Source organism: Carcharodon carcharias, chromosome 8 (assembly GCF_017639515.1).
Source record: "Carcharodon carcharias isolate sCarCar2 chromosome 8, sCarCar2.pri, whole genome shotgun sequence".
NCBI lineage: Eukaryota > Metazoa > Chordata > Chondrichthyes > Lamniformes > Lamnidae > Carcharodon > Carcharodon carcharias.
Window position 1 is genome coordinate 171,711,370 of NC_054474.1, and position 71,661 is coordinate 171,783,030.

Consider the following 71,661-nt stretch of genomic DNA (forward strand, 5'->3'; position numbering starts at 1 on the left):
TTTTAAATCTCCGCTCTGACTCTCAGCTCCCGCTATTTGTAAATCTCTGCACTGACTCTCAGCACCGCCCTTTATAAATCTCTGCGTTGGCTCTCAGATCCAAGAAGTTTTAAATATCCTCTCTGACCCTCAGCTCCCGCTCTTTTTTAATCTCCGCTCTAACTCTCAGCTCCCACTTTTTTAAAATGTCCACTCTGTCTCTCAGCTCTAGCTCTTTTTAAATCTACACTCTGATTCTCAGACCACACACTTTTTAAATCTCTGCGCTCCCTGCTCCCGCTCTTTTTAAATCTCCGCTCTGACTCTCAGCTCCCACTCTTTTAAAATGTCCGCTCTGTCTCTCAGCTCTTGCTCTTTTTAAATCTACACTCTGATTCTCAGACCCCCCACTTTTTAAATCTCCGCTCTCCCAGCTCCCACTCTTTTTAAATTTCTGCTCTGATTCTCAGCTCCAGATGTTTTTAAATCTCTGCTCTGACTCTCATCTCCCGCTCTTTCTTAATCTCCGCCCTGACTCTCAGCTACTGCACTTGTAAAATCAGCACTCTGACTTTCAGCTCCCGCTCCTTTTAACTCTCCGTTCTGAATCTCAGCTCGAGCTCTTCATTGATCTCTGCTATGACTCTCATCTCCTGCTCTTCATAAATCTCCGCCCTGACTCTCAGCTCCCGCTCTTTTTAAATCTCCGCTCTCTCAGCACCTGCTCTTTATAAATCTCTGCTCTCTCAGCTCCTGCTCTTTATACATCTCCTCTCTGACTCTCAGCTCCCACTCTTTTTCAATCTCCGCACTAACTCTCAGCTCCCGCGATTTATAAATCTCCTCTCTGACCCTCAGCTCACACTCTTTTTTTAATCTCTGCTCTAACTCTCAGCTCCCACTCTTTTTAATTTACCGCTCTAACTGCCAGCTCCCGCTATTTTTAAACCTCTGCTCTGCCTCTCAGCTCACGATCTTTTTAACTCTCCACTCTCACTCTCAGCTCCCACTCTTTATAAATCTCCCCTCTGTCTCTCAGCTTTTGCTCATTTTAAATCTGCACTCTGATTCTCAGACCCGGCACTTTTTAAATCTCCGCGCTCTCAGCTCAAGCTCTTTTTCAATCTCCGCTCTGACTCTCAGCTCCCACTATTTGTAAATCTCTGCTCTGACTCTCAGCTCCTTTCTTTATAAATCTCCACTCTGACTCTCAGCTCCCACTGTTTTTATATCTCCGCTCCCTCAGTTCCCTCTCTTTTTAAGTCTATGTGCTGGCTTTCAGACCCCGCACTTTTTAAATCTTCATTCTCTCAACTCCTGCTCTTTTTAAATCTCTGCTCTGGGTCTCAGCTCCTGATGTCTTTAAATCTCCGCCCTAACTTTCAGCTCAACTTCTTTATAAATGTCCGCTCTGACTCTCAGCTCCTCCTCATTTCAAATGTCTGCACTGACCCTCAGCTCCCGATCTTTATAAATCTCTGCTCTGACTCTCAGCTCCCACTCTTTTTAAATCACCGGTTTCACTCTCAGCTCCCGCTGTTTTTAAATCACAGCTCTGACTCTCTGCTCCCGCACTTTCTAAATCTCTGCTCTGACTCTCAGATCCCACTCTTTTAAAATGTCCACTTTGTCCCTCAGCTCTTTCTCTTTTTAAATCTAAACTCCGACTGTCAGACACTGCACTTTTTAAATCTCTGCGCCCTCAGCTCCCGCTCTTTTTAAATCTCCGCTCTTAGTCTCAGCTCTCGATGTTTATAAATCTCCGCACTGAGTCTCAGCTCCAGATCTTTTTAAAGCTCCGCTCTGACTCTCAGCTCCCGCTATTTGTAAATCTCTGTTCTGACTCTCAGCTCCACCCTTTATAAATCTCCACTCTGACTCTCAGCTCCCGCTATTTATAAATCTCCACTCTGACTCTCAGCTCCCACTGTTTTTACATCCCCAGTGCCTCAGTTCCCACTCTTATTAAGTCTATGTGCTGACTTTCCGCCCCCGCTCTTTTTAAATCTCTGCTCTGGGTCTCAGCTCCTGATGTCTTTAAATCTCCACACTGACTCTCAGCTCACGCTCTTTATAAATGTCCGCTCTGACTCTCAGCTCCCGCTCATTTTAAATGTCTGCACTGACCCTCAGCTCCCGCTCTTTATAAATCTCCACTCTGACTCTCGGGCCCCGCTACTTTTAAATCACCGCTCTGAGTTTCAGCTTCCGCTCTATTTAAATCTCTGCTCTGACCCTCAGCTCCCGATCTTTTTAAATCTCTGCTCTGACCATCAGCTCCTGCGCTTTTTAAATCTCCTCTCTGACCCTCAGCTCCCGCTCTTTATTAATCTCTGCTCTGAGTCTCAGCTCCCGCTCTTTTTAATTTTCTGCTCTAACTCACAGCTCCCACTCTTTTTAAATCTCCTCTCTGACTCTCACCTCCGGCTCTTTTTAAATCTTCGCTCTGAAACTCAGCTCCCGCTCTTTTTAATTTTCTGCTCTAATTCACAGCTCCCACTCTTTTTAACTCTCCGCTCTGACTCTCAGCTCCGGCTCTTTATAAATCTCCACCCTGACATCAGCTCTTGCTCTTTTTAAATCTGCACTCTGAATCTCAGCTCCTGTAATTTTAAAACTCCACTCTGACTCTCAGCTCCCGCTCTTTTCAAATCTCCACTCTCTCAGCTCCTGCTCTTTTTAAATCTAAACTCTGCATCTAAGCTCCTGCTCTTTATAAATCTCCACTCTGAATCTCAGCTGCCACCATTTATAGTCCCCGCTCTCTCAGTTCCTGCCCTTTAAACATCTCCGCTCTGACTCTCAGCTCATGCTCTTTATAAATCTGCACTCTGAATCTCAGCTCCCTCTCATTTTAAATGACTGCACTGACCCTCAGCTCCCGCTTTTTAACTCTCCGCTATGGCTCTCATCTCCGGTTCTTTTTAACTCTCCGCTCTGACTCTCAGCTCCGTTCTTTATAAATCTCCGCTCTGACTCTCAGCTCCCACTGTTTTTACATCTCTGTTCCCTCAGTTCCCACTCTTTCTAAGTCTATGTGCTGACTGTCAGATCCCACACTTTTTAAATCTCCGTTCTCTCTGCTCCCGCTCTTTTTAAATGTCTGCTCTGAGTCTCCCGATGTATTTAAATCTCCGCAGTGACTCTCAGCTCCTGCTCCTTATAAATTTCCACTCTGACTCTTAACTGCCACTCATTTTACATGTCTGCACTGACCCTGAGCTCCCTCTCTTGATAAATCTTCGCCCAGACTCTGAGCTCCCACTCTTTTTAAATCTGCACTCTGAGTCTCAGCTCCCGTTAATTTTAAATCTCCACTCTGACTCTCAGCTCCCGCTCTTTTTAAATCTCCACTCTCTTAACTCCTGCTCTTTTTAAATCTCCACTCTGAATCTCAGCTCCTGCTCTTTATAAATCTCCACTCTGATTCTCAGCTCCCACCACTTAAAGTCTCTGCTCTCTCAGTTCCTGCTCTTAATACATTTCCGCTCTGACTCTCAGCTCCCACTCTTTTTAAATCTATGCACTGACTCTCTGCTCCTGCTATTTTTAACTCTCCTCTCTGACCCTCATCTCCCGCTCTTTTTCAACCTCCGCTCTAACACTCTGCTCCCACTCTTTTTAAATCTCTGCCCTGACTCTCACCTCTGGCTCTTTTTAAACTCTGATGTGACACTCACTCCCTTTATTTTTATTTCTCCGCTCCGACTCTCAGCTCCTGATTTTTTTGAATCTCCACTCTGACTCCCAGCTCCCGCTCTTTTTAAATCTCCACTCTGACTCTCAGCTCCCGATGTCTTTAAATCTCCACTCTGACTCTCAGCTCCCGCTCTTTTTAAATCTACACTCTGATTCTCAGACCCCGCACTTTTTAAATCTCCGCTCTCCCAGCTCCCGCTCTTTTTAAATCTCTGCATGAGTCTCAACTCCAGATGTTTTTAAATCTCTGCTCTGACTCACATCTCCGGCACTTTTCTAATCTCCGCTCTGACTCTCAGCTACTGCACTTTTTAAATCTCCGCTATGACTCTCATCTCCTGCTCTTTATAAATCTCTACCCTGACTCTCATCTCCTGCACTTTTTAAATCTCTGCTCTGTCTCTCAGCTCCCGCTCTTTTTAAATCTCCACTGTCTCAGCTCCTGCTCTTTTTAAAGTGCACTCTGATTCTCAGCTCCTGCTCTTTATACATCTCCGCTCTAACTCTCAGCTCCCGCTCTTTTAAATTTACAGCTCTAACTCGCAGCTCCCGCTCTCTTTAAATCTCCTCTCTTACTCTCAGCTCCCTCTCTTTTTCAATTTCCGCACTAACACTCAGCTCCCGCGATTTATAAATCTCCTCTCTAAACATCAGCTCCCACTCTTTTTTAATCTCTGCTCTAACTCTCTGTTCCCGCTCTTTTTAATTTACCACTCTAACTGCCAGCTCCCGCTATTTTTAAATCTCCGCTCTGACTCTCAGCTCCCGCTCTTTTTAAATCTCCGCTCCAACTCTCAGCAACCAGTCATTTTCAATCTCTGCTCTAACACTCAGCTCCCTCGATTTATAAATCTCCGCTCTGACTCTCAGCTCGTGCTCTTCTTAAATCTCTACTCTCTCAGCTCCTGCTTTCTTGAAATCTCCAGTCTGTATCTCAGCTCCTGCTTTTTATAAATCACTGCTGCGATTCTCAGCTCCCGCTGTTTGTAAATCTCTGTTCTGACTCTCAGCTCCGCCCTTTATAAATCTCCGCTCTGACTCTCAGGGCCCAATATTTATAAATCTCTGTTCTGATTCTCAGCTCCTGCGCTTTTTAACTCACCGCTCTCGCTCTCAGCTCCTGTTCCATTTAAGTCTCTGCTCTGACTCTCAGCTCCGTTTCTTTATAAATCTCTGCCCTGACTCTCAGCTCTAGCTAATTTTAAATCTCCATTTTGTCTCTCAGCTCCCGCTCTTTTTAAATCTCACTCTCTCAGCTCCTGCTCTTTTTCAATCTCCTGTCTGAATCTCAGTTCCTGCTCTTTATAAATCTCCACTCTGATTCTCAGCTCCCACTATTTATAATCTCTGCTCTCATAGTTCAAGCTCTTTATTCATCTCCGCTCTGACACTCAGCTCCCGCTCTTTTTAAATCTATACACTGACTCTCAGCTCCCGCTATTTTTAACTCTACTCTCTGACCCTCAGCTCCCGCTCTTTTTTAAAACCGCTCTAACACTCAGCACCCGCTCTTTTAAATTTTCCCCTCTAACTCACAGCTGCCACTCTTTTTAAATCTGTGCTCTGACTTTCAGCTCCCGCGCTTTTTAACTCTCCACTCTGGCTCTCAGCTCCCGTTCTTTTTAACTCTCCGCCCTGACTCTCAGCTCCTGCTCTTTTTAAATCTCCACTCTGAATCTCTGCTCCTTCTTCGTTTAAATCACCGCTTTGATTCTCAGCTCCCGCTCTTTTTAATTTTCCACTCTAACTCACAGCTCCTGCTCTTTTTAAATCTCCGCTCTGACACTAAGCTCCCACTATTTATAATCATTGCTCTCTCAGGTCCTGTTCTTTATACATCTGCGCTCTGACTCTCAGCTCCTGCTCTTTTTAAATCTATGCACTGACTCTCACCCCACATTATTTTTAACTCTCCTCTCTGACCCTCAGCACCCGCTCTCTTTTAATCTCCGCTCTAACACTCAGATCCCGCTCTTTTTAAATCTCCGCCCTGACACTCACCACCGGCTCTTTTAAATTCTCCGCTCTGACACTCAGCTCCCTTCCTTTTTAAATCTCCGCTCTGACTCTCAGCTCCCGATCTTTTTAAATCTCCGTTCTGTCTCTCAGCTCTTGCTCTTTTTAAATCTACATTCTGATTCTCAGACCCCGCAGTTTTTAAATCTCCGCGCTCTCAGCTTCCGCTCCTTTTAAATCTCCGCTCTGACTCTCAGCTCCCGATCTTTTTGAATCTCCAATCTGACAGTCAGCTCCCGCTATTTTTAAATCTCCACTCTGAATCTCAACTCCCACTCATTTTAAATCTACACTCTGATTCTCAGACCCCGCACTTTTTAAATCTCCGCTCTCCCAGCTCCCGCCTTTTTAAAATCTCTACTCTGAGTCTCAGCTCCCGATGTTTTTAAATCTCCGCTCTGACTCTCATCTCCCGATGTTTTTCAATCTCCGCTCTGACTCTCAGCTCCTGCACTTTTTTAATCACTGCTCTGACTTTCAGCTCCCGCTCTTTTTAACTCTTCGTTCTGACTCTCAGCTCCGGCTCTTCATAGATCTCCGCTATGAGTCTCATCTCCTGCTCCTTATAAATCTCTGTGCTGACTCTCAGCTCCCACTCCTTTTAAACGTCCTCTCTCTCAGCTCCTGCTCTTATTAAATCTCCACTCTGATTCTCAGCTCCTGCTCTTTATGCATCTCCGCTCACTCAGCTCCCGCTCTTTTTAAATCTCTGCTGTGACACTCAGCCCCTGCTATTTTTAACTCTCCTCTGACTCTCAGCTCCCGCTCTTTTTCAATCTCTGCACTAACTCTCAGCTCCCACAATTTAAAAATCTCCACTCTGACTTTCAGCTCGTGCTCTTCTTAAGTCTCTACTCTCTCAGCTCCTGCTCTTTTTTAAATCTCCACTCTGCATCTCAGCTCCTGCTCTTTATAAATCTTCACTTGGATTCTCAGCTCCCACTATTTATAATCTCCACTCTCTCCGTTCCTGCTCTTTATACATCTCCGCTCTGACTCTCAGCTCCTGCTCTATTTAAATCTCTGCCATGACTCTCAGCTACCACTCTTCTTCAATCTCCACACTAAATCTCAGCTCCTGCAATTTATAAATCTATGCGCTGTCTCTCAGCACGTGCTCTTCTTAAGTCTCTACTCTCTCAGCTCCTGCTCTTTTTATATCTCCACTCAGAATCTCAGCTCCTGCTTTTCACAAATCAACGCTTTGATTCTCAGCTGCCACTATTTATAAATCTCTGCTCTGAATCTACACTCCTGCCCTCTTTAAATCTCTGCTCTGACTCTCAGCTCCCGCTCTTTTTGAAACTCCACTCTCTCAGCTCCTGCTCTTTTTAAATCTCTACTCTGATTCTCAGCTCCTGCTCTTTATAATTCTCCGCTCTCTCAGCTCCCGCTCTTCTTAAATCTCTGCTCTGACAATCAGCCCACGCTAACTTTAACTCTCCTCTCTGACCCTCATCTCCCGCTCTTTTTTAATCTCCGCTCTACCACACAGCTCCCACTCTTTTAAATTTTCCACTCTAACTCACAGCTACCGCTCGTTTCAAATCTCCTCCCTGACTCTCAGCTCGTGCTCTTCTTAGTCTCTTCTCTCTCAGCTCCTGTTCTTTATAAATCTCCACTTGGATTCTCAGCTCCCACTATTTATAATCTCCACTCTCTCCGTTCCTGCTCTTTATACATCTCCGCTCTGACTCTCAGCTCCTGCTCTTTTTAAATCTCTGCCATGACTCTCAGCTCCCACTCTTCTTCAATCTCCGCACTAAATCTCAGCTCCTGCGATTTATAAAGCTATGCGCTGTCTCTCAGCACGTGCTCTTCTTAAGTCTCTACTCTCTCAGCTCCTGCTCTTTTTATATCTCCACTCAGAATCTCAGCTCCTGCTCTTTATAAATCACCGCTTTGATTCTCAGCTCCCGCTATTTATAAATTTCTGCTCTGACTTTACACTCCTGCCCTCTTTAAATCTCTGCTCTGACTCTCAGCTCCCACTCATTTTAATTGTCTGCCCTGCCCTCAGCTCCCGCTCTTTATAAATCTCCGCTCTGACTCTCGGGTTCTGCTACTTTTAAATCACCACTCTGAGTTTCAACTCATGATCTTTTTAAATCTCTGCTCTGACCCTCAGCTCCTGCACTTTTTAAATCTCCGCTCTGACTCTAAGCTCCCACTCTTTTTAAATCTGCGCTCTGACTCTCAGCTCCTGCAATTTTTAACTCTCAGCTCTGGCTCTCAGTCCATTTCTTTTTAACTCTCCGCTCTGACTCACAGCTCCGGCTCTTTATAAATCGCCGCCCTGACTCTCAGATCCTGCTCTTCTTAAATCTCCACTCTGAAACTCAGCTCCCGCTATTTTTAAATCTTCTCTCTGACCCTCAGCTCCCGCTCTTTTTATATCTCTGCTCAAACGCTCAACTCCCGCTCTTTTTAATTTACCGCTCTAACTCTCAGCTCCGCTCATTTTAAATCTCCGCTCTGACACTCAGCTCACGATCATTTCAAATGTTCACTCTGAGTCTCAGCTCCTGATCTTTTTAAATCTCTGCTCTGACTCTCAGCTCCCACTCTTAAAATCTCCACTCTGTCTCTCAGCTCTCGCTCTTTTTAAATCTACACTCTGATTCTCAGACCCCGCACTTTTTAAATCTCTGCACTCTTTCCTCCCGCTCTTTTTAAATCTCCGCTCTGAATCTCATTTCCGGATCCTTTTACATCTCCGCTTTGACTCTAAGCTCCCGCTATTTGTAAATCGCTGTTCTGACTCTCAGCTCCGCCCTTTATAAATCTCCGCTCTGACTCTCAGCTCCTGCACTTTTTTAATCAATGCTCTGACTTTCAGCTCCCGATCTTTTTAACTCTCCGTTCTGAATCTCAGCTCCATCTCTTCATAGATCTCTGCTATGAGTCTGATCTCCTGTTCTTTATAAATCTCTGCTCTGACTCTCAGCTCCCACTGTTTTTACATCTTCAGTGCCTCAGCTCCCACTCTTTTTTAGTCTATGTGCTGGCTTTCCGACCCCGCTCTTTTTAAATCTCTGCTCTGGGTCTCAGCTCCCGATGAGCTCACGCTCTTTAAAAATGTGCGCACTGACTCTCAGCTCCCGCTCATTTTAAATGTCTGCACTGACCCTCAGATCCCGCTCTTTATAAATCTCCACTCTGACTCTCGGGCACCGCTACTTTTAAATCACCGCTCTGAGTTTCAGCTCCCGCTCTATTTAAATCTCTGCTCTGACCCTCAGCTCCCGCTCTTTTTAAATCTCTGCTCTGACCATCAGCTCTCGCGCTTTTTAAATCTCCGCTCTGGCTCTCAGCTCCCACTCTTTTTAAATCTCTGATCTGACTCTCAGCTCCCACTGTTTTTAACTCGCCGCTCTGGCTCTCAGTTCCCATTATTTTTAAATCTCCGCCCTGACACTCAGATCCTTCTCTTTTTAAATGTAACCTCTGAATCTCAGCTCCCGCTAACTTTAAACCTGCACACTGACTCTCAGCTCCCGTTCTTTTTAAATGTCCACTCTCTCAGCTCCTTCTCTTTTTAAATCTCCACTCTGATTCTCAGCTTCTGCTCTTTATAAATTTCCACTTTGATTTTCAGCTCCCACTATTTATAATCTCCGCTCTCTCAGCTCCTGCTCTTTATACATCTACGCTCTGACTCTAAGCTCCTGCTGTTTTTAAATCTCTGCACTGACTCTCAGCTCCGGATATTTTTAACTCTCCTCTCTGACCCTCAGATCCCGCTCTTTATTAATCTCTGCTCTGAGTCTCAGCTCCCGCCCTTTTTAATTTTCCGCTCTAACTCACAGCTCCCACTCTTTTTAAATCTCCGCTCTGACACTCAGATCCCTTTCTTTTTAAATCTGCGCTCTGACTCTCAGCTCCGGCTCTTTATAAATCTCCGCCCTGACTCTCAGCTCCTGCTCTTTTTAAATCTCCACTCTCTCAGCTTCTGCTCTTTTTAATCTAAACTCTGCATTTAAGCTCCTGACTTTATAAATCTCCACTCTGATTCTCAGCTCCCACTATTTATAATTCCCGCTCTCTCATTCCTGTTCTTTATACATCTCTGCTCTGACCCTCAGCTCCTGCATTTGATAAATCTTCGCCCTGACTCTCAGCTCCTGCTCTTTTTAAATCTGCACTCTGAATCTCAGCTCCCGCTAATTTTTAATCTCCACTCTGACTCTCAGCTCCCACTCTTTTTAAATCTCCACTCTCTCAGCTCCTGCTCTTTTTAAATCTCCACTCTCTCAGCTCCTGCTCTTTTTAAATCTCCACTCTGAATCTCAGCTCCTGCTCTTTATAAATCTCCACTCTGATTCTCAGCTCCCACTATTTATAATCTCCGCTCTCTCAGTTCCTGCTCTTTATACATCTCTGCTCTGAATCTCAGCTCCCGCTCTTTTTAAATCTATGCACTGACTCTCAGCTGCCGCTATTTTTAACTCTCCTCTCTGACCCTCAGCTCCCACTCTTTTTCAACCTCCGCTCTAACACTCAGCTCCTGCTCTTTTTAAATCTCCGCCCTGACTCTCACCTCTGGCTCTTTTTAAACTCCGCTCTGACACTCACTCTCTTTCTTTATAAATCTCCGCTCTGACTCTCAGCTCCCAATCTTTTTGAATCTTCACTCTGACTCTCAGCTCCCGCTCTTTTTAAATCTACACTCTGATTCTCAGACCACACACTTTTTAAATCTCCGCTCTCCCAGCTCCCACTCTTTTTAAATCTCTGCTCTGAGTCTCAGCTCCAGATGTTTTTAAATCTCCGCTCTGACTCTCATCTCCCGCTCTTTTTTAATCTCCGCTCTGACTCTCAGCTACTGCACTTTTTAAATCTCCGCTATGATTCTCCTCTCCTGCTCTTTATAAATCTCCACCCTGACACTCATCTCCTGCCCTTTTAAATCTCTGCTCTGTCTCTCAGCTCCCGCTCTTTTTAAATCTCCACTCTCTCAGCTCCTGCTCTTTTTAAAAGTGCACTCTGTTTCTCAGCTCCAGCTCTTTATAAATATCCGCTCTGTCATCTCCTGCTCTTTATACATCCCCGCTCTAATTCTCAGCTCCCGCTCTTTTTAATTTTAGCTCTAACTCACAGCTCCCGCTCTCTTTAAATCTCCTCTCTGAACCTCAGTTTCTGCTCTTTTTTAATCTCTGATCTAACTCACAGCTCCTGCTCTTTTTAATTTGCCGCTTTAACTGCCAGCTCCCACTATTTTTAAATCTCCGCTCTGACTCTCAGCTCAAGATCTTTTTAAATCTCCACTCTGACTCTCAGCTCCCGATGTTTTTAAATCTCCGCTCTCTCAGCTCCTGCTCTTTATACATCTCCACTCTGACTCTCAGCTCCCGCTCTTTTTAAGTCTCCTATCTGACCCTCAACTACCGCTCTTATTTAATCTCCACTCTAACTCTCAGCTCCCGCTCTTTTTAATTTACCGCTCTAACTTGCAGTTCCCGCTCTTTTTAAATCTCCTCCCTGACCCTCAGCTCCCGCTCTTTTTCAATCTCCGCTCTGACTCTCAGCTACTGCACTTTTTAAGTTTCCGCTATGACTCTCCTCTCCTGCTCTTTATAAATCTCCACCCTGACACTCATCTCCTGCCCTTTTAAATCTCTGCTCTGTCTCTCAGCTCCCGCTCTTTTTAAATCTCCACTCTCTCAGCTCCTGCTCTTTTTAAAAGTGCACTCTGATTCTCAGCTCCAGCTCTTTATAAATATCCGCTCTGTCAGCTCCTGCTCTTTATACATCCCCGCTCTAATTCTCAGCTCCCGCTCTTTTTAATTTTAGCTCTAACTCACAGCTCCCGCTCTCTTTAAATCTCCTCTCTGAACCTCAGCTTCTGCTCTTTTTTAATCTCTGATCTAACTCACAGCTCCTGCTCTTTTTAATTTGCCGCTTTAACTGCCAGCTCCCACTATTTTTAAATCTCCACTCTGACTCTCAGCTCAAGATCTTTTTAAATCTCCACTCTGACTCTCAGCTCCCGATGTTTTTAAATCTCCGCTCTCTCAGCTCCTGCTCTTTATACATCTCCACTCTGACTCTCAGCTCCCGCTCTTTTTAAGTCTCCTCTCTGAACCTCAACTACCGCTCTTTTTTAATCTCCACTCTAACTCTCAGCTCCCGCTCTTTTTAATTTACCGCTCTAACTTGCAGTTCCCGCTCTTTTTAAATCTCCTCTCTGACCCTCAGCTCCCGCTCTTTTTTAATCTCCGCTCTAACTCTCAGCTCCCGCGATTTATAAATCTCCTCTCTGAACCTCAGCTCCAGCTCTTTTTTAATCTATGCTCTAACTCTCTGCTCCCGCTCTTTTTAATTTACCTCTCTAACTGCCAGCTCCCGCAATTTTTAAATCTCCGCTCTGACTCTCATCTCCCGATCTTTTTAAGTCTCCGCTCTGCCTCGCAGCTCTTGCTCTTTTTAAATCTACACTCTGATTCTCAGACCCCGCACTTTTTAAATATCCGCGCTCTCAGTTCCCGCTCCTTTTAAATCTCCGCTCTGCATCTCAGCTCCCAATGTTTTTAAATCTCTAGTCTGACTCTCAGCTCCAGATCTTTTTAAATCTCCGCTCTGACTCTCAGCTCCCGCTATTTGTAAATCACTGCTCTGACTCTCAGCTCGGCCCTTTATAAATCTCCGCTCTGACTCTCAGGTCCCGCTATTTTTAAATCTCCTCTCTGACCCTCAGCTCCCGCTCTTTTTTAATCTCCGCTCTAACTCTCAGCTCCCACTGTTTTTACATCTCCGCTCCCTCAGTTCCCACTCTTTTTAAGTCTACGTGCTGTCTGCCTGACCCCGCACTTTCTAAAACTCCGTTCTCTCAACTCCCGCTCTTTTTAAATCTGCGGTCTGACTCTCAGCTCCCACTCTTTTACAATATCTGCTCTGTCTCTCAGCTCTTGCTCTTTTTAAATCTACACTCTGATTCTCAGACCACACACTCTTTAAATGTACGCGCTCTCAGCTCCCGCTCTTTTTAAATCTCCACTCTGACTCTCAGCTCCCACTCTTTTAAAATGTCCGCTCTGTCTCTCAGCTCTTGCTCTTTTTAAATCTACACTGTGATTCTCAGACCCTGCACTTGTTAAATCTCTGCGCTCTCAGCTCCCGCTCTTCTAAATCTCCGCACTGAGTCTCACCTCCAGATATTTTTAAATCTCCACTCTGACTCTCAGCTCCCGCTATTTGTAAATATCTGTTCTGACTCTCAGCTCCGCTCTTTATAAATCTCCGGTCTGACTCTCAGCTCCCGCTATTTATGAATCTCTGCTCTGACTCTCAGCTCCCGCCTGTTATAAATTACCGCTCTGACCCTCAGCTCCCACAGTTTTTACATCTCCGGTCCCTCAGTTCCCACTCGTTTCAAATCTATGTGCTGACTGTCAGACCCTGCACTTTTTAAATCTCCGTTGTCTCAACTCCCGCTCTTTTTAAATCTCTGCTCTGATTCTCAGCTCCCGATGTTTTCAAATCCCCACCCTGACTTTCAGCTCGCGCTCTTTATAAATGTCCGCTCTGACTCTCAGCTCCCGCTCCTTTAAATGTCTGCACTAACCCTCAGCTCCCGCTCTTTATAAATCTCAGCTCTGACTCCCGGGTCCCGCTCCTTTTAAATCACCGCTCTGAGTTTCAGCTCCCGATCTATTTAAATCTCTGCTCTGACCCTCAGCTCCCGCACTTTCTAAATCTCCACTCTGACTCTCAGCTCCCACTCCTTTTCAATCTCCACTCTGACTGTCAGCTCCCGCACTTTCTAAATCTCCGCTCTGACTCTCAGATCCCTCTCTTTTTAACTCGCCGCTCTGGTTCTCAGTTCCCATTCTTTTTAAATCTCCGCCCTGACTCTTAGATCCTGACTTTTTAAAATCTCCACTCTGAATCTCAGCTCCCGCTAAATTTAAACCTGCACACTGACTCTCAGCTCCCGCTCTTTTTAAATGTCCACTCTCTCAGCTCCGCTCTGACTCTCAGCTCCCATTGGTTTTAATCTCCGCTCTAACTCTCAGCTACAGCTCTTTTTCATTTACCACTCTAACTCTCAGCCTCCGGTCTTTTTAAATCTCCGCTCTGATTCTCAGCTCCCGATCTTTTTAAATCTCCGCTCTGACTCACAGCTCCCGCTCTTTTAAAATCTCCGCTCTGTCTCTATGCTCCCGCTCATTTTAAATGTCTGCTCTGAGTCTCAGCTCCCGCTCTTTATAAATCTCCGCTCTGACTCTCAGGTCCCGGTACTTTTAAATCACTGCTCTGAGTTTCAGCTCCCGCTCTTTTTAAATCTCCACTCTCTCAGCTCCCGCTCTTTTTAAATCTCCACTGTGAATCTCAGCTCCTGCTCTTTATAAAACTCCGCTCTCTCAGCTCATGCTATTTATACATCTCCGCTCTGACTCTCAGCTCCCATCGGTTTTAATCTCTGCTCTAACTCTCAACTACAGGTCTTTTTCATTTACCGCTCTAACTCTCAGCCTCCGCTCTTTTTCAATCTCCACTCTGAATCTCAACTCCCGCTCTTTTTAAATCTACACTCTATCCTCAGGCCCGGCACTTATTAAATCTCTGCTCTGACTCTGATCCCGCTACTTTTAAATCATCGTTCTGAGTTTCAGCTCCTGCACTTTCTAAATCACCGTTCTGACTTTCAGCTCCCGCTCTTTTTAACTCTCCGTTCTGACTCTCAGGTCCGGCTCTTCAAAGATCTTCGCTTTGACTGTCATCTCCTGCTCTTTATCAATCTCCGCCCTGACTCTCCGCTCCTGCTCTTTTTAAATCTCCACTCTGACTCTCAGCTCCTGCTCTTTTTAAATCTTCACTGTCTCAGCTCCTGCTCATTTTAAATCTCCACTCTGATTCTCAGCTGCTGCTCTTTATAAATCTCCGCTCTCTCAAATCCTGCTCTTTATACATGTTCGCTCTGACTCTCAGCTCCTGATCTATTTAAACCTCCGCTCTGACTCACAGCTCCCACTCTTTTAAAATCTCCGCTCTGTCTCTCAGCTCCCGCACTTTTTAAATCTCTGCTCTGAGTCTCAGCTCCCGAAGTCTTTATATCTCCGCCCTGACTCTCAGCTCGCGCTCTTTATAAATGTCCGCTCTGACTCTCAGATCCTGATCTTTTTGAATCTCCGCTTTGACTCTCAGCTCCCGCTCTTGTTAAATCTCTGCTCTGACTCGAAGCTGCCGCTCTTTTTAAATCTACACTCTGATTCTCAGACCCCACACTTTTTAAATCTCCGCTCTCCCAGCTCCCGCTCTTTTTAAATCTCTGCTCTGACTCTCATTTCCCGATCTTTTTCAATCTCCACTCTGACTCTCAACTCACACTCTTATTAATTCTACACTCTGATTGTGAGGCCCCGCACTTATTAAATCTCTGCTCTGACTCTCGGGTCCCGCTACTTTTAAATCATCGTTCTGAGTTTCAGCTCCTGCACTTTCTAAATCACCGTTCTGACTTTCAACTCCAGCTCTTCTTAACTCTCCGTTCTGACTCTCAGGTCCGGCTCTTCATAGATCTCCGCTCTGACTCTCATCTCTTCCTCTTTATAAATCTCCGCCCTGACTCTCAGCTCCTGCTCTTTTTAAATCTCCACTCTGACTCTCAGCTCCTGCTCTTCATAGATCTCCGCTCTGACTCTCATCTCCTGCTCTTGATGAATCTCCGCCCTGACTCTCAGCTACTGCTCTTTTAAAATCTCCACTCTCTCAGCTCCTGCTCATTTTAAATCTGCACTCTGATTTTCAGCTGCTGCTCTTTAATAATCTCCGCTCTCTCAGCTGATTCTCAGACCCCGCAATTTTTAAATCTCCGCTCTCCCAGCTCCCTCACTTTTTAAATCTCCACTCTGACTCTCAACTCACACTCTTTTTAAATCTACACTCTGATTGTCAGACCCCACACTTATTAAATCTCTGCTCTGACTCTCGGGTCCCGCTACTTTTAAATCATCGTTCTGACTTTCAGCTCCCGCTCTTTTTAACTCTCCGTTCTGACTCTCAGGTCCGGCTCTTCATAGCTCTCCGCTCTGACTCTCATCTCCTGCTCTTTATAAATCTCCGCCCTGACTCTCAGCTCCTGCTCTTTTTAACTCTCCACTCTGACTCTCAGCTCCTGCTCTTTTTAAATCTCCACTCTCTCATTTACTGCTCATTTTAAATCTCCACTCTGATTCTCAGCTGCAGCTCTTTAAACATCTCCGCTCTCTCAGCTCCTGCTCTTTATACATCTCCGCTCTGACTCACAGCTCCCAATCTTTTAAAGTCTCCACTCTGTCTCTCAGCTCCCGCACTTTTTAAATCTCTGCTCTAGGTCTCAGCTCCTGATGTCTTTAAATCTCCGCCCTGACTCTCAGCTCGCCCTCTTTATAAATCTCCGCTCTGAATCTCAGCTCCTGATCTTTTTGAATCTCCGCTCTGACTCTCAGCTCCCGCTCTTGTTAAATCTCCTCTCTGAGTCTCAGCTCCCGCTCTTTTTAAAACTACACTCTGATTCTCAGACCCCGCTCTTTATAAATCTCCGCTCTCCCAGCTCCCTCTCTTTATAAATCTCTGCTCTGACTCTCATTTCCGGATCTTTTTCAATCTCCACTCTCACTCTCAGCTCCCGTTCTTTTTCAATCTACACTCTGATTCTCAGACCCCACACCTTTTAAATCTCTGCTCTATCTGATCCCGATACTTTTAAATCATCATTCTGAGTTTCAGCTCCAGCTGTTTTTAAATCTCCGTTCTGACTCTCAGCTCCCAATCTTTTTAAATCTCTGCTCTGACTCTCTGCACCCGCTGTTTTTGAATCACCACTCTGACTCTCACCTCCCGCACTTATTAAATCTTCGCTCTTACTCTCAGATCCCGCTCTTTTTAACTCTCTGCTCTGGCTCTCAGCTCCCGTTCTTTTTAACTTCTCGCTCTGAGTCTCAGATCCAGCTATTTATAAATCCCCTTCCTGACTCTCAGCTCCTGATCTTTTAAATCTGCACTCTGAATCACAGCCACCTCTAATTTTAAATCTCCACTCTGACTCTCACCTCCCACTCTTTTTAAATCTCCACTCTCTCAGCTCCTGCTCTTTATAAATCTCCACTCTGATTCTCACCTCCTGCTCTTTAGAAATTTCCACTTAGATTCTCAGCTCCCAATGCTTATAATCTCCGCTCTCTCAGCTCATGCTCTTTATACATCTATGCTCTGACTCTCAGCTCCCGCTCTTTTTAAATCTCTGCACTAACTCTCAGCTCCCGTTATTTTTAACTCTCCTCTCTGACTCTCAGCTCCCGCTCTTTTTAAATCTCCTCTCTGACACTCAGCTCCCGCTCTTTTTAAACCTACACTCTGATTCTCAGACCCCGCACATTTTAAATCTCCGCTCTCCCAGCTCCCGCTCTTTTTAAATCTCTGCTCTGAGTCTCAGCTCCCGATGTTCTTAAATTTCTGTTCTGACTCTCATTTCCCGTTCTTTTTCAATCTACACTCTGATTCTCAGACCCCACACTTTTTAAATCTCCGCTCTGACTATCAGCTCCCACTCTTTTTAAATGTCCACTCTGACTCTCAGGTGCTGCTATTTTTAACTCTCCTCTCTGACCCTCAGCTCCCGCTCTTTTTTAATCTCCGCTCTAAATCTCAGCTCCTGCTCTTTTTAATTTTCCGCTCCAACTTACAGCTCCCACTCTTTTTAAATCTCCACTCTGACTCTCATCTCCGGCTATTTTTTAATCTCCGCTCTGACACTCAGCTCCCTTTCTTTTTGAATCTCCGCTCTGACTGTTAGCTCCCGCTCTTTTTAAATCACCACTCTGATTCTCAGACCCTGCACTTTTTAAATCTCCGCTCTCCCAGATCCCGCTCTTTTTAAATCTCTGTTCTGGGTCTAAGCTCCTGATGTTTTTAGATCTCTGCTATGACTCTCATTTCCCGATCTTTTTAAATCTCCACTCTGACTCTCAGCTCCCGCTCTTTTTGAATCCACCCTCTGATTCTCAGACACCGCACTTTTTAAATCTCCGCTCTCCCAGCTCCCGCTCTTTTTAAATCTCTGCTCTGAGTCTCAGCTCCCGATGTTTTTTATTCTCTGCTTTGACTCTCAGTTCCTGATCTTTTTAAATCTCCGCCCTGACTCTCAGTTCCTGCTCCTTTTAAATTTCTGCTCTGACTCAGAGCTCCCGCTCTTTTTAAATCTCCACTCTCTCAGCTGCTGTTCTTTTTAAATATACACTCTGATTCTCAGATCCCGCTCTTTATAAATCTCTGCTCTCTCAGCTCCTGCTCTTTAAACATCTCCACTCTAACTCCCAGCTCCTGCTCTTTTTAATTTATCACTCTAACTCTCAGCTCCAAGTCTTTTTAAATCTCCAGTCTGACTCTCAGCTCCCGATCTTTTTAAATATCCGCTCTGTCTCTCAGCTCTCGCTCTTTTTAAACCTACATTCATATTTTCAGACCCCGCACTTTCTAAATCTCTGCTCTGACTCTCAGCTCGCACCGTTTATAAAACTCCGCTCTGACTCTCAGCTCCCACTGTTGTTACATCTCCGCTCACTCAGTTCCCACTCTTTTTAAGTCTATGTGCTGACTGTCAGAACCTGCACTTTTTAAATCTCTGATCTCTTAGCTCCTGCTCTTTTTAAATCTCCACTCTGAGTCTCAGCTCCCGATGTCTTTAAATCTCCGCCCTGACCCTCAGCTCCCGCTCTTTATAAATCTCTGGTCTGCTCTCAGCTCCAGCTGTTTTTAAATCACCGCTCTGACTCTCAGCTCCTGCACTTTCTAAATCTCTGCTCTGACTCTCATATCCTGAAGTTTTTAACTCTCTGCTCTGGCTCTCATTTACCATTCTTTTTAACTCTCCGCTCTGTGTGTCAGATCCGGCTCTTTATTAATCTCCGCCCTGACTCTCAGATCCTGCTCTTTTTAAATCTCCACTCTGAATCTCTGCTCCCGCTAACTTTAAACCTCCACTCTGACTCTCAGATCCCGCTCTTTTTAAATCTCCACTTTCTCAGCTCCTGCTCTTTATAAATTTCCACTTTGATTCTCAGCTCCCAATTCTTATAATCTCCGCTCTCTCAGTTCATGCTCTTTATACATCTATGCTCTGACTCTCAGCTCCCGCTCTTTTTCAATCTCTGCACTAACTCTCAGCTCCCGCTATTTTTAACTCTCCTCTCTGACCCTCAGCTCCCGCTCTTTTTAAATCTCCTCTCTTACTCTCAGCTCCCGCCTTTTTAAATCTACACTCTGATTCTCAGACGCCGCACATTTTAAATCTCCGCTCTCCCAGCTCCCGCTCTTTTTAAATCTCTGCTCTGACTTTCATTTCCCGATGTTTTTAAATCTCTGCTCTGACATTCATTTCCACATCTTTTTCAATCTCCACTCTAACTTTCAGCTCACGTTCTTTTTCAATCTACACTCTGATTCTGAGACACCACACTTTTTATTTCTCCGCTCTGACTATCAGCTCCCACTCTTTTTAAATGTCCGCTCTGACTCTCAGCTCCTGCTATTTTTAACTCTCCTCTCTGACCCTCAGCTCCTGCTCTTTTTTAATCTCCGGTCTAAATCTCAGCTCCTGCTCTTTTTAATTTTCCGCTCCAACTCACAGCTCCAGCTCTTTTTAAATCTCCGCTCTGATACTCAGCTCCCTTTCTTTTTAAATCTCCGCTCTGACTCTCAGCTTCCGATCTTTTTGAATCTCCGCTCTGACTCTCAGCTCCCGCTCTTTTTAAATCCCCACTTTGATTCTCAGACCCTGCACTTTTTAAATCTCCGCTCTCCCAGATCCCGCTCTTTTTAAATCTCTGTTCTGGGTCTAAGCTCCTGATGTTTTTAGATCTCTTCTATGACTCTCATTTCCCGATCTTTTTAAATCACCACTCTGACTCTCAGCTCCAGCTCTTTTTGAATCCACCCTCTGATTCTCAGACACCGCACTTTTTAAATCTCCGCTCTCCCAGCTCCCGTTCTTTTGAAATCTCTGCTCTGAGTCTCAGCTCCCGATGTTTTTTATTCTCTGCTCTGACTCTCAGTGCCTGATCTTTTTAAATCTCCGCCCTGACTCTCAGTTCCTGCTCCTTTTAAATTTCTGCTCTGACTCAGAGCTCCCGCTCTTTTTAAATCTCCACTCTCTCAGCTGCTGTTCTTTTTAAATATACACTCTGATTCTCAGATCCCGCTCTTTATAAATCTCTGCTCTCTCAGCTCCTGCTCTTTAAACATCTCCGCTCTAACTCCCAGCTCCTGCTCTTTTTAATTTATCACTCTAACTCTCAGCTCCAAGTCTTTTTAAATCTCCAGTCTGACTCTCAGCTCCCGATCTTTTTAAATATCCGCTCTGTCTCTCAGCTCTCGCTCCTTTTAAATCTACATTCATATTTTCAGACCCCGCACTTTCTAAATCTCTGCTCTGACTCTCAGCTCACACCGTTTATAAAACTCCGCTCTGACTCTCAGCTCCCACTGTTGTTACATCTCCGCTCACTCAGTTCCCACTCTTTTTAAGTCTATGTGCTGACTGTCAGAACCTGCACTTTTTAAATCTCTGATCTCTTAGCTCCTGCTCTTTTTAAATCTCCACTCTGAGTCTCAGCTCCCGATGTCTTTAAATCTCCGCCCTGACCCTCAGCTCCCGCTCTTTATAAATCTCTGGTCTGCTCTCAGCTCCAGCTGTTTTTAAATCACCGCTCTGACTCTCAGCTCCTGCACTTTCTAAATCTCTGCTCTGACTCTCATATCCTGAAGTTTTTAACTCTCTGCTCTGGCTCTCATTTACCATTCTTTTTAACTCTCCGCTCTGTGTGTCAGATCCGGCTCTTTATTAATCTCCGCCCTGACTCTCAGATCCTGCTCTTTTTAAATCTCCACTCTGAATCTCTGCTCCCGCTAACTTTAAACCTCCACTCTGACTCTCAGATCCCGCTCTTTTTAAATCTCCACTTTCTCAGCTCCTGCTCTTTATAAATTTCCACTTTGATTCTCAGCTCCCAATTCTTATAATCTCCGCTCTCTCAGTTCATGCTCTTTATACATCTTGGCTCTGACTCTCCGCTCCCACTCTTTTAAAATCTCCGGTCTGACACACAGCTCCCGCTGTTTTTAAATCATTGCTCTCACTCTCAGCTCCCGCACGTTCTTAATCTCCGCTCTGACTCTCAGATACCGTTCTTTTTATCTCGCCGCTCTTGCCCTCAGTTCCCGTTCTTTTTAACTCTCTGCTCTGAGTCTCAGATCTGGCTCTTTATAAATCTGTGCCCTGAATCTCAGCTCTTGCTCTTTTTAAATCTCAACTCTGAATCTTAGCTCCCGCTAACTTTAAACCTCCACTCTGACTCTCAGTTCCCGCTGTTTTTTAATCTCCACTCTCTCAGCTCCTGCTCTTTTTAAATCTCCACTCTGATTCTCAGCTCTTGCTCTTTATAAATTTCCACTTTGATTCTCAGCTCCCACTATTTATAATCTCCGCTCTCTCAGCTCCTGCTCTTTATACATCTCAGCTCTGACTCTCAGCTCCTGGTCTTTTTAAATCGCCGCTCTGACTCACAGCTCCACACTTTTAAAATCTTCGCTCTGTCTCTCAGCTCCCGCACTTTTTAAATCTCTGCTCTGAGTCTCAGCTCCTGATGTCTTTAAATCTCCGCCCTGACTCTCAGCTCACACTCTTTATAAATGTCCGCTCTGTGTCTCTGCTCCCACTCATTTTAAATGTCTGCACTGAGCCTCAGCTCCCGCTCTTCATAAATCTCCGCACTGACTCTCAGCTCCCGATCTTTTTGAATCTCCGCTCTGACTCTCAGCTCCCGCTCTTGTTAAATCTCTTCTCTGACTCTCAGCTCCCGCTCTTTTTAAATCTCCACTCTGATTCTCAGTCCCCGCACATTTTAAATCTCCGCTCTCCCAGCTCTCTCTCTTTGTAAATCTCTGCTCTGAGTCTCATATGCCGATGTTTTTAAATCTCTGCTCTGACACTCATTTCCCGATCTTTTTCAAACTACACTCTCACTCTCAGCTCCTGCTCTTTTTGAATCCACACTCTGATTCTCAGACACCGCACTTTTTAAATCACAGATCTCCCAGCTACCGCTCTTTTTAATTCTCTGCTCTGAGTCTCAGCTCCCGATGTTTCTTATTCTCTGCTCTGACACTCAGTTCCTGGTCTTTTTAAATCTCTGCCCTAACTTTCAGCTCCTGCTCTTTTTAAATTTCTGCTCTGACTCTCAGCTCCCACACTTTTTAACTCTCTAACTCTGTCAGCTGCTGTTCTTTTTAAATCTCCACTCTGAATCTCTACTCCTGCTCTTTATAATTTCCACTTTGATTCTCAGCTCCCACTTCTTATAATCTCCGCTCTCTCAGTTCATGCTCTTTATACATGTACGGTCTGACTCTCAGCTCCCGCTCTTTTTAAATCTCTGCACTAACTCTCAGCTCCCGCTCTTTTTAATTCTCCTCTGTGACTCTCAGCTCCCGCTCTTTTTAAATCTACACTCTGATTCTCAGACCCCGCACATTTTAAATCTCCGCTCTCCCAGCTCCTGCTCTTTTTAAATCTCTGCTCTGAGTCTCAGCTCCCGATGTTTTTAAATCTCTGCTCTGACTCTCATTTCCCGAACTTTTTCAATCTCCACTCTGACTTTCAGCTCCTGTTCTTTTTCAGTCTACACTCTGATTCTCAGACCCCGCACTTTTTAAATCTCCGCTCTGACTATCAGCTCCCACTCTTTTTAAATGTCCGCTCTGACTCTCAGCTCCTGCTATTTTTAATTTTCTGCTCTAACTCACATCTCCCACGCTTTTTAAATCTCCGGTCTGACACACAGCTCCCACTGTTTTTTAATCACCGCACTGACTCTGAGCTCCCGCACTTTCTAAAACTCCGCTCTGACTCTCAGATCCCGCTCTTTTTATCTCGCCGCTCTGGCTCTCAGTTCCCGTTCTTTTTAATTCTCCGCTCTGAGTCTCAGATCTGGCTCCTTATAAATCTATGCCCTGAATCTCAGCTCCTGCTCTTTTTAAATGTCCACTCTGAATCTCAGCTCCCGCTATTTTTAAATCTCTCTCTGACCCTCAGCTTCCGCTCTTTTTTAATCTCTGCTCAAACGCTCAACTCCCGCTCTTTCTAATTTACCGCTCTAACTCTCAGCTCCCGCTCTTTTTAAATCTCTGCACTAACTCTCAGCTCCCGCTATTTTTAACTCTCCTCTCTGACCCTCAGCTCCCGCTCTTTTTAAATCTACACTCTGATTCTCAGACCCCGCACATTTTAAATCTCCGCTCTCCCAGCTCCCGCTCTTTTTAAATCTCTGCTCTGAGTCTCAGATCCCAATGTTTTTAAATCTCTGCTCTGACTCTCATTTCCCGAACTTTTTCAATCTCCACTCTGACTTTCAGCTCCTGTTCTTTTTCAATCTACTCTCTGATTCTCAGACCCGGCACTTTTTAAATCTCCGCTCTGACTATCAGCTCCCACTCTTTTTAAATGTCCGTTCTGACTCTCAGCTCCTGCTATTTTTAATTTTCCGCTCTAACTCACATCTCCAACTCTTTTTAAATCTCCGGTCTGACACACAGCTCCCACTGTTTTTTAATCACCGCTCTGACTGTCAGCTCCCGCAGGTTCTAAAACTCCATTCTGACTCTCAGATCCCGCTCTTTTTATCTCGCCGCTCTGGTTCTCAGTTCCCGTTCTTTTTAACTCTCCGCTCTGAGTCTCGGATCTGGCTCTTTATAAATCTATGCCCTGAATCTCAGCTCCTGCTCTTTTTAAATCTCCACTCTGTATCTTAGCTCCCGCTAACTTTAAACCTCCACTCTGACTCTCAGATCACGCTCTTTTTAAATCTCCACTCTCTCAGCTCCTGCTCTTTTTAAATCTCCACTCTGATTCTCAGCTCTTGCTCTTTATAAATTTCCACTTTGATTCTCAGCTCCCACTATTTATAATATTCACTCTCTCAGCTCCTGCTCTTTATATATCTCCGCACTGACTCTCAGCTTCGGATATTTATAAATCTATGCTCTCACTCACAGCTCCCACTCTTTTAAAATCTCCGCTCTGTCTCTCAGCTCACGCACTTTTTAAATCTCTGCTTTGAGTCTCAGCTCCCGATGTCTTTAAATCTCCGCCCTGACTCTCAGCTCACGCTCTTTATAAATGTCCACTCTGTGTCTCTGCTCCCGCTCATTTTAAATGTCTGCACTGAGCCTCCGCTCCCGCTCTTTATAAATCTCCACACTGACTCTCAGCTCCCGCTCTTGTTAAATCTCCTCTCTGACTCTCAGCTCCCGCTCTTTTTCAATCTCCACTCTGATTCTTAGTCCCCGCACTTTTTAAATCTCCGCTCTCCCAGCTCCCTCTCTTTGTAAATCTCTGCTCTGAGTTCATATCCCGATGTTTTTAAATCTCTGCTCTGACTCTCATTTCCCGATCTTTTCCAAACTACTCTCTCACTCTCAGCTCCCGATCTTTTTGAATCCACACTCTGATTCTCAGACACCGCACTTTTTAAATCACAGCTCTCCCAGCTACCGCTCTTTTTAATTCTCTGCTCTGAGTCTCAGCTCCCGATGTTTTTTATTCTCTGCTCTGACTCTCAGTTCCTGGTCTTTTTAAATCTCTGCCCTGACTCTCAGCTCCTGCTCTTTTTAAATTTCTGCTCTGACTCACAGCTCCCACACTTTTTAAATCTCCACTCTCTCAGCTGCTGCTCTTTTTAAATCTCCACTCTGAATCTCTACTCCTGCTCTTTATAAATTTCCACTTTGATTCTCAGCTCCCACTTCTTATAATCTCCGCTCTCTCCGTTCATGCTCTTTATACATGTACGGTCTGACTCTCAGCTCCCGCTCTTTTTAAATCTCTGCACTAACTCTCAGCTCCCGCTATTTTTAACTATCCTCTCTGACTCTCAACTCCCACTCTTTTTTTAAATCTACACTCTGATTCTCAGTCCCCGCACATTTTATATCTCCGCTCTCCCAGCTCCCGCTCTTTTTAAATCTCTGCTCTGAGTCTCAGCTCCCGATGTTTTTAAATCACTGCTCTGACTCTCATTTCCCGAACTTTTTCAATCTCCACACTGACTTTCAGCTCCCGTTCTTTTTAAATCTCCACTCTGATTCTCAGACCCTGCACTTTTTAAATCTCCGGTCTCCCAGCTCCCGATCTTTTTAAATCTCTGCTCTGAGTCTCAGCTTCCAATGTTTTTTATTCTCTGCTCTGACTCTCAGTTCCTGATCTTTTTAAATCTCCGCCCTGACTCTCAGCTCCTGCTCTTTTTAAATCTCCACTCTCTCAGCTGCTGCTCTTTTTAAATCTCCAATCTGATTCTCAGATCCCACTCTTTATAAATCTCCGCTCTCTCAGCTCCTGCTCTTTATACATCTCCGCTCTAACTCTCAGCTCCCACTCTTTTTAAATCTCCAGTCTGAATCTCAGCTGCCGATCTTTTTAAATCTCCGCTCTGACTCTCCGCTCCCACTCTTAAAATCTCCGGTCTGACACACAGCTCCCGCTGTTTTTAAATCACCGCTCTCACTCTCAGCTCCCGCACGTTCTTAATCTCCGCTCTGACTCTCAGATACCGTTCTTTTTATCTTGCCGCTCTTGCCCTCAGTTCCCGTTCTTTTTAACTCTCTGCTCTGAGTCTCAGATCTGGCTCTTTATGAATCTGTGCCTTGAATCTCAGCTCCTGCTCTTTTTAAATCTCCACTCTGAATCGTAGCTCCCGCTAACTTTAAACCTCCACTCTGACTCTCAGTTCCCGCTGTTTTTAAATCTCCACTCTCTCAGCTCCTGCTCTTTTTAAATCTCCACTCTGATTCTCAGCTCTTGCTCTTTATAAATTTCCACTTTGATTCTCAGCTCCCACTATTTATAATCTCCGCTCTCTCAGCTCCTGCTCTTTATACATCTCAGCTCTGACTCTCAGCTCCTGGTCTTTTTAAATCTCCGCTCTGACTCACAGCTAACACACTTTTAAAATCTCCGCTCTGTCTCTCAGCTCCCGCACTTTTTAAATCTCTGCTCTGAGTCTCAGCTCCCGATGTCTTTAAATCTCTGCCCTGACTCTCAGCTCACGCTCTTTATAAATGTCCGCTCTGTGTCTCTGCTCCCGCTCATTTTAAATGTCTGCACTGAGCCTCAGCTCCCGCTCTTTATAAATCTCCGCACTGACTCTCAGCTCCCGATCTTTTTGAACCTCCACTCTAACTCTCAGCTCCCGCTCTTGTTAAATGGCCTCTCTGACTCTCAGCTCCCGCTCTTTTTAAATCTCCACTCTGATTCTCAGTCCCCGCACTTTTTAAATCTCCGCTTTCCCAGCTCCCTCTCTTTGTAAATCTCTGCTCTGAGTTCAAATCCCGATGTTTTTAAATCTCTGCTCTGACTCTCATTTCCCTATCTTTTTCAAACTACACTCTCACTCTCAGCTCCCGCTCTTTTTGAATCCACACTCTGATTCTCAGACACCGCACTTTTTAAATCACAGCTCTCCCAGCTACCGCTCTTTTTAATTCTCTGCTCTGAGTCTCAGCTCCCGATGTTTTTTATTCTCTGCTCTGACTCTCAGCTCCTGCTCTTTTTAACTTTCTGTTATGACTCTCAGCTCCCACACTTTTTAACTCTCCACTCTCTCAGCTGCTGCTCTTTTTAAATCTCCACTCTGAATCTCTACTCCTGCTCTTTATAAATTTCCACTTTGATTCTCAGCTCCCACTTCTTATAATCTCCGCTCTCTCCGTTCATGCTCTTTATACATGTACGGTCTGACTCTCAGCTCCCGCTCTTTTTAAATCTCTGCACTAACTCTCAGCTCCCGCTATTTTTAACAATCCTCTCTGACTCTCAGCTTCCACTCTTTTTAAATCTACACTCTGATTCTCAGACCCCGCACATTTTATATCTCCGCTCTCCCAGCTCCCGCTCTTTTTAAATCTCTGCTCTGAGTCTCAGCTCCCGATGTTTTTAAATCTCTGCTCTGATTCTCATTTCCCGAACTTTTTCAATCTCCACTCTGACTTTCAGCTCCCGTTCTTTTTAAATCTCCACTCTGATTCTCAGACCCTGCACTTTTTAAATCTCCGGTCTCCCAGCTCCCGATCTTTTTAAATCTCTGCTCTGAGTCTCAGCTTCCAATGTTTTTTATTCTCTGCTCTGACTCTCAGTTCCTGATCTTTTTAAATCTCCGCCCTGACTCTCAGCTCGTGCTCTTTTTAAATTTCTGCTCTGACTCTCAGCTCCTGCTCTTTTTAAATCTCCACTCTCTCAGCTGCTGCTCTTTTTAAATCTCCAATCTGATTCTCAGATCCCACTCTTTATAAATCTCCGCTCTCTCAGCTCCTGCTCTTTATACATCTCCGCTCTAACTCTCAGCTCCCACTCTTTTTAAATCTCCAGTCTGAATCTCATCTGCCGATCTTTTTAAATCTCCGCTCTGACTCTCCGCTCCCACTCTTAAAATCTCCGGTCTGACACACAGCTCCCGCTGTTTTTAAATCACCGCTCTCACTCTCAGCTCCCGCACGTTCTTAATCTCCGCTCTGACTCTCAGATACCGTTCTTTTTATCTTGCCGCTCTTGCCCTCAGTTCCCGTTCTTTTTAACTCTCTGCTCTGAGTCTCAGATCTGGCTCTTTATGAATCTGTGCCTTGAATCTCAGCTCCTGCTCTTTTTAAATCTCCACTCTGAATCGTAGCTCCCGCTAACTTTAAACCTCCACTCTGACTCTCAGTTCCCGCTGTTTTTAAATCTCCACTCTCTCAGCACCTGCTCTTTTTAAATCTCCACTCTGATTCTCAGCTCTTGCTCTTTATAAATTTCCACTTTGATTCTCAGCTCCCACTATTTATAATCTCCGCTCTCTCAGCTCCTGCTCTTTATACATCTCAGCTCTGACTCTCAGCTCCTGGTCTTTTTAAATCTCCGCTCTGACTCACAGCTAACACACTTTTAAAATCTCCGCTCTGTCTCTCAGCTCCCGCACTTTTTAAATCTCTGCTCTGAGTCTCAGCTCCCGATGTCTTTAAATCTCCGCCCTGACTCTCAGCTCACGCTCTTTATAAATGTCCGCTCTGTGTCTCTGCTCCCGCTCATTTTAAATGTCTGCACTGAGCCTCAGCTCCCGCTCTTTATAAATCTCCGCACTGACTCTCAGCTCCCGATCTTTTTGAACCTCCACTCTAACTCTCAGCTCCCGCTCTTGTTAAATGTCCTCTCTGACTCTCAGCTCCCGCTCTTTTTAAATCTCCACTCTGATTCTCAGTCCCCGCACTTTTTAAATCTCCGCTCTCCCAGCTCCCTCTCTTTGTAAATCTCTGCTCTGAGTTCAAATCCCGATGTTTTTAAATCTCTGCTCTGACTCTCATTTCCCTATCTTTTTCAAACTACACTCTCACTCTCAGCTCCCGCTCTTTTTGAATCCACACTCTGATTCTCAGACACCGCACTTTTTAAATCACAGCTCTCCCAGCTACCGCTCTTTTTAATTCTCTGCTCTGAGTCTCAGCTCCCGATGTTTTTTATTCTCTGCTCTGACTCTCAGCTCCTGCTCTTTTTAACTTTCTGTTATGACTCTCAGCTCCCACACTTTTTAACTCTCCACTCTCTCAGCTGCTGCTCTTTTTAAATCTCCACTCTGAATCTCTACTCCTGCTCTTTATAAATTTCCACTTTGATTCTCAGCTCCCACTTCTTATAATCTCCGCTCTCTCCGTTCATGCTCTTTATACATGTACGGTCTGACTCTCAGCTCCCGCTCTTTTTAAATCTCTGCACTAACTCTCAGCTCCCGCTATTTTTAACAATCCTCTCTGACTCTCAGCTTCCACTCTTTTTAAATCTACACTCTGATTCTCAGACCCCGCACATTATATATCTCCGCTCTCCCAGCTCCCGCTCTTTTTAAATCTCTGCTCTGAGTCTCAGCTCCCGATGTTTTTAAATCACTGCTCTGACTCTCATTTCCCGAACTTTTTCAATCTCCACTCTGACTTTCAGCTCCCGTTCTTTTTAAATCTCCACTCTGATTCTCAGACCCTGCACTTTTTAAATCTCCGGTCTCCCAGCTCCCGATCTTTTTAAATCTCTGCTCTGAGTCTCAGCTTCCAATGTTTTTTATTCTCTGCTCTGACTCTCAGTTCCTGATCTTTTTAAATCTCCGCCCTGACTCTCAGCTCGTGCTCTTTTTAAATTTCTGCTCTGACTCGCAGCTCCTGCTCTTTTTAAATCTCCACTCTCTCAGCTGCTGCTCTTTTTAAATCTCCAATCTGATTCTCAGATTCCACTCTTTATAAATCTCCACTCTCTCAGCTCCTGCTCTTTATACATCTCCGCTCTTACTCTCAGCTCCCACTCTTTTTAAATCTCCAGTCTGAATCTCAGCTGCCGATCTTTTTAAATCTCCGCTCTGACTCTCCGCTCCCACTCTTTTAAAATCTCCGGTCTGACACACAGCTCCAGCTGTTTTTAAATCACCGCTCTCAATCTCAGCTCCCGCACGTTCTTAATTTCTGCTCTGACTCTCAGATACCGTTCTTTTTATCTCGCCGCTCTTGCCCTCAGTTCCCGTTCTTTTTAACTCTCCGCTCTGAGTCTCAGATCTGGCTCTTTATAAATCTATGCCCTGAATCTCAGCTCCAGCTCTTTTTAAATCTCCACTCTGAATCTTAGCTCCCGCTAACTTTAAACCTCCACTCTGACTCTCAGATCACGCTCTTTTTAAATCTCCACTCTCTCAGCTCCTGCTCTTTTTAAATCTCCACTCTGATTCTCAGCTCTTGCTCTTTATAAATTTCCACTTTGATTCTCAGCTCCCACTATTTATAATCTCCGCTCTCTCAGCTCCTGCTCTTTATACATCTCAGCTCTGACTCTCAGCTCCTGGTCTTTTTAAATCTCCACTCTGACTCACAGCTCCCACACTTTTAAAATCTCCGCTCTGTCTCTCAGCTCCCGCACTTTTTAAATCTCTGCTCTGAGTCTCAGCTCCCGATGTCTTTAAATCTCTGCCCTGACTCTCAGCTCACGCTCTTTATAAATGTCCGCTCTGTGTCTCTGCTCCCGCTCATTTTAAATGTCTGCACTGAGCCTCAGCTCCCGCTCTTTATAAATCTCCACACTGACTCTCAGCTCCCGATCTTTTTGAACCTCCACTCTAACTCTCAGCTCCCGCTCTTGTTAAATCTCCTCTCTGACTCTCAGCTCCCGCTCTTTTTAAATCTCCACTCTGATTCTCAGTCCCCGCACTTTTTAAATCTCCGCTCTCCCAGCTCTCTCTCTTTGTAAATCTCTGCTCTGAGTTTATATCCCGATGTTTTTAAATCTCTGCTCTGACTCTCATTTCCCGATCTTTTTCAAACTACACTCTCACTCTCAGCTCCCGCTCTTTTTGAATCCACACTCTGATTCTCAGACACCGCACTTTTTAAATCACAGCTCTCCCAGCTACCGCTCTTTTTAATTCTCTGCTCTGAGTCTCAGCTCCCGATGTTTTTTATTCTCTGCTCTGACTCTCAGTTCCTGGTCTTTTTAAATCTCTGCCCTGACTCTCAGTTCCTGCTCTTTTTAAATTTCTGCTCTGACTCTCAGCTCCCACACTTTTTCAATCTCCACTCTCTCAGCTGCTGCTCTTTTTAAATCTCCACTCTGAATCTCTACTCCTGCTGTTTATAAATTTCCACTTTGATTCTCAGCTCCCACTTCTTATAATCTCCGCTCTCTCCGTTCATGCTCTTTATACATGTACGGTCTGACTCTCAGCTCCCGCTCTTTTTAAATCTCTGCACTAACTCTCAGCTCCCGCTATTTTTAACTCTCCTCTCTGACTCTCAGCTCCCACTCTTTTTTTAAATCTACACTCTGATTCTCAGTCCCCGCACATTTTATATCTCCGCTCTCCCAGCTCCCGCTCTTTTTAAATCTCTGCTCTGAGTCTCAGCTCCCGATGTTTTTAAATCACTGCTCTGACTCTCATTTCCCGAACTTTTTCAATCTCCACTCTGACTTTCAGCTCCCGTTCTTTTTAAATCTCCACTCTGATTCTCAGACCCTGCACTTTTTAAATCTCCGGTCTCCCAGCTCCCGATCTTTTTAAATCTCTGCTCTGAGTCTCAGCTTCCAATGTTTTTTATTCTCTGCTCTGACTCTCAGTTCCTGATCTTTTTAAATCTCCGCCCTGACTCTCAGCTCGTGCTCTTTTTAAATTTCTGCTCTGACTCTCAGCTCCTGCTCTTTTTAAATCTCCACTCTCTCAGCTGCTGCTCTTTTTAAATCTCCAATCTGATTCTCAGATCCCACTCTTTATAAATCTCCGCTCTCTCAGCTCCTGCTCTTTATACATCTCGGCTCTAACTCTCAGCTCCCACTCTTTTTAAATCTCCAGTCTGAATCTCATCTGCCGATCTTTTTAAATCTCCGCTCTGACTCTCCGCTCCCATTCTTAAAATCTCCGGTCTGACACACAGCTCCAGCTGTTTTTAAATCACCACTCTGACTCTCAGCTACTGCACTTTTTAAATCTTCGCTCTAACTCTCAGATCCCGTTCTTTTTAACTCTCTGCTCTGGCTCTCAGCTCCCGTTCTTTTTAACTTCCCGCTCTGAGTTTCAGATCCAGCTATTTATAAATCCCCGCCCTGACTCTCAGCTCCTGCTCTTTTTTAATCTCCACTCTGAATCTCACCTCCCACTCTTTTTAAATCTCCACACTCTCAGCTCCTGCTCTTTTAAAATCACCACTCTGAATCTCAGCTCTCACTAATTTTAAATCTCTACTCTCACTCTCAGCTCCCGCTCTTTTTAAATCTCCACTCTCTCAGCTCCTGCTCTTTTTAAATCTCCACTCTGAATCACAGCTCCTGCTCTTTATAAATTACCACTCTGATTCACAGCTCCCAATATTTATAATCTAGACTCTCTCATTTCCTGCTCTTTATACATTTCCGCTCTGACTCTCAGGTCCCGATCTTTTTAAATCTCTGCACTGACTCTCAGCTCCCGCTATTTTTAACTCTCCTCTCTGACCCTCAGCACCTGCTATTTTATAATCTCTGCTCTAACTCTCAGCTACTGCTCTTTTTAATTATCCACCCTAACTCACAGCTGACCCTCTTTTTAAATCTCTGCTCTGACTTTCACCTCCGGCTCTTTTTAAATCTCCGCTCTGCCAATCAGCTCCCGCTCTTTTTAAATCTCTGTTCTGACTCTCAGCTCCCGTTCTTCTTAAATCTACACTTTGACTCTCAGACCTCACGCTTTTTAAATCTACGCTCTTCCAGCTCCCGCTCTTTTTAAATATCTGCTCTGAGACTCAGCTGCTGCTCTTTTTAAATCTCTGCTTTGCCTCTCATTTTCCGATCTTTTTAAATCTCCACTCTGATTCTCAGCTCCCGCTCTTTTTAATTCTACACTCTGATTCTCAGACACTGCACGTTTTAAATATCTCCGCTCTGACTCTCTGGTCCCGCTATTTTTAAATCACTTCTGAGTTTCAGCTACCGCTCTTTTTTAATCTCCGCTCTGTCCCTCAGCTTCTGCCCTTTTTTAATCTCCGCACTGACTCTCAGCTCCCACTCTTTTTAAATCTCCGCTCCGACTCTCAGCTAACGCGGTTTTTAAATCAACGCTCAGGCTCTCAGCTCCCGCAATTTTTAAATCTCTGCTCTGAGTCTCAGCTCCCGATGTTTTTAAATCTCTGCTCTTACTCTCATTTCCCAATCTTTTTAAATCTCCATTCTGAATCTGAGCTCCTGCTCTTTTTAAATCTACACTCTGATTCTCAGACGCCGCACTTTATAAATCTCCGCTCTGACTCTCGGGTCCCGCTACTTTTAAATCTCCACTCTCTCAGCTCCTGCTCTTTTTAAATCACCACTCTGATTCTCAGCTCCCACTCTTTATAAATCTCCATTCTCTCAGCTCCTGCTGTTTTTAAATCTCCACACTGATTCTCAGCTCCTTCTCTTTATAAACCTCCGCTCTCTGAGCGCCTGCACTTTATACATCTCCGCTCTGACTCTCAGCTCCCGCTCTTTTTAAATCTCCGCTCTTACTCTCAGGTCCCACTACTTTTAAATCTCTGCTCTGAGTTTCAGCTCCCGCTTTTTTTAAATCTCCGCTCTGACTCTCAGCTCATGCTCTTTTTAAATCTCTGCACTGACTCTCAGCTCCCGCTATTTTTAACTCTCCTCTGTTACCCTCAGCTCCAGCTCTTTTTTAATCTCTGCTCTGACTCTCAGCTAATGCACTTTTTAAATCACCGCTCTGACTTTCAGCTCCCGCTCTTTTTAACTCTCCCTTCTGACTCTCAGCTTCGGCTCTTCATAGATCTCCGCTATGGCGCTCATCTTCTGCTCTTCATAGGTCTCCGCCCTGACTCTCAGATCCCGCTCTTTTTATCTTGCCGCTCTGGCTCTCAGTTCCCGTTCTTTTTAACTCTCCGCTCTGAGTCTCAGATCCGGCTCTTTATAAATCTCTGCCCTGAATCTCAGCTCCTGCCCTTTTTAAATCTCCACTCTGAATCTCAGTTCTCGCTAACTTTAAACATCCACTCTGACTCTCAGATACCGCTCTTTTTGAATCTCCGCACTGACTCTCAGCTCCGGCTATTGTTAACTCTCCTCTCTGACCCTCAGCTCCCGCTCTTTTTTAATCTCTGCTCTAACTCTCAGCTCACACTCTTTTTAATTTCCCACTCTAACTCACAGCTCCAACTCTTTTTAACCCTCCGCTCTGACTCTCAGCTCCGGCTCCTTTTAAATCTCCGCTCTGACAGTCAGCTCCCTTTCTTTTTAAATCTCCACTCTGAATCTCAGCTCCCGCTCTTTTTAAATCTACATTCTGATTCTCAGCTCCCGATGTTTTTAAATCTCTGCTCTGACTCTCATTTCCCGATCTTTTCCAATCTCCACTCTGACTCTCAACTCACACTCTTTTTAAATCTACACTCTGATTGTGAGGCTCGGCACTTATTAAATCTCTGCTCTGACTCTTGGATCCCGCTACTTTTAAATCATCGTTCTGAGTTTCAGCTCCTGCACTTTTTAAGTCACCGTTCTGACTTTCAACTCCAGCTCTTTTTAAGTCTCCGTTCTGACTCTCAGGTCCGTCCCTTCATAGATCTCCGCTCTGACTCTCATCTCTTCCTCTTTATAAATCTCCGCCCTGACTCTCAGCTCCTGCTCTTTTTAAATCTCCACTCTGACTCTCAGCTCCCGCTCTTTATAAATCTCCATTCTCTCAGCTCCTGCTGATTTTAAATCTCCACTCTGATTCTCAGCTCCTGCTCTTTATACATCTCCGCTCTGACTCTCAGCTCCCGATCTTTTTAAATCTCCGCTCTGTCTCTCAGCTCCCGCACTTTTTAAATCTCTGCTCTGAGTCTCAGCTCCCGATGTCTTTAAGTCTCCGCCCTGACTCTCAGCTCGCGCTCTTTATAAATGTCTGCTCTGTCTCTCTGCTCCCGCTCATTTTAAATGTCTGCACTGAGCCTCAGTTCCCGCTGTTTATAAATCTCCGCTCTGACTCTCAGCTCCTGATCTTTTTGAATCTCCGCACTGACTCTCAGCTCCCGCTCTTGTTAAATTGCCTCTCTGAGTCTCAGCTCCCGCTCTTTTTAAATCTACACTCTGATTCTCAGACCCCGCACTTTTTAAATCTCCGCTCTCCCAGCTCCCTCTCCTTTTAAATCTCCACTCTGAATCTCAGTTCCCGCTAATTTAAAAATCCACTCTGACTCTCAGATCCCGCTCTTTTTAAATCTCCACTCTGAATCTCAGCTCCCGCTAACTTTAAACCTCCACTCTGACTCTCAGATCCCGCTCTTTTTTAATCTCTGCACTTCTCTCAGCTCCGGCTATTGTTAACTCTCCTCTCTGACCCTCAGCTCCTGCTCTTTTTTAATCTCTGCTTTAACTCTCAGCTCACACTCTTTTTAATTTTTCACTCTAACTCACAGCTCCCACTCTTTTTAACCCTCCGCTCTGACTCTCACCTACCTCTCCTTTTAAATCTCCGCTCTGACACTCAGCTCCCTTTCTTTTTGAATCTCCGCTCTGACTCTCAGCTCCCGCTCTTTTAAAATCTCCACTCTGAATCTCAGCTCCCGCTCTTTTTAAATCTACACTCTGATTCTCAGACCCCGCACTTTTTAAATCTCCCCTCTCCCAGCGCCCACTCTTTTTAAATCTCTGCTCTGTGTCTCAGCTCCCGATGCTTTTAAATCTACACTCTGAATCTCAGTTCCCGCTAAGTTTAAACATCCACTCTGACTCTCAGATCCCGCTCATTTTAAATCTCCACTCTCTCAGCTCCTGCTCTTTTTAAATCTCCACTCTGAATCTCAGCTCCCGCTAACTTTAAACCTCCACTCTGACTCTCATATCCCGCTCTTTTTTAATCTCTGCACTGACTCTCATCTCCGGATATTGTTTACTCTCCTCTCTGACCCTCAGCTCCCGCTCTTTTTAAATCTCTGCTCTGACCCTCAGATCCCGCTCTTTTTAAATCTCCACTCTCTCAGCTCCTGCTCTTTTTTAATCTCCACTCTGAATCTCACCTCCCACTCTTTTTAAATCTCCACACTCTCAGCTCCTGCTCTTTTAAAATCACCACTCTGAATCTCAGCTCTCACTAATTTTAAATCTCTACTCTCACTCTCAGCTCCCGCTCTTTTTAAATCTCCACTCTCTCAGCTCCTGCTCTTTTTAAATCTCCACTCTGAATCACAGCTCCTGCTCTTTATAAATTACCACTCTGATTCACAGCTCCCAATATTTATAATCTAGACTCTCTCATTTCCTGCTCTTTATACATTTCCGCTCTGACTCTCAGGTCCTGCTCTTTTTAAATCTCTGCACTGACTCTCAGCTCCCGCTATTTTTAACTCTCCTCTCTGACCCTCAGCACCTGCTATTTTATAATCTCTGCTCTAACTCTCAGCTACTGCTCTTTTTAATTATCCATCCTAACTCACAGCTGACCCTCTTTTTAAATCTCTGCTCTGACTTTCACCTCCGGCTCTTTTTAAATCTCCGCTCTGCCAATCAGCTCCCGCTCTTTTTAAATCTCTGTTCTGACTCTCAGCTCCCGTTCTTTTTAAATCTACACTTTGACTCTCAGACCCCGCGCTTTTTAAATCTGCGCTCTTCCAGCTCCCGCTCTTTTTAAATATCTGCTCTGAGACTCAGCTGCTGCTCTTTTTAAATCTCTGCTCTGCCTCTCATTTTCCGATCTTTTTAAATCTCCACTCTGATTCTCAGCTCACGCTCTTTTTAATTCTACACTCTGATTCTTAGACACCACACGTTTTAAATATCTCCGCTCTGACTCTCTGGTCCCGCTATTTTTAAATCACCGCTCTGAGTTTCAGCTACCGCTCTTTTTTAATCTCCGCTCTGTCCCTCAGCTCCTGCCCTTTTTTAATCTCCGCACTGACTCTCAGCTCCCACTCTTTTTAAATCTCCGCTCCGACTCTCAGCTAACGCGGTTTTTAAATCAACGCTCAGGCTCTCAGCTCCCGCAATTTTTAAATCTCTGCTCTGAGTCTCAGCTCCCGATGTTTTTAAATCTCTGCTCTTACTCTCATTTCCCAATCTTTTTAAATCTCCATTCTGAATCTGAGCTCCTGCTCTTTTTAAATCTACACTCTGATTCTCCGACGCCGCACTTTATAAATCTCCGCTCTGACTCTCGGGTCCCGCTACTTTTAAATCTCCACTCTCTCAGCTCCTGCTCTTTTTAAATCACCACTCTGATTCTCAGCTCCCACTCTTTATAAATCTCCATTCTCTCAGCTCCTGCTGTTTTTAAATCTCCACACTGATTCTCAGCTCCTTCTCTTTATAAACCTCCGCTCTCTGAGCGCCCGCACTTTATACATCTCCGCTCTGACTCTCAGCTCCCGCTCTTTTTAAATCTCCGCTCTTGCTCTCAGGTCCCACTACTTTTAAATCTCTGCTCTGAGTTTCAGCTCCCGCTTTTTTTAAATCTCCGCTCTGACTCTCAGCTCATGCTCTTTTTAAATCTCTGCACTGACTCTCAGCTCCTGCTATTTTTAACTCTCCTCTGTTACCCTCAGCTCCTGCTCTTTTTTAATCTCTGCTCTAACGCTCAGCTCCCGCTCTTTTTAACTCTCCGGTCTGACTCACAGCTCGCACTGTTTTTGCATCTCCGCTCCCTCAGTTCCCACTCATTTTGAAGTCAACGTGCTGACTGTCAGACCCCACATTTTTTAAATCTCCTTTCTCTTAGCCCCCGCTCTTTATAAGTCTCCGCTCTGACTCTCAGCTCCCGCTCATCTTAAATGTCTGCACTGACCCTCAGGTCCCGCTCTTTATTAATCTCCGCTCTGACTCTCAGCTCCTGCTCTTTATAAATCTCCACATTGAATCTCATCTCCCGCTAATTTTAAATGTCCACTCTGACTCTCATTCCTGCTCTTTTTAAATCTACACTCTGATTCTCAGGCACTGCACTATTGAAATCTCCACTCTGATTCTCGGATCCCGCAATTTTAAATCATCGCTCTGAGTTTCAGCTCTTGCTCTTTTTAAATCTCCGCTCTGACTCTCAGCTCCCACTCTTTTTAAATCTCCACTCTGACTCTCGGGTTCCGCTACTTTTATATCACTGCTCTGAGTTTCAGCTCCCACTGTTTTTAAATCTCTGCTCTGACCCTCAGCTCCCACTCTTTTTAAATCTGCGCTCTGACTCTCAGCTCCAGCTATTTTTAACTCTCCTTTCTGACCCTCAGTTCCTGCTCTTTTTTCATCTCTGCTCTGACTCTCAGTTCCCGCTCTTTTTAACTCTCCGCTCTGACTCTCAGCTCCTGCTCTTTTTAAATCTCTGCTCTGACTCTCAGCTCCCAACGTCTATAAATCTCCGCCCTGACTCTAAGCTCATTTTCTTTATAAATCTGCGCTCTGACTCTGTGCTACCTCTCATTTTTAATGTCTGCACTCACCCTAGCTCTGGCTCTTTATAAATCTCCGCTCTGAATCTTGGGTCGCGCTACTTTTAAATCAGCGCTCTGAGTTTCAGCTCCCGATATATTTAAATCTCTGCTCTGACCCTCAGCACCAGCTCTTTTTAAATCTTCTATCTGAATCTCAGCTCCCGCTGACTTTAAACCTCCACTCTGGCTCTCAGACCGCGCAGTTTTTAAATCTCCGCTCTCCCAGCTCCCGCACTTTTTAAATCTCTGCTCTGAATCTCAACTCTTGATGTTTTTAAATCTCAGCTCTGATTCTCTGCTCCTGCTATTTGTAAATCTCTGTTCTGACTCTCAGCTCCACCCTTTATAAATTTCCTCTTTGATTCTCAGCTCCCACTATTTATAATCTCCGCTCTCTCAGTTCCTGCTCTTCATACATCTACGGTCTGACTCTCAGCTCCAGCTATCTTTAACTCTCCTCTCTGACACTCAGCTCCCACTCTTTTTTATTTTCTGCTCTAACTCACAGCTCCCACTCTTTTTAAATCTCATCTCTGACTCTCACCTCCGGCTCTCTTTAAATCTCTGCTCTGCCACTCAGCTCCCTTTCTTTTTAAATTTCCACTCTGACTCTCCGCTACTGTTCTTTTTGAATCTCCACTCTGACTCTCAGCTCCCGCTCTTTTTAAATCTACACTCTGATTCTCAGAACCCGCTCTTTTTAAATCTCCTTGCTCTCAGCTCCCGTAATTTTTAAACCTCCACTCTGAGTCTCAGCTCCAGATGTTTTTAAATGTCCGTTCTGAGTCTCAGCTCCAGATCTCTTTCAATCTCCGCTCTGACTCTCTGCTCCTGCTATTTGAAAATCTCTGTTCTGAGTCTCAGCTCTGCCCTTTATAAATCTCCGCTCTGACTCTCAGGTCCCGCTATTTACAAACCTCTGTTCTGACTCTCATCTCCCGCCCTTTATAAATCTCGGCTCTGACTCACGGCTCGCACTGTTTTTACATCTCCGCTCCCTCAGTTCCCACTCTTTTTACGTCAAGGTGCTGACTGTCAGACCCCACACTTTTTAAATCTCCGTTCTCTCAGCTCCCGCACCTTATAAGTCTCTGCTCTGAGTCTCAGCTCACGTTTTCTTTAAATCTCCGACCTGAGTCTAAGCTCCCGCTCATTTTAAATGTCTGCACTGACCCTCAGGTCCCGCTCTTTATTAATCTCCGCTCTGACATCTCAGCTCCTGCTCTTTATAAATCTCCACATTGAATCTCAGCTCCTGCCAATTTTAAACGTCCACTTTGACTCTCATTATTGCTCTTTTTAAATCTACACTCTGATTCTCAGACACTGCACTATTTAAATCTCCGCTCTGATTCTCGGGTCCCGCTACTTTTAAATCATCGCTCTGAGTTTCAGCTCCTGCTCTTTCTAAATCTCCGCTCTGACTCTCGGGTCCCACTAATTTTATATCACTGCTCTGAGTTTCAACTCCCACTATTTTTAAATCTCCGCTCTGACTCTCAGCTCCGGCTATTTTTAACTCTCCTCTCTGACCCTTAGTTCCTGCTCTTTTTTTAATCTCTGCTCTGAATCTAAGCTCCAGCTCTTTTTAACTCTGCGCTCTGACTCTCAGCTCCCGCTCTTTTTAAATCTCCACTCTCTCAGTTCCTGCTGTTTTTAAATCTCCACTCTGAATCTCAGCTCCTGCTCTTTATAAATTACCACTCTGATTCACAACTCCCAATATTTATAATCTCCACTCTCTCAGTTCCTGATCTTTATACATTTCCGCTCTGACTCTCAGGACCCGCTCTTTTTAAATCTCTGCACTGACTTTCAGCTCCCGCTATTTTTAACTCTCCTCTCTGACCATCAGCACCTGCTATTTTTTAATCTCTGCTCTAACTCTCAGCTACTGCTCTTTTTAATTATCCACCCTAACTCACAGCTGACCCTCTTTTTAAATCTCCGCTCTGCGAATCAGCTCCCTTTCTTTTTAAATCTCTGTTCTGACTCTCCGCTCGTGTTCCTTTTAAATCTACACTCTGACTCTCAGACCCCGCGATTTTTAAATCTACGCTCTCCCAGCTCCTGCTCTTTTTAAATATCTGCTCTGAGACTCAGCTGCTGATCTTTTTAAATCTCTGCTCTGCCTCTCATTTCCCGATCTTTTTAAATCTCCACTCTGATTCTCAGCTCACGCTCTTTTTAATTCTACACTCTGATTCTCAGACACCGCACTTTTTAAATATCTCCGATCTGACTCTCTGGTCCCGCTATTTTTAAATCACTGCTCTGAGTTTCAGCTCCCGCTCTTTTTAAATCTCAGCTCTGTCCCTCAGCTCCTGCCCTTTTTTAATCTCCGCACTGACTCTCAGCTCCCACTCTTTTTAAATCTCCGCTCCGACTCTCAGCTACCGCGGTTTTTAAATCAATGCTCTGAGTGTCAGCTCCTGTTCTATTTAAATCTCTGCTCTGACAATCAGCTCCCGATGTTTTCAAATCTCTGCTCTTACTCTCATTTCCCAATCTTCTTAAATCTCCATTCTGACTCTCAGCTCCCGCTCTTTTTAAATCTACACTCTGATTCTCAGACCCCGCACTTTATAAATCTCCGCTCTGACTCTCGGGTCCCGCTACTTTGAAAACTCCACTCTCTCAGCTCCTGCTCTTTTTAAATCACCACTCTGATTCTCAGCTCCCGCTCTTTATAAATCTCCATTCTCTCAGCTCCTGCTCTTTTTAAATCTTCGCTCTGACTCTCAGCTCCCGCTCTTTTTAAATCTCTGCACTGACTCTCAGCTCCTGCTATTTTTAACTCTCCTCTCTGAACCTCAGCTCCTGCTCTTTTTTAATCTCTGCTCTAAATCTCAGCTCCCGCTCTTTTTAAATCTGCGCTCTGACTCTCAGCTCCCGCTCTTTTTAAATCTGCGCTCTGACTCTCAGATCCCGCTGTTTTTGAATCACCGCTCTGACTAACAGCTCCCGCAATTTATAAATCTTCGCTCTTACTCTCAGATCCCGCTCTTTTTAACTCTCCGCTCTGGCTCTCAGCAAACTTTCTTTTTAAGTCTCTGCTCTGAGTTTCAGATCTGGCTCTTTATAAATCTCTGCCCTGACTCTCAGATTCCGCTCTTTATAAATCTCCATTCCATCAGCTCCTGCTGTTTTTAAATCTCCACTCTGATTCTCAGCTTTTGCTCTTTATAATTTTCCACTTTGATTCTCTGCTCCCACTATTTATAATCTCCGCTCTCTCAGTTCCTGCTCTTTATACATCTACGCGCTGACTCTCAGCTCCGGCTATTTTTAACTCTCCTCTCTGACACTCAGCTCCCACTCTTTTTAATTTTCCGCTCTAGCTCACAGCTCCCACTCTTTTTAAATCTCCGCTCTGACTCTCACCTCCGGCTCTTTTTAAATATATGCTCTGCCACTCAGCTCCCTTCCTTTTTAAATCTCCTCTCTGACTCTCAGCTCCCTCTTTTAAAATCTCCACTCTGACTCTCAGCTCCCGCTCTTTTTAAATCTACACTCTGATTCTCAGAACCTGCACTTTTTAAATCGCCATGCTCTCAGCTCCCGTAATATTTAAATCTCCACTCTAAGTCTCAGCTCCCGATGATTTAAAAGCTCCGCTCTGAGTTTCAGCTCCAGATCTTTTTAAATCTCCGCTCTGACTCTCTGCTCCTGCTATTTGTAAATCTCTGTTCTGAGTCTCAGCTCCGCCCTTTATAAATCTCCGCTCTGACTCTCAGGTCCCGCTATTTATAAATCTCTGTTCTGACTCTCCGTTCCCGCTACTTTTAAATCACTACTCTGAGTTTCAGCTCCCGCTCTTTTTAAAACTCTGCTCTGACCCTCAGCTCCCACTCTTTTTAAATCTCCGCTCTGACTCTCAGTTCCCGCTCTTTTCAACTCTCCGCTCTGAATCTCAGCTCCCGCTCTTTTTTAATCTCTGCTCAAACTCTCAGCTCAAGCTGTTTTTGAATCACCGCTCTGACTCTCAGCTCCCACAATTTATAAATGTTCGCTCTTACTCTCAGATCCCGCTCTTTTTAACTCTCCGCTCTGGCTCTCAGCAAACTTTCTTTTTAAGTCTCCGCTCTGAATCTCCGGCTGAAGATCCGGCTCTTTATAAATCTCCGACCTTACTCTCAGCTCCTGCTCTTTTTAAATCGCCACTCTGAAACTCAGCTGCCGCTAATTTTAATTCTCTATTCTCACTCTCAGCTCCTGCTCTTTTTAAATTTCCACTCTCTCAGCTCCTGCTCTTTTTAAATCTCCACTCTGAATCTCAGCTCCTGCTCTTTATAAATTACCACTCTGATTCACAGCTCCCAATATTTATAATGTCCACTCTCTCAGATCCTGCTCTTTATACATTTCCGCTCTGACTCTCATGTCCTGCTTTTTTTAAATCTCTGCACTGACTCTCAGCTCCTGCTATTTTTAACTCTCCTCTCTGACCCTTAGCACCCGCTATTTTTTAATCTCCGCTCTAACTCTCAGTTTCTGCTCTTTGTAATTATCCGCCTTAACTCACAGCTGACACTCTTTTTTAATCTCTGCTCTGACTATCACCTCCGGATCTTTTTAAATCTCCGCTCTGCCAATCAGCTCCCTTTCGTTTTAAATCTCCATTCTGTCTCTCAGCTACCGCTCTTTTCCAATTGCCGCTCTGACTCTCAGCTCCCACTCTTTTTAAATCTCCACTCTGACTCTCAGCTACCACTCTTTTAAAATCTACAATCTGATACTCAGACCCCGCACTTTTTAAATCTCCACCCTTACTCTCACGTCCGGTTACTTTTAAATCTCTGCTCTGAGTTTCAGCTCCCGCTTTTTTTAAATCTCCGCTCTGACTCTCAGCTCCTGCTCTTTTTAAATCTCTGCACTGACTCTCAGCTCCTGCTATTTTTAACTCTCCTCTCTTACCCTCAGCTCCCGCTCTTTTTAACTTTCCGCTCTGAATCACATCTCGCACTGTTTTTACATCTCCGCTCCGTCAGTTCCCACTCTTTTTAAGTCAACGTGCTGACTGTCAGACCCCACACTTTTTAAATCTCCGTTCTCTCAGCTCCCGCTCTTTATAAATCTCCGCTCTGACTCTCAGCTCCTGCTCATTTTAAATGTCTGCACTGACCCTCAGGTCCCGCTCTTTATTAATCTCCGCTCTGACTCTCAGCTCCTGCTCTTTATAAATCTCCACATTGAATCTCATCTCCCGCTAATTTTAAACGTCCACTCTGACTCTCATTCCTGCTCTTTTTAAATCTACACTCAGATTCTCAGACACTGCACTATTTAAATCTCCACTCTGATTCTCGGATCCCGCTTCTTTTAAATCATTGCTCTGAGTTTCAGCTCTTGCTCTTTTTAAATCTCTGCTCTGACTCTCAGCTCCCACTCTTTTTAAATCTCCGCTCTGACTCTCGGGTCCCGCTACTTTTATATCACTGCTCTGAGTTTCAGCTCCCACTATTTTTAAATCTCTGCTCGGACCCTCAGCTCCCACTCTTTTTAAATCTCCGCTCTGACTCTCAGCTCCAGCTATTTTTAACTCTCCTTTCTGACCCTCAGTTCCTGCTCTTTTTTCATCTCTGCTCTAACTCTCAGTTCCCGCTCTTTTTAACTCTGCTCTGACTCTCAGCTTCCGCTCTTTTTAAATCTCTGCTCTGCCTCTCAGCTCCCGCTGTTTTTGAATCACCGCTCTGACTCTCAGCTCCCACAATTTATTAATGTTCGCTCTTACTCTCAGATCCCGCTCTTTTTAACTCTCTGCTCTGGTTCTCAGCAAACATTCTTTTTAAGTCTCCGCTCTGAGTCTCAGATCCGGCTCTTTATAAATCTCGGACCTTACTCTCAGCTTCTGCTCTTTTTAAATCACCACTCTGAATCTCAGCACTCACTAATTTTAAATCTCTACTCTCACTCTCAGCTCCCGCTCTTTTTAAACCACCACTCTCTCAGCTCCAGCTCTTTTTAAATCTCCACTCTGAATCTCAGCTCCTGTTCTTTATAAATTACAACTCTGATTCACAGCTCCCAATATTTATAATCTAGACTCTCTCATTTCCTGCTCTTTATACATTTCTGTTCTGACTCTCAGGACCCGCTCTTTTTAAATCTCTGCACTGACTCTCAGCTCCCGCTATTTTTAACTCTCCTCTCTGACCCTCAGCACCTGCTATTTTATAATCTCTGCTCTAACTCTCGGCTACTGCTTTTTTTAATTATCCACCCTAACTCACAGCTGACCCTCTTTTTAAATCTCCGCTCTGCCAATCAGCTCCCTTTCTTTTTAAGTCTCTGTTCTGACTCTCAGCTCCCGTTCTTTTTGAATCTACACTCTGACTCTCAGACCCTGCGCTTTTTAAGTCTCCTCTCTCCCAGCTTCCGCTCTTTTTAAATATCTGCTCTGAGACTCAGCTGCTGATCTTTTTAAATCTCTGCTCTGCATCTCATTTCCCGATCTTTTTAAATCTGCACTCTGATTCTCAGCTCCCGCTCTTTTTAATTCTACACTCTGATTCTCAGACACCGCACGTTTTAAATATCTCCGCTCTGAGTCTCTGGTCCCGCTATTTTTAAATCACCGCTCTGAATTTCAGCTACCGCTCTTTTTAAATCTCAGCTCTGTCCCTCAGCTCCCACTCTTTTTAATTCTCCGCTCTGACTCTCAGGTCCTGCTCATTTTAAATGTCTGCACTGACCCTCAGGTCCCGCTCTTTATTAATCTCTGCTCTGACTCTCAGATCCTGCTCTTTATAAATCTCCACACTGAATCTCATCTCCCGCTAATTTTAAATGTCCACTCTGACTCTCATTCCTACTCTTTTTAAATCTACACTCTGATTCTCAGGCACAGCACTATTTAAATCTCCACTCTGATTTTCGGATCCCGCTACTTTTAAATCATCGCTCTGAGTTTCAGCTCTTGCTCTTTTTAAATCTCCGCTCTGACTCTCAGCTCCCACTCTTTTTAAATCTCCGCTCTGATCTCGGGTCCCGCTACTTTTACATCACTGCTCTGAGTTTCAGCTCCCACTATTTTTAAATCTCTGCTCTGACCCTCAACTCCCACTCTTTTTAAATCTCCACTCTGACTCTCAGCTCCAGCTATTTTTCACTCTCCTTTCTGACCCTCAGTTCCTGCTCTTTTTTCATCTTTGCTCTGACTCTCTGTTCCTGCTCTTTTTAAATCTCCACTCTGATTCTCAGCTCACGCTCTTTTTAATTCTACACTCTGATTCTCAGACACCGCACATTTTAAATATCTCCGCTCTGACTCTCTGGTCCCACTATTTTTAAATCTCTGCTCTGACCCTCAACTCCCAATCTTTTTAAATCTCCATTCTGAATCTGAGCTCCTGCTCTTTTTAAATCTACACTCTGATTCTCAGACGCCGCACTTTATACATCTCCGCTCTGACTCTTGGGTCCCGCTACTTTGAAATCTCCACTCTCTCAGCTCCTGCTCTTTTTAAATCACCACTCTGATTCTCAGTTCCCACTCTTTATAAATCTCCATTCTCTCAGCTCCAGCTGTTTTTAAATATCCACACTGATTCTCAGCTCCCGCTCTTTATAAACCTCTGCTCTCTGAGCGCCTGCACTTTATACATCTCCGCTCTGACTCTCAGCTCCCGCTCTTTTTTAATCTCCGCTCTGACTCTCAGCTACCACTCTTTTTAAATCTACAATCTGATACTCAGACCCTGCACTTTTCAAATCTCCGCTCTTACTCTCGGGTCCCGCTACTTTTAAATCTCTGCTCTGACTTTCAGCTCCCGCTTTTTTTAAATCTCCGCTCTGACTCTCAGCTCCCGCTCTTTTTAAATCTCAGCACTGAATATCAGCTCCTGCTATTTTCAACTCTCCTCTCTTAACCTCAGCTCCTGCTCTTTTTTAATCTCTGCTCTAACGCTCATCTCCCGCTCTTTTTAACTCTCCGGTCTGACTCAGCTCGCACTGTTTTTACATCTCCGCTCCCTCAGTTCCCACTCTTTTTAAGTCAACGTGCTGACTGTCAGACCCCACACTTTTTAAATCTCTGTTCTCTTACCTCCCATTATTTATAAATCTCCGCTCTGATTCTCGGATCCCGCTACTTTTAAATCATCGCTCTGAGTTTCAGCTCTTGCTCTTTTTAAATCTCCGCTCTGACTCTCAGCTCCCACTCTTTTTAAATCTCCGCTCTGACTCTCAGCTCCCACTCTTTTTAAATCTCCGCTCTGACTCTCAGCTCCAGCTATTTTTAACACTCCTTTCTGACCCTCAGTTCCTGCTCTTTTTTCATCGCTGCTCTGACTCTCTGTTCCCGCTCTTTTTAGCTCTCCGCTCTGGCTCTCAGCCCCCACTCTTTTTAAATCTCCGCTCCGACTCTCAGCTACCGTGGTTTTTAAATCAGCGCTCTGACTGTCAGCTCCCGCTCTTTTTAAATCTCCACTCTCTCAGTTCCTGCTGTTTTTAAATCTCCACTCTGAATCTCAGCTCCTGCTCTTTATAAATTACCACTCTGATTCACAACTCCCAATATTTATAATCTCCACTCTCTCAGTTCCTGATCTTTATACATTTCCGCTCTGACTCTCAGGACCCGCTCTTTTTAAATCTCTGCACTGACTCTCAGCTCCCGCTATTTTTAACTCTCCTCTCTGACCATCAGCACCTGCTATTTTTTAATTTCTGCTCTAACTCTCAGCTACTGCTCTTTTTAATTATCCACCCTAACTCACAGCTGACCCTCTTTTTAAATCTCCGCTCTGCCAATCAGCTCCCTTTCTTTTTAAATCTCTGTTCTGACTCTCAGCTCGCGTTCCTTTTAAATCTACACTCTGACTCTCAGACCCCGCGATTTTTAAATCTACGCTCTCCCAGCTCCTGCTCTTTTTAAATATCTGCTCTGAGACTCAGCTGCTGATCTTTTTAAATCTCTGCTCTGCCTCTCATTTCCCGATCTTTTTAAATCTCCACTCTGATTCTCAGCTCACGCTCTTTTTAATTCTACACTCTGATTCTCAGACACCGCACTTTTTAAATATCTCCGATCTGTCTCTCAGGTCCTGCTATTTTTAAATCACTGCTCTGAGTTTCAGCTCCCGCTCTTTTTAAATCTCAGCTCTGTCCCTCAGCTCCTGCCCTTTTTTAATCTCCGCTCTGACTCTCAGCTCCCACTCTTTTTAAATCTCCGCTCCGACTCTCAGCTACCGCGGTTTTTAAATCAACGCTCTGACTGTCAGCTCCCGCTCTTTTTAAATCTCTGCACTGACTCTCAGCTCCTGATGTTTTCTAATCTCTGCTCTTACTCTCATTTCCCAATCTTTTTAAATCTCCATTCTGACTCTCAGCTCCTGCTCTTTTTAAATCTACACTCTGATTCTCAGACCCCGCACTTTATAAATGTCCGCTCTGACTCTCGGGTCCCGCTACTTTGAAATCTCCACTCTCTCAGCTCCTGCTCTTTTTAAATCACCACTCTGATTCTCAGCTCCCACTCTTTATAAATCTCCATTCTCTCAGCTCCAGCTGTTTTTAAATTTCCACACTGTTTCTCAGCTCCCGCTCTTTATAAACCTCTGCTCTCTGAGAGCCTGCACTTTATACATCTCCGCTCTGACTCTCAGCTCCCGCTCTTTTTTAATCTCCGCTCTGACTCTCAGCTTCCACTCTTTTTAAATCTCCACTCTGACTCTCAGCTACCACTCTTTTTAAATCTACAATCTGATACTCAGACCCCTCACTTTTTAAATCTCCGCTCTTACTCTCGGGTCCCGCTACTTTTAAATCTCTGCTCTGACTTTCAGCTCCCGCTTTTTTCAAATCTCCGCTCTCTCAATTGCCACAATTTTTAAGTCAACGTGCTGACTGTCAGACCCCACACTTTTTAAATCTCCGTTCTCTCAGCTCCCGCTCTTTATAAATCTCCGCTCTGACTCTCAGCTCCTGTTCATTTTAAATGTCTGCACTGACCCTCAGGTCCCGCTCTTTATTAATCTCCGCTCTGACTCTCAGATTCTGCTCTTTATAAATCTCCACATTGAATCTCATCTCCCGCTAATTTTAAATGTCCACTCTGACTCTCATTCCTACTCTTTTTAAATCTACACTCTGATTCTCAGGCACAGCACTATTTAAATCTCCACTCTGATTCTCGGATCCCGCTACTTTTAGATCATCGCTCTGAGTTTCAGCTCTTGCTCTTTTTAAATTTCCGCTCTGACTCTCAGCTCCCACTCTTTTTAAATCTCCGCTCTGACTCTCGGGTCCCGCTACTTTTATATCACTGCTCTGAGTTTCAGCTCCCACTATTTTTAAATCTCTGCTCTGACCCTCAGCTCCCACTCTTTTTAAATCTCCGCTCTGACTCTCAGCTCCAGCTATTTTTAACTCTCCTTTCTGACCCTCAGTTCCTGCTCTTTTTTCATCTCTGCTCTACCTCTCATTTCCCGATCTTTTTAAATCTCCACTCTCATTCTCAGCTCCCGCTCTTTTTAGTTCTACACTCTGATTCTCAGACACCGCACGTTTTAAATATCTCCGCTTTGACTCTCTGGTCCCGCTATTTTTAAATCACCGCTCTGAATTTCAGCTACCGCTCTTTTTAAATCTCAGCTCTGTCCCTCAGCTCCCACTCTTTTTAAATCTCAGCTCTGTCCCTCAGCTCCCACTCTTTTTAAATCTCCGCTCTGACTCTCAGCTCCAGCTTTTTTTAACTCTCCTTTCTGACCCTCAGTTCCTGCTCTTTTTTCATCTCTGTTCTGACTCTCTGTTCCCGCTCTTTTTAACTGTCCGCTCTGACTCTCAGCTCCTGCTCTTTTCAAATCTCTGCTCTGACTCTCAGCTCCCGTTGTTTTTGAATCACCACTCTGACTCTCAGCTTCCGCAATTCATAAATGTTCGCTCTTACTCTCAGATCCTGCTCTATTTGATTCTCCGCTCTGGCTCTCAACAAACTTTCTTTTTATGTCTCCGCTCTGAGTCTCAGATCCGACTCTTTATAAATCTCCGACCTTACTCTCAGCTCCTGCTCTTTTTAAATCACCACTCTGATACTCAGCTCTCACTAATTTTAAGTCTCTACTCTCACTCTCAGCTCCCGCTCTTTTTAAATCTCCACTCTCTCAGTTCCTGCTCTTTTTAAATCTCCACTCTTAATCTCAGCTCCTGCTCTTTATAAATTACCACTCTGATTCACAGCTCCCAATATTTATAACCTAGACTCACTCATTTCCTGCTCTTTATACATTTCCGCTCTGACTCTCAGGTCCCTCTCTTTTTAAATCTCTGCACTGACTCTCAGCTCCCGCTATTTTTAACTCTCCTCTCTGACCCTCAGCACCTGCTATTTTATAATCTCTGCTCTAACTCTCAGCTACTGCTCTTTTTAATTATCCACCCTAACTCACAGCTGACCCTCTTTTTAAATCTCTGCTCTGACTCTCACCTCCGGCTCTTTTTAAATCTCCGCTCTGCCAATCAGCTCCCTTTCTTTTTAAATCTCTGTTCTGACTCTCAGCTCCCGTTCTTTTTAAATCAGCACTCTGACTCTCAGACCCCGCGCTTTTTAAATCTCCGCTCTCCCAGCTCCCGCTCTTTTTAAATATCTGCTCTGAGACGCAGCTGCTGATCTTTTTAAATCTCTGCTCTGCCTCTCATTTCCCAATCTTTTTAAATCTCCACTCTGATTCTCAGCTCCCGCTCTTTTTAATTCTACATTCTGATTCTCAGACACCGCACGTTTTAAATATTTCCGCTCTAACTCTCTGGTCCCGCTATTTTTAAATCACCGCTCTGAGTTTCAGCTACCGCTCTTTTTAAATCTCAGCTCTGTCCCTCAGCTCCTGCCCTTTTTTAATCTCCGCACTGACTCTCAGCTCCCACTCTTTTTAAATCTCCGCTCCGACTCTCAGCTAACGCCGTTTTTAAATCAATGCTCTGACTCTCAGCTCCCGCAATTTTCAATTATCTGCTCTGAGTCTCAGCTCCCGATGTTTTTAAATCTCTGCTCTTACTCTCATTTTCCAATCTTTTTAAATCTCCATTCTGAATCTGAGCTCCTGGTCTTTTTAAATCTACACTCTGATTCTCAGTCGCCGCACTTTATAACTCTCCGCTCTGACTCTCGGGTCCCGCTACTTTTAAATCTCCACTCTCTCAGCTCCTGCTCTTTTTAAATCACCACTCTGATTCTCAGCTCCCACTCTTTATAAATCTCCATTCTCTCAGCTGCAGCTGTTTTTAAATCTCCACACTGATTCTCAGCTCCCGCTCTTTATAAACCTCCTTTCTCTGAGCGCCTGCACTTTATACATCTCCGCTCTGACTCTCAGCTCCCACTCTTTTTAAATCTCCACTCTGACTCTCAGCTACCACTCTTTTTAAATCTACAATCTGATACTCAGACCCCGCACTTTTTAAATCTCCGCTCTTACTCTCGGGTCCCGCTACTTTTAAATCTCTGCTCTGACTTTCAGCTCCCGCTTTTTTTAAATCTCCGCTCTGACTCTCAGCTCCCGCTCTTTTTAAATCTCTGCACTGACTCTCAGCTCCTGCTATTTTTAAATCTCTGCACTGACTCTCAGCTCCTGCTATTTTTAACTCTCCTCTCTTACCCTCAGCTCCCGCTCTTTTTTAATCTCTGCTCTAACGCTCAGAACCCGCTCTTTTTAACTCTCCGGTCTGACTCACAGCTCGCACTGTTTTTACGTCTCCGCTCCCTCAGTTCACACTCTTTTTAAGTCAACATGCTGACTGTCACACCCCACACTTTTTAAATCTCTGTTCTCTCATCTCCCGCTAATTATAAATCTTTGCTCTGACTCTCAGCTCCTGCTCATTTTAAATGTCTGCACTGACCCTCAGGTCCCGCTCTTTATTAATCTCCGCTCTGACTCTCAGCTCCTGCTCTTTATAAATCTCCACATTGAATCTCATCTCCCGTTAATTTTAAACGTCCACTCTGACTCTCATTCCTGCTCTTTTTAAATCTACACTCTGATTCTCAGGCACAGCACTATTTAAATCGCCACTCTGATTCTCGGATCCCGCTACTTTTAAATCATCGCTCTGAGTTTCAGCTCTTGCTCTTTTTAAATCTCCGCTCTGACTCTCAGCTCCCACTCTTTTTAAATCTCTGCTCTGGCTCTCGGGTCCCGCTACTTTTATATCACTGCTCTGAGTTTCAGCTCCCACTATTTTTAAATCTCTGCTCTGACCCTCAGCTCCCACTGTTTTTAAATCTCCGCTCTGACTCTCAGCTCCAGCTATTTTTAACTCTCCTTTCTGACCCTGAGTTCCTGCTCTTTTTTCATCTCTGCTCTGACTGTCTGTTCCAGCTCTTTTTAACTCTCCGCTCTGGCTCTCTGCTCCCACTCTTTTTAAATCTCCACTCTCAGTTCCTGCTGTTTTTAAATCTCCACTCTGAATCTCAGCTCCTGCTCTTTATAAATTACCACTCTGATTCACAACTCCCAATATTTATAATCTCCACTCTCTCAGTTCCTGATCTTTATACATTTCCGCTCTGACTCTCAGGACCCGCTCTTTGTAAATCTCTGCACTGACTCTCAGCTCCCGCTATTTTTAACTCTCCTCTCTGACCATCAGCACCTGCTATTTTTTAATCTCTGCTCTAACTCTCAGCTACTGCTCTTTTTAATTATCTACCCTAACTCACAGCTGACCCTCTGAGTTTCAGCTCCCGCTCTTTTTAAATCTCAGCTCTGTCCCTCAGCTCCTGCCCTTTTTTAATCTCCGCACTGACTCTCAGCTCCCACTCTTTTTAAATCTAAGCTCCGACTCTCAGCTACCGCGGTTTTTAAATCAACGCTCTGTCTGTTAGCTCCCGCTCTTTATAAATCTCCGCTCTGACTCTCGGGTCCCGCTACTTTTAAAACTCCACTCTCTCAGCTCCTGCTCTTTTTAAATCACCACTCTGATTCTGAGCTCCCGCTCTTTATAAATCTCCATTCTCTCAGCTCCTGCTGTTTTTTAATCTCCGCTCCGACTCTCAGCTACCGCGGTTTTTAAATCAACGCTCTGACTCTCAGCTCCCGCAATTTTTAAATCTCCGCTCTGACTCTCAGCTCCCGCTGTTTTTTAATCTTGGCTCTGACCCTCAGCTTCCACTCTTTTTAAATCTCCACTTTGACTCTCAGCTACTGCTCTTTTTAAATCTACAATCTGATTCTCAGACGCCACACTTTATAAATCTCCACTCTGACTCTCGGGTCCCGCTACTTTTAAATCACTGCTCTGAGTTTCAGCTCCCGATGTTTTTAAATCTCTGCTCTTACTCTCATTTCCCGATCTTTTTAAATCTCCACTCTGATTCTCAGCTCACGCTCTTTTTAATTCTACACTCTGATTCTCAAACACCGCACGTTTTAAATATCTCCGCTCTGACTCTCTGGTCCCGCTATTTTTAAATCACCGCTCTGAATTTCAGCTACCACTCTTTTTAAATCTCAGCTCTGTCCCTCAGCTCCCACTCTTTTTAAATCTCCGCTCTGACTCTCAGCTCCAGCTATTTTTAACTCTCCTTTCTGAACCTCAGTTCCTGCTCTTTTTTCATGTATGCTCTAACTCAGTTCCCGCTCATTTTAACTCTCTGCTCTGACACTCAGCTCCTGCTCTTTTCAAATCTCTGCTCTGATTCTCAGACACCGCACGTTTTAAATATCTCCGCTCTGACTCTCTGGTCCCGCTATTTTTTAAATCACCGCTCTGAGTTTCAGCTACCGCTCTTTTTTAATCTCCGCACTGTCCCTCAGCTCCTGCCCTTTTTTAATCTCCGCACTGACTCTCAGCTCCCACTGTTTTTAAATCTCCGCTCCGACTCTCTGCTAACGCGGTTTTTAAATCAACGCTCTGACTCTCAGCTCCCGCAATTTTCAAATCTCTGCTCTGACTCTCAGCTCCCGATGTTTTTAAATCTCTGCTCTTACTCTCATTTCCCAATCTTTTTAACTCTCCATTCTGAATCTGAGCTCCTTCTCTTTTTAAATCTACACTCTGATTCTCAGACGCCGCACTTTATAAATCTCCACTCTGACTCTCGGGTCCCGCTACTTTTAAATCTCCACTCTCTCAGCTCCTGCTCTTTTTAAATCACAACTCTGATTCTCAGCTCCAACTCTTTATAAATCTCCATTCTCTCAGCTCCAGCTGTTTTTAAATCTCCACACTGTTTCTCAGCTCCCGCTCTTTATAAACCTCCGCTCTCTGAGCGCCTGCACTTTATACATCTACGCTCTGACTCTCAGCTCCCTCTTTTTAAATCTCCACTCTGACTCTCAGCTACCACTCTTTTTAAATCTACAATCTGATACTCAGACCCCACACTTTTTAAATCTCCGCTCTTACTCTCGGGTTCCGCTACTTTTAAATCTCTGCTCTGACTTTCAGCTCCTCCTCTTTTTAAATCTCTGCACTGACTCTCAGCTCCTGCTATTTTTAACTCTCCTCTCTTACCCTTAGCTCCTGCTATTTTTTTAATCTCTGCTCTAACGCTCAGCTCCCGCTCTTTTTAACTCTCCGGTCTGACTCACAGCTCGCACTGTTTTTACATCTCCGCTCCCTCAGTTCCTACTCTTTTTAAGTCAACGTGCTGACTGTCAGACCCCACACTTTTTAAATCTCCGTTCTCTCAGCTCCCGCTCTTTATAAATCTCCGCTCTGACTCTCAGCTCCTGCTCTTTATAAATCTCCACATTGAATCTAATCTCCCGCTAATTTTAAATGTCCACTCTGACTCTCATTCCTGCTCTTTTTAAATCTACACTCTTATTCTCAGGCACAGCACTATTTAAATCTCCACGCTGATTCTCGGATCCCGCTACTTTTAAATCATCGCTCTGAGTTTCAGCTCTTGCTCTTTTTAAATCTCCGCTCTGACTCTCTTCTCCCACTCTTTTTAAATCTCCGCTCTGACTCTCGGGTCCCGCTACTTTTATATCACAGCTCTGAGTTTCAGCTCCCACTATTTTCAAATCTCCGCTCTGCCAATCAGCTCCCTTTCTTTTTAAATCTCTGTTCTGACTCTCAGCTCCCGTTCTTTTTATATCTACACTCTGACGCTCAGACCCCACCCTTTTTAAATCTCCTCTCTCCCAGCTCCCGCTCTTTTTAAATATCTGCTCTGAGACTTAGCTGCCGATCTTTTTAAAACTCTGCTCTACCTCTCATTTCCCGATCTTTTTAAATCTCCACTCTGATTCTCAGCTCGCGCACTTTTTAATTCTACACTCTGATTCTCAGACACCGCAAGTTTTAAATATCTCCGCTCTGACTCTCTGGTCCCGCTCTTTTTAAATCACCGCTCTGACTCTCAGCTCCAGCTATTTTTAACTCTCCTTTCTGACCCTCAGTTCCTGCTCTTTTTTCATCTCTGCTCTAAGTCTCAGTTCCCGCTCTTTTTAACTCTCCGCTCTGACTCTCAGCTCCTGCTCTTTTTAAATCTCCGCTCTGACTCACAGCTCCCGCTGTTTTTGAATCACCACTCTGACTCTCAGCTTCCGCAATTTATAAATGTTCGCTCTTACTCTCAGATCCTGCTCTTTTTGACTCTCCGCTCTGGCTCTCAGCAAACTTTATTTTTAAGTCTCCGCTCTGAGTCTCAGATCCGGCTCTTTATAAATCTCCGACCTTACTCTCAGCTCCTGCTCTTTTTAAATCACCACTCTGAATCTCAGCTTACACTAATTTTAAATCTCTACTCTCACTCTCAGCTCCCGCTCTTTTTAAATCTCCTCTCTCCCAGCTCCCGCTCTTTTTAAATATCTGCTCTGAGACTTAGCTGCCGATCTTTTTAAAACTCTGCTCTACCTCTCATTTCCCGATCTTTTTAAATCTCCACTCTGATTCTCAGCTCGCGCACTTTTTAATTCTACACTCTGATTCTCAGACACCGCAAGTTTTAAATATCTCCACTCTGACTCTCTGGTCCCGCTCTTTTTAAATCACCGCTCTGACTCTCAGCTCCAGCTATTTTTAACTCTCCTTTCTGACTCTCAGCTCCCGCTGTTTTTGAATCACCATTATGACTCTCAGCTTCTGCAATTTATAAATGTTCGCTCTTACTCTCAGATCCTGCTCTTTTTGACTCTCCGCTCTGGCTCTCAGCAAACTTTCTTTTTAAGTCTCCGCTCTGAGTCTCAGATCCGACTCTTTATAAATCTCCGACCTTACTCTCAGCTCCTGCTCTTTTTAAATCACCACTCTGAATTTCAGCTCTCACTAATTTTAAATCTCTACTCTCACTCTCAGCTCCCGCTCTTTTTAAATCTCCACTCTGAATCTCAGCTCCTGCTCTTTATAAATTACCACTCTGATTCACAGCTGCCAATATTCATAATCTAGACTCTCTCATTTCCTGCTCTTTATACATTTCTGCTCTGACTCTCAGGACCCGCGCTTTTTAAATCTCTGGCACTGACTCTCAGCTCCCGCTATTTTTAACTCTCCTCTCTGACCCTCAGCACCTGCTATTTTATAATCTCTGCTCTAACTCTCAGCTACTGCTCTTTTTAATTATCCACCCTAACTCACAGCTGACCCTCTTTTTAAATCTCCGCTCTGACTCTCACCTCCAGCTCTTTTCAAATCTCCGCTCTGCCAATCAGCTCCCTTTCTTTTTAAATCTCTGTTCTGACTCTCAGCTCCCGTTCTTTTTTAAATCTACACTCTGACTCTCAGACCCCGCGCTTTTTAAATCTACGCTCTTCCAGCTCCCGCTCTTTTTAAATATCTGCTCTGAGACCTAGCTGCCGATCTTTTTAAATCTCTGCTCTACCTCTCATTTCCCGATCTTTTTAAATCTCCACTCTCATTCTCAGCTCCCGCTCTTTTTAGTTCTACACTCTGATTCTCAGACACCGCACATTTTAAATATCTCCGCTCTGACTCTCTGGTCCCGCTATTTTTAAATCACCGCTCTGAATTTCAGCTACCGCTCTTTTTAAATCTCAGCTCTGTCCCTCAGCTCCCACTCTTTTTAAATCTCCGCTCTGACTCTCAGCTCCAGCTATTTTTAACTCTCCTTTCTGACCCTCAGTTCCTGCTCTTTTTTCATCTCTGTTCTGACTCTCTGTTCCCGCTCTTTTTAACTCTCCGCTCTGGCTCTCAGCTCCCACTCTTTTTAAATCTCCGCTCCGAATCTCAGCTACCGTGGTTTTTAAATCAACGCTCTGACTGTCAGCTCCCGCTCTTTTTAAATCTCTGCTCTGACTCTCAGCTCCCGATGTTTTCAAATCTCTGCTCCTACTCTCATTTCCCAATCTTTTTAAATCTCCATTCTGACTCTCAGCTCCCGCTCTTTTTAGTTCTACACTCTGATTCTCAGACACCGCACATTTTAAATATCTCCGCTCTGACTCTCTGGTCCCGCTATTTTTAAATCACCGCTCTGAATTTCAGCTACCGCTCTTTTTAAATCTCAGCTCTGTCCCTCAGCTCCCACTCTTTTTAAATCTCCATTCTGACTCTCAGCTCCCGTTCTTTTTCAATCTACACTCTGATTCTCAGACCCCGCACTTTATATATCTCCGCTCTGACTCTCGGGTCCCGCTACTTTTAAAACTCCACTCTCTCAGCTCCTGCTCTTTTTAAATCACCACTCTGATTCTGAGCTCCCGCTCTTTAAAAATCTCCGTCTCTCAGCTCCTGCTGTTTTTAAATCTCCACTCTGATTCTCAGCTCCCGCTCTTTATAAACCTCCGCTCTCTGAGCACCTGCACTTTATACATCTCCGCTCTGACTCTCATCTCCTGCTCTTTTTTAATCTCGGCTCTGACCCTCAGCTCCCACTCTTTTTTAATCTCCATTCTGGCTCTCAGCTCCCGCTCTTTTTAAATCTCTGCTCTGACTCTCAGCTCCCGCTGTTTTTGAATCACCACTCTGACTCTCAGCTCCCACAATTTATAAATGTTTGCTCTTACTCTCAGATCCCGCTCTTTTTAACTCTCCGCTCTGGCTCTCAGCAAACTTTCTTTTTAAGTCTCCGCTCTGAGTCTCAGATCCGGCTCTTTATAAATCTCCGAAGTTACTCTCAGCTCCTGCTCTTTTTAAATCACCACTCTGAATCTCAGCTTACACTAATTTTAAAAGTCTACTCTCACTCTCAGCTCCCGCTCTTTTTAAATCTCCACTCTCTCAGCTCCTGCTCTTTTTAAATCTCCACTCTGAATCTCAGCTCCTGCTCTTTATAAATTAGCACTCTGATTCACAGCTCCCAATATTTATAATCTAGACTCTCTCATTTCCTGCTCTTTATACATTTCTGCTCTGACTCTCAGGACCCTCTCTTTTTAAATCTCTGCACTGACTCTCAGCTCCCGCTATTTTTAACTCTCCTCTCTGACCCTCAGCACCTGCTATTTTATAATCTCTGCTCTAACTCTCAGCTACTGCTCTTTTTAAATATCCACCCTAACTCACAGCTGACCCTCTTTTTCAATCGCCGCTCTGACTCTCACCTCCAGCTCTTTTCAGATCTCCGCTCTGCCAATCAGCTCCCTTTCTTTTTAAGTCTCTGTCCTGACTCTCAGCTCCCGTTCTTTTTTAAATCTACACTCTGACTCTCAGACCCCACTCTTTTTAAATCTCCTCTCTCCCAGCTCCCGCTCTTTTTAAATATCTGCTCTGAGACCTAGCTGCCGATCTTTTTAAATCTGTGCTCTACCTCTCATTTCCCGATCTTTTTAAATCTCCACTCTCATTCTCAGCTCCCGCTCTTTTTAATTCTACACTCTGATTCTCAGACACCGCACGTTTTAAATATCTCCGCTCTGACTCTCTGGTCCCGCTATTTTTAAATCACCGCTCTGAATTTCAGCTACCGCTCTTTTTAAATCTCAGCTCTGTCCCTCAGCTCCCACTCTTTTTAAATCTCCGCTCTGACTCTCAGCTCCAGCTATTTTTAACTCTCCTTTCTGACCCTCAGTTCCTGCTCTTTTTTCATCTCTGTTCTGACTCTCTGTTCCCGCTCTTTTTAACTCTCCGCTCTGGCTCTCAGCTCCCACTCTTTTTAAATCTCCGCTCCGACTCTCAGCTACCGTGGTTTTTAAATCAACGCTCTGACTGTCAGCTCCCGCTCTTTTTAAATCTCTGCTCTGACTCTCAGCTCCCGATGTTTTCAAATCTCTGCTCCTACTCTCATTTCCCAATCTTTTTAAATCTCCATTCTGACTCTCAGCTCCCGTTCTTTTTAAATCTACACTCTGATTCTCAGACCCCGCAATTTATATATCTCCGCTCTGACTCTCGGGTCCCGCTACTTTTAAAACTCCACTCTCTCAGCTCCTGCTCTTTTTAAATCACCACTCTGATTCTGAGCTCCCGCTCTTTAAAAATCTCCGTCTCTCAGCTCCTGCTGTTTTTAAATCTCCACTCTGATTCTCAGCTCCCGCTCTTTATAAACCTCCACTCTCTGAGCGCCTGCACTTTATACATCTCCGCTCTGACTCTCAGCTCCTGCTCTTTTTTAATCTCGGCTCTGACCCTCAGCTCCCACTCTTTTTTAATCTCCGTTCTGGCTCTCAGCTCCCGCTCTTTTTAAATCTCTGCTCTGACTCTCAGCTCCCACTGTTTTTGAATCACCACTCTGACTCTCAGCTTCCACAATTTATAAATGTTCGCTCTTACTCTCAGATCCTGCTCTTTTTGACTCTGCGCTCTGGCTCTCAGCAAACTTTCTTTTTAAGTCTCCGCTCTGAGTCTGAGATCCAGCTCTTTATAAATCTCCGACCTTACTCTCAGCTCCTGCTCTTTTTAAATCACCCCTCTGAATCTCAGCTTACACTAATTTTAAATCTCTACTCTCACTCTCAGCTCCCGCTCTTTTTAAATCTCCACTCTGTCAGCTCCTGCTCTTTTTAAATCTCCACTCTGAATCTCAGCTCCTGCTCTTTATAAATTAGCACTCTGATTCACAGCTCCCAATATTTATAATCTAGAATCTCTCATTTCCTGCTCTTTATACATTTCTGCTCTGACTCTCAGGACCCGCTCTTTTTAAATCTCTGCACTGACTCTCAGCTCCCGCTATTTTTAACTCTCCTCTCCGACCCTCAGCACCTGCTATTTTATAATCTCTGCTTTAACTCTCAGCTACTGCTCTTTTTAATTATCCATCCTAACTCACAGCTGACCCTCTTTTTAAATCTCCGCTCTGACTCTCACCTCCGGCTCTTTTCAAATCTCCGCTCTGCCAATCAGCTCCCTTTCTTTTTAAATCTCTGTTCTGACTCTCAGCTCCCGTTCTTTTTAAATCTACACTCTGACGCTCAGACCCCACCCTTTTTAAATCTCCTCTCTCCCAGCTCCCGCTCTTTTTAAATATCTGCTCTGAGACTTAGCTGCCGATCTTTTTAAAACTCTGCTCTACCTCTCATTTCCCGATCTTTTTAAATCTCCACTCTGATTCTCAGCTCCCGCACTTTTTAATTCTACACTCTGATTCTCAGACACCGCATGTTTTAAATATCTCCGCTCTGACTCTCTGGTCCCACTCTTTTTAAATCACCGCTCTGACTCTCAGCTCCAGCTATTTTTAACTCTCCTTTCTGACCCTCAGTTCCTGCTCTTTTTTCATCTCTGCTCTAAGTCTCAGTTCCCGCTCTTTTTAATTCTCCGCTCTGGCTCTCAGCTGCTGCTCTTGTTAAATCTCTGCTCTGACTCTCAGCTCCCGCTGTTTTTGAATCAGCACTCTGACTCTCAGCTTCCGCAATTTATAAATGTTCGCTCTTACTCTCAGATCCTGCTCTTTTTGACTCTCCGCTCTGGCTATCAGCAAACTTTATTTTTAAGTCTCCGCTCTGAGTCTGAGATCCGGCTCTTTATAAATCTCCGACCTTACTCTCAGCTCCTGCTCTTTTTAAATCACCACTCTGAATCTCAGCTTACACTAATTTTAAATCTCTACTCTCACTCTCAAATCTCCACTCAAATCTCTACTCTCACTCTCTTAAATCTCCACTCTGATTCTCAGCTCCTGCTCTTTTTAATTCTCCACTCTGATTCTCAGACACCGCACGTTTTAAATATCTCCGCTCTGACTCTCTGGTCCCGCTATTTTTAAATCACCGCTCTGAATTTCAGCTACCGCTCTTTTTAAATCTCAGCTCTGTCCCTCAGCTCCCACTCTTTTTAATTCGCCGCTCTGACTCTCAGCTCCAGCTATTTTTAACTCTCCTTTCTGACCCTCAGTTCCTGCTCTTTTTTCATCTCTGCTCTGACTCTCAGTTCCCGCTCTTTTTAACTCTCCGCTCTGACTCTCAGCTCCCGCTCTTTTTAAATCTCTGCTCTGACTCTCAGCTCCCGCTGTTTGTGAATCACCACTCTGACTCTCACCTCCCACAATTTATAAATGTTCGCTCTTACTCTCAGATCCCGCTCTTTTTAACTCTCCGCTCTGGCTCTCAGCAAACTTTCTTTTTAAGTCTCCGCTCTGAGTCACAGATCCGGCTCTTTATAAATCTCCGACCTTACTCTCAGCTCCTGCTCTTTTTAAATCACCACTCTGATTCTCAGCTCTCACTAATTTTAAATCTCTACTCTCACTCTCAACTCCCGCTCTTTTTAAATCTCCACTCTCTCAGCTCCTGCTCTTTTTAAATCTCCACTCTGAATCTCAGCTCTCACTAATTTTAAATCTCTACTCTCACTCTCAACTCCCGCTCTTTTTAAATCTCCACTCTCTCAGCTCCTGCTCTTTTTAAATCTCCACTCTGAATCTCAGCTCCTGCTCTTTATAAATTACCACTCTGATTCACAGCTCCCAATATTTATAATCTAGACTCTCATTTCCTGCTCTTTATACATTTCCGCTCTGACTCTCAGGTCCCGCTCTTTTTAAATCTCTGCACTGACTCTCAGCTCCCGCTATTTTTAACTCTCCTCTCTGACCCTCAGCACCTGCTATTTTATAATCTCTGCTCTAACTCCCAGCTACTGCTTTTTTTAATTATCCACCCTAACTCACAGCTGACCCTCTTTTTTAATCTCCGCTCTGACTCTCACCTCCGGCTCTTTTTAAATCTCCGCTCTGCCAATCAGCTCCCGCTCTTTTTAAATCTCTGCTCTGAGTCTCGCTCCCGATGTTTTTAAATCTCTGCTCTTACTCTCATTTCCCGATCTTTTTAAATCACCACTCTGATTCTCAGCTCCCGCTCTTTTTAATTCTACACTCTGATTCTCAGACACCGCATGTTTTTAATATCTCCAGTCTGATTCTCTGGTCCCGCTATTTTTAAATCACCGCTCTGAGTTTCAGCTACCGCTCTTTTTAAATCTCTGCTCTGTCCCTCAGCTCCTGCCCTTTTTTAATCTCCGCACTGACTCTCAGCTCCCACTCTTTTTAAATCTCCGCTCCGACTCTCAGCTAACGCGGTTTTTAAATCAACGCTCTGACTTTCAGCTCCCGCAATTTTTAAATCTCTGCTCTGAGTCTCATCTCCCGATGTTTGTAAATCTCTGCTCTTACTCTCATTTCCCAATCTTTTTAAATCTCCATTCTGAATCTGAGCTCCAGCTCTTTTTAAATCTACAATCTGATTCTCAGATGCCGCACATTATAAATATCCGCTCTGACTCTCGGGTCCCACTACTTTTAAATCTCCACTCTCTCAGCTCCTGCTCCTTTTAAATCACCACTCTGATTCTCAGCTCCCACTCTTTATAAATCTCCATTCTCTCAGCTCCTGCTGTTTTTAAATCTCCACACTGATTCTCAGCTACAACTCTTTTTAAATTCACAAACTGATACTCAGACCCACACTTTTTAAATCTCCGCTCTTACTCTCGGGTCCCGCTACTTTTAAATCTCTGCTCTGACTTTCAGCTCCCGCTTTTTTTAAATCTCCGCTCTGACTCTCAGCTCCCGCTCTTTTTAAATCTCTGCACTGACTCTCAGCTCCCGCTCTTTTTAACTCTCCTATCTTACCCTCAGTTCCTGCTCTTTTTTAATCTCTGCTCTAACGCTCAGCTCCCGCTCTTTTTAACTCTCCGGTCTGACTCACAGCTCGCACTGTTATTACATCTCCGCTCCCTCAGTTCCCACTCTTTTTAAGTCAACGTGCTGACTGTCAGACCCCACACTTTTTAAATCTCCGTTCTCTCAGCTCCCGCTCTTTATAAATCTCCGCTCTGACTCTCAGCTCCTGCTCATTTTAAATGTCTGCACTGACCCTCAGGTCCCGCTCTTTATTAATCTCCGCTCTGACTCTCAGCTCCTGCTCTTTATAAATCTCCACATTGAATCTCATCTCCCGCTAATTTTAAATGTCCACTCTGACTCTCATTCCTGCTCTTTTTAAATCTGCACTCTGATTCTCAGGCACTGCACTATTTAAATCTCCACTCTGATTCTCGGATCCTGCTACTTTTAAATCATCGCTCTGAGTTTCAGCTCTTGCTCTTTTTAAATCTCTGCTCTGACTCTCAGCTCCCACTCTTTTTAAATCTCCGCTCTGACTCTCGGGTCCCGCTACTTTTATATCACTGCTCTGAGTTTCAGCTCCCACTATTTTTAAATCTCTGCTCTGACCCTCAACTCCCACTCTTTTTAAATCTCCGCTCTGACTCTCAGCTCCCACTCTTTTTAAATCTCCACTCTGACTCTCAGCTACTGCTCTTTTTAAATCTACAATCTGATTCTCAGACGCCGCACTTTTTAAATCTCCGCTCTGACTCTCGGGTCCCACTCTTTTTAAATCTCCGCTCTGACTCTCAGCTCCCACTCTTTTTAAATCTCTGCACTGACTCTCAGCTCTGGCTATTTTTAACTCTCCTCTCTGACCCTCAGCTCCCGCTCTTTTTTAATCTCTGCTCAAACTCTCAGCTCCTGCTCTTTATAAATCTCGGCTCTGACTCTCAGCTCCCGCAATTCATTAATCTTCGCTCTTACTCTCTGATCCCTCTCATTCTAAATCTCCGCTCTGGCTCTCAGCAAAATTTCTTTTTAAGTCTCCGCTCTGAATCTCAGATCCGGCTCTTTATAAATCTCCGACCTTACTCTCAGCTCCTGCTCTTTTTAAATCACCACTCTGAAACACAGCTGCCGCTAATTTTAATTCTCTATTCTCACTCTCAGCTCCCGCTCTTTTCATATCCCCACTCTCTCAGCTCCTGCACTTTTTAAATCTCCACTCTGAATCTCAGCTCCTGCTCTTTATAAATTACCACTCTGATTCACAGCTCCCAATATTTATAATGTCCACTCTCTAAGATCCTGCTCTTTATACATTTCTGCTCTGACTCTCATGTTCTGCTTTTTTTAAATCTCTGCACTGACTCTCAGCTCCTGCTATTTTTAACTCTCCTCTCTTACCCTCAGCTCCCGCTCTTTTTTAATCTCTGCTCTAACTCTCAGCTCCCGCTCTTTTTAACTCTCCGGTCTGACTCACAGCTCGCACTGTTTTTACATCTCCGCTCCCTTAGTTCCCACTCTTTTTAAGTCAACGTGCTTACTGTCATACCCCTCACTTTATAAATCTTCGTTCTCTCAGCTCCCGCTCTTTATAAATCTCCGCTCTGACTCTCAGCTCCTGCTCTTCATAAATCTCCACATTGAATCTCATCTCCCGCTAAGTTTAAATGTCCACTCTGACTCTCATTCCTGCTCTTTTTAAATCTACACTCTGATTCTCAGACACTGCACTATTTAAATCTCCACTCTGATTCTCGGATCCCACTACTTTTAAATCATCGCTCTGAGTTTCAGCTCTTGCTCTTTTTAAATCTCCGCTCTGACTCTCAGCTCCCACTCTTTTTAACTCTCCGCTCTGACTCTCAGCTCCTGCTCTTTTTAAATCTCTGCTCTGACTCTCAGCTCCCACTCTTTTTGAATCACCGCTCTGACTCTCAGCTCCCGCAATTTATAAATCTTCGCTCTTACTCTCAGATCCCGCTCCTTTTAACTCTCCGCTCTGGCTCTCAGCAAACTTTCTTTTTAAGTCTCTGCTCTGAGTCTCAGATCCAGCTCTTTATAAATCTCCAGCCTTACTCTCAGCTCCTGCTTTTTTAAATCACCACTCTGAATCTCAGCTCTCACTAATTTTAAATCTCTACTCTCACTCTCAGCTCCTGCTCTTTTTAAATCTCCACTTTCTCAGCTCCTGCTCTTTATAAATTACCACTCTGATTCACAGCTCCCAATATTTATAATCTAGACTCTCTCATTTCATGCTCTTTATACATTTCCCCTCTGACTCTCAGGACCCGCTCTTTTTAAATCTCTGCACTGACTCTCAGCTCCCGCTATTTTTAACTCTCCTCTCTGACCCTCAACACCTGCTATTTTATAATCTCTGCTCTAACTCTCAGCTACTGCTCTTTTTAATTATCCACCCTAACTCACAGCTGACGCTCTTTTTAAATCTCCGCTCTGACTCTCACTTCCGGCTCTTATTAAATCTCCGCTCTCCCAGCTCCCGCTCTTTTTAAATATCTGCTCTGAGACTTAGCTGCTGACCTTTTTAAATCTCTGCTCTGCCTCTCATTTCCCAATCTTTTTAGATCTCCACTCTGATTCTCAGCTCCCGCTCTTTTTAATTCTACACTCTGATTCTCAGACACCGCACGTTTTAAATATCTCCGCTCTGACTCTCTGGTCCCGCTATTTTTAAATCACCGCTCTGAGTTTCAGCTACCGCTCTTTTTAAGTCTCAGCTCTGTCCCTCAGCTCCCACTCTTTTTAAGTCTCCACTCTGACTCTCAGCTCCCACTCTTTTTAAATCTCTGCTCCGACTCTCAGCTAGCGCGGTTTTTAAATCAACGCTCTGACTCTCAGCTCCCGCTCTTTTTAAATCGCTGCTCTGACTCTCAGCTCCCGCTGTTTTTGAATCACCGCTTTGACTCTCAGCTCCCACAATTTATAAATGTTCGCTCTTACTCTCAGGTCCCGCTCTTTTTAAATCGCTGCTCTGACTCTCAGCTCCCGCTGTTTTTGAATCACCGCTTTGACTCTCAGCTCCCACAATTTATAAATGTTCGCTCTTACTCTCAGGTCCCGCTCTTTTTAACTCTCCGCTCTGGCTCTCAGCAAACTTTCTTTTTAATTCTCCGCCCTGAGTCTCAGATCCGGCTCTTTATAAATCTCTGCCCTGACTCTCAGCTCACGTTCTTTATAAATCTCCATTCTCTCAGCTCCTGCTGTTTTTAAATCTCCACTCTGATTCTCAGCTCTTGCACTTTATAAATTTCCACTTTGATTCTCAGTTCCCACTATTTATAATCTCCGCTCTCTCAGTTCCTGCTCTTTATACATCTATGCTCTGACTCTCAGCTCTGGCTATTTTTAACTCTCCTCTCTGACACTCAGCTCCCACTCTTTTTAAATCTCTGCTCTGAGTCTCACCTCCAGCTCTTTTTAAATCTTTGCTCTGCCACTCAGCTCCGTTCCTTTATAAATCTCCGCTCTGACTCTCAGCTCCCACTATTTTAAAATCTCCATTCTGACTCTCAGCTCCCGCTCTTTTTAAATCTGCACTCTGATTCTCAGAACCCGCACTTTTTAAATCTCCGCGCTCTTAGCTCCTGTAATATTTAAATCTCCACTCTGAGTCTCAGCTCCCGATGTTTTAAAAGCTCTGCTCTGACCCTCAGCTCCCGCTCTTTTTTAATCTCCGCTCTGACTCTCAGCTCCTGCTCTTTTTAAATCGCGGCTCTGACTCTCAGCTCCCGCTCTTTTTTAATCTCCGCTCTGACTCTCAGCTCCCGCTCTTTTTAAATCGCGGCTCTGACTCTCAGCTCCCGCAATTTATTAATCTTCGCTCTTACTCTCTGATCCCGCTCTTCTTAACTCTCCGCTCTGGCTCTCAGCAAACTTTCTTTTTAAGTCTCCGCTCTGACTCTCAGATCTGGCTCTTTATTAATCTTCGACCTTGGTCTCAGCTCCTGCTCTTTTTAAATCCCCACTCCGAAACTCAGCTCCAGCTAATTTTAAATCTCTATTCTCACTCTAAGCTCCCGCTCTTTTTACATCTCCACTCTCTCAGCTCCTGCTCTTTTTAAATCTCCACTCTGAATCTCAGCTCCTGCTCTTTATTATTTACCACTCTGATTCACAGCTCCCACTAATTATAATCTCCACTCTCTCAGTTCCTGCTCTTTATTCATTTCCGCTCTGACTCTCAGGTCCCGCTTATTTTAAATCTCTGCACTGACTCTCAGCTCCTGCTATTTTTAACTCTCCTCTCTGACCCTCAGCACCCACTCTTTTTTAATCTCCGCTCTAACTCTCAGTTTCTGCTGTTTTTAATTATCCACCCTAACTCACAGCTGACACTCCTTTTAAATCTCTGCTCTGACTATCACCTCCGGATCTTTTTAAATCTCCGCTCTGCCAATCAGCTCCCTTTCGTTTTAAGTCTCCATTCTGACTCTCAGCTCCCGCTCTTTTTCAATCTCTGCTCTGACTCTCAGCTCCCACTCTTTTTAAATCTCCACGCTGACTCTCAGCTACCACTCTTTTTAAATCTACAATCTGATTCTCAGACCCCGCACTTTTTAAATCTTCGCTCTCACTCTCAGATCCCGTTCTTTTTAACTCTCCGCTCTGGCTCTCAGCAAACTTTCTTTTTAAGTCTCTGCTCTGAGTCTCAGATCCGGCTCTTTATAAATCTCTGCCCTGACTCACAGCTGCCGCTCTTTATAAATCTCCATTCTCTCAGCTCCTGCTGTTTTTAAATCTCCATTCTGATTCTCAGCTCATGCTCTTTATAAATTTCCACTTTGTTTCTCAGCTCCCACCATTTATAATCTCCGCTGTCTCAGTTCCTGATCTTTATACATCTACGCTCTGACTCTCAGCTCCAGCTATTTTTAACTCCCCTCTCTGACACTCAGCTCCACTCTTTTTAATTTTCCGCTCTAACTCACAGCTCCCACTCTTTTCAAATCTCCACTCTGACTCTCTGATCCTGCTATTTGTAAATCTCTGTTCTGAGTCTCAGCTCCGCCCTTTATAAATCTCCGCTCTGACTCTCAGGTCCCGCTATTTATAAATCTCTGTTCTGACTCTCATCTCCTGCCCTTTATAAATCTCGGCTCTGAATCACAGCTCGCACTGTTTTTACGTCTCCACTCCCTCAGTTCCCACTCTTTTTAAGTCAACGTGCTGACTGTCAGAGCCCACACTTTTTAAATCTCCATTCACTCAGCTCCCGCACTTTATAAATCTCTGCTCTGAATCACAGCTCGCACTGTTTTTACGTCTCCACTCCCTCAGTTCCCACTCTTTTTAAGTCAACGTGCTGACTGTCAGAGCCCACACTTTTTAAATCTCCATTCACTCAGCTCCCGCACTTTATAAATCTCTGCTCTGAGTCTCAACTCACGATGTCTTTAAATCTCCGTCCTGAGTCTCAGCTCCCGCTCTTTATAAATCTCCGCTCTGACTCTCAGCTCCCGCTCATTTTAAATGTCTGCACTGACCCTCATGTCCCGCTCTTTATTAATCTCCGCTCTCACTCTCAGCTCCTGGTCTTTATAATTCTCCACTTTGAATCTCAGCTCCCAAGAATTTTAAACTTCCACTCTGACTCTCATTCCCGCTCTTTTTAAATCTACACGCTGATTCTCAGACACTGCACTCTTTAAATCTCCGCTCTGATTCTCGGATCCCGCTACTTTTAAATCATTGCACTGAGCTTCAGCTCCTGCTCTTTTTAAATCACTGCACTGACTCTCAGCTCCGGCTATTTTTAACTCTCCTCTTTTACCCTCAGCTCCCACTCTTTTTTAATCTCTGCTCTTACTCTCAGCTACTGCTCTTTTTTACTCTCCGCCCTGACTCTCAGCTCCCGTTATTCTTAAATCTCCACTCTGGCTCTCAGCTCCCGCTGTTTTTGAATCAGCGCTCTGACTCTCAGCTCCCGCAATTTATTAATCTTCGCTCTTACTCTCAGATCCCGCTCTTTTTAACTCTCCGCTCTGGCTCTCAGCAAACTTTCTTTTTAAGTCTCTGCTCTGAGTCTCAGATCCGGCTCTTTATAAATTTCCGACCTTACTCTCACCTCCTGCTCTTTTTAAATCCCCACTCTGAATCTCAGCTCCTGCTAATTTTAAATCTCTATTCTCATTCTCAGCTCCAGCTCTTTTTAAATCTCCACTCTCTCAGCTCCTGCTCTTTTTAAATCTCCACTCTTAATCTCAGCTCCTGCTCTTTATAAATTACCACTCTGATTCACAGCTCCCACTATTTATAATCTCGACTCTCTCTGTTCCTGCTCTTTATACATTTCCGCTCTGACTCTCAGGTCCCGCTTTTTTTAAATCTCTGCACTGACTCTCAGCTCCCACTATTTTTAACTCTCCTCTCTGACCCTCAGCACCCGCTCTTTTTTAATCTCTGCTCTAACTCTCAGTTTCTGCTCTTTTTAATTATCCGCCCTAACTCATGTATGACACTCTTTTTAAATCTCTGCTCTGACTATCACCTCCGGCTCTTTTTAAATCTCCGCTCTGCCAATCAGCTCCCTTTCATTTTAAATCTCCATCCTGCCTCTCAGCTCCCGCTCTTTTTCAATCTACACTCTGACTCTCAGACCCCGCGCTTTTTAAATCTCTGCTCACCCAGCTCCTGCTCTTTTTAAATCTCTGCTCTAAGTCTCAGCTGCTGATGTTTTTAAATCTCTGCTCTGCCTCTCATTTCCCGATCTTTTTAAATCTCCACTCTGACTCTCTGCTTCTGCTCTTTTTTAATCTACACTCTGATTCTCAGAGACCGCACTTTTAAATATCTCCGCTCTGACTCTCGGCTCCCGCTATTTTTAAACCACCATTCTGAGTTTCAGCTCCCGCTATTTTTAAATCTCCGCTCTGACTCTCAGCTCCCACTCTTTTTAAATCTCCGCTCCAACCATCAGCTACCGCTGTTTTTAAATCACCGCTCTGACTTTCAGCTCCCGCACTTTTTAAATCTCCGCTCCGACTCTCAGCTCCCACTCTTTTTAAATCTACACTGTGATTCTCAGTCCCTGCGCTTTTTAATTCTCCGTTCTCCCAGCTCCCGCTCTTTTTAATCTCTGCTCTTAATCTCAGCTCCCGATGTTTTTGAATCTCTGCTCTTACTCTCATTTCCCAATCTTTTTAAATCTCCGCTCTGACTCTCGGGTCCCGCTACTTTTAAATCTCCACTCTCTCCGCTCCTGCTCTTTTTAAATCTCCACCCTAATCTCAGCGCCCGCTCTTTATAAATCTCCATTCTCTCAGCTCCTGCTTTTTTTAAATCTCCACTCTGATTCTCAGCTCCCACTCTTTATAAACCTACGCTCTCTGAGTGCCTGCTCTTTATACATCTCCGCTCTAACTCTCAGCTCCTGCTCTTTATAAATCTCCACTTTGAATCTCAGCTACCGCTGTTTTTAAATCACCGCTCTGACTCTCAGCTCTTGCACTTCTTAAATCTCTGCTATGACTCTCAGCTCCCACTCTTTTTAAATCTACACTCTGATTCTCAGACCCCACACTTTTTAAATCTCTGCTCTCCTAGCTCCCGTTCTTTTTAAATCTCTGCTCTGACTCTCATTTCCCGATCTTTTTAAATCTCCACTCTCTCTCTCAGCTCCCGCTCTTTTCAAATCTACACACTGATTCTCAGACCCCGCACTTTTAAAATCTCCGCTCAGCCTCTCGGGTCCCGCTACTTTTAAATCATCGTTCTGAGTTTCTGCTCCTGCTCTTTTTAAATCTCTGGTCTGACCCTCAGCTCCCGCTCTTTTTAAATCTCTGCTCTGACTCTCTGATCTTGCTATTTGTAAATCTCTGTTCTGTGTCTCACCTCCGCCCTTTATAAATCTCCACTCTGACTCTCAGGTCCCGCTATTTATAAATCTCTGTTCTGACTCTCATCTCCCGCCCTTTATAAATCTCGGATCTGAATCACAGCTCGCACTGTTTTTACATCTCCGCTCCCTCAGTTCCCACTCTTTTTAAGTTTACGTGCTGACTGTCAGACCCCTCACTTTATAAATCTCCATTCTCTCAGCTGCCGCACTTTATAAATCTCTGCTCTGAGTCTCAGTTCACGATGTCTTTAAATCTCTGACCTGAGGCTCAGCTCCCGCTCTTTATAAATCTCCGCTCTGACTCTCAGCTCGCGCTAATTTTAAAACTCCACTCTGACCTTCAGCTCCCGCTTTTTTAAAATCTCTGCTCTGATTCTCCGACACTGCACTTTTTAAATCTCCGCTTTGATTCTCGGGTCCCGCTACTTTTAAATCATTGCCCTGAGTTTCAGCTCCCACTCTTTTTAAAGCTCTGCTCTGACCCTCAACTCCCACTCTTTTTAAGTCTCTGCTCTGACTCTCAGCTCCCACTCTTTTTCAGTCTCCGCTCTGAGTCGAAGTTCCTGCTATTTGTAAATCTCTGTTATGACTCTCAGCTACGCCCTTTATAAATGTCCGCTCCGGCTCTCAGGTCCCGCTATTTATAAATCTCTGTTCTGACTCTCGGCTACCACCCTTTATAAATCTCTGTTCTGACTCTCAGCTCCCACTGTTTTTACATCTCCGCTCCCTCAGTTCCCACTCTTTTTAAGTCTACGTGCTGACTGTCAGACGACGCACTTTTTAAATCTCCGTTCTCTCAGCTCCCGCTCTTTTTAAATCTCTGCTCTGAGTATCAGTTCCGGATGTATTTAAATCTCTGCCCTGAATCTCAGCTCCCGCTCGTTATAAATCTCTGCTGTGACTCTCAGCTCCCGCTCATTTTAAATGTCTGCACTGACACTCAGCTCACGCTCTTTATAAATGTCCGTTCTGACTCTCGGGTCCTGCTACTATTAAATCAGCGCTCTGATTTTCAGCTCTCACTCTTTTCAAATCTCTGCTCTGACCCTCAGCTTCCGCTCCTTTTTAATGTCCGCTCTGACTCTCAGCTCCCACTCTTTTTAAATCTCGCTCTGACTCTCAGCTCCCACTCTTTTTAAATCTCCGCTCTGACTCTCAGCTCCGGCTATTTTTAACTCTCCTCTCTGACCCTCAGCTCCTGCTCTTTTTTAATCTCTGCTCTAACTCTCAGCTCTCGCTCCTTTTAACTCTCCGCTCTCTCTCTCAGCTCCCGCTCTTTTTAAATCTCCGCTCTGACCCTCAGCTCCCGCTGTTTTTGAAACACTGCTCTTACTCTCAGCTCTCGCATTTTATTAATCTTCGCTCTTACTCTCAGATCCCGCTCTTTTTAACTCTCCGCTCTGGCTCTCAGCAAACTTTCTTTTTATTTCTCCGCTCTGAGTCTCAGATCCGGCTCTTTATAAATCTCCGACCCTACTCTCAGCTCCTGCTCTTTTTAAATCCGCACTCTGAATCTCAGCTCCCGTGAATTTTAAATCTCTATTCTCACTCTCAGCTCCAGCTCTTTTTAAACCTCCACTCTCTCAGCTCCTGCTCTTTATAAATTACCACTCTGATTTACAGCTCCCACTATTTATAATCTCCACTCTCTCAGTTCCTGCTCTTTATACATTTCCGCTCGGACCCTCAGGTCCCGCTTTTTAAAATCTCTGCACTGACTCTCAGCTCCCGCTATTTTTAACTCTCCTCTCTGACCCTCAGCACCCGCTATTTTTTAATCTCTGCTCTAACTCTCAGCTTTTGCTCTTTTTAATTATCCGCCCTAACTCACAGCTGACACTCTTTTTAAATCTCCGCTCTGACTATCACCTCCGGCTCTTTTTAAATCTCCGCTCTGCCAGTCAGCTCCCTTTCATTTTAAATCTCTGTTCTGACTCTCAGCTCCCACTCTTTTTCAATCTACACTCTGACTCGCAGACCCCGCTCTTTTTAAAACTCTGCTCTCCCAGCTCCCGCTCTTTTTAAATCTCTGCTCTGACTCTCAGATCCCGCTGTTTTTGAATCACCGCTCTGACTCTCAGCTCCCGCAATTTATAAATCTTCGCTCTTACTCTCAGATCCCGCTCTTTTTAACTCTCTGCTCTGGCTCTCAGCAAACTTTCTTTTTAAGCCTCCGCTCTGAGTCTCAGATCCAGCTCTTTAAAAATCCCTGCCCTGACTCTCAGCTCTGGCTCTTTTTAAATCTCCA